The sequence below is a fragment of the Triturus cristatus genome, chromosome 2_1 (genome assembly GCF_964204655.1).
Source record: "Triturus cristatus chromosome 2_1, aTriCri1.1, whole genome shotgun sequence".
Classification (NCBI taxonomy): domain Eukaryota; kingdom Metazoa; phylum Chordata; class Amphibia; order Caudata; family Salamandridae; genus Triturus; species Triturus cristatus.
The window spans coordinates 650,592,253-650,664,341 of record NC_140581.1 but is presented as its reverse complement, the minus strand read 5'-3'; positions in this window follow the sequence as shown (position 1 = coordinate 650,664,341).

The following is a 72,089-nucleotide window of genomic DNA, read 5'->3' as shown; positions in this document are numbered from 1 at the left end:
CCCTTGACGAATCACCCCCAATCTTTCCACGTAGTAGCTGATATGAACAAAGAATTAGTTTTGAAAATGTCATTTAGATTCATCAAACGACGCCAAAGTTATAAGCAAAACAAAAAATGCTCTTGCTATGGAAACTTGGTCCTAACTATAACTACCTACTGGCATATATATATATATGTATATTACCTACTGGCGGTCGCCAGTAGGTAGTTATAGTTAGGACCACGTTTCCATAGGAAATCCGCAACATTCTATTTTGAATAACTTTGGCGCCGGTCGACGAATCCTCGCGAATGTTTCAAAATAGGTGGGGCGCTACGCTCCGCTCCTTCCCTGAAAGTCTCGGGGGGATTCGTCAAGCGGGGGCTGAGATAAAAGGGGGGTCCCAAAACACGTTTTTCCAATGCATTTTTCCATAGGACCTTTAGACAGGGCTACAGCCCGAACGGCTGAACAGAATTACTAGAAATTTGGCAGAGAGGTAGTCCTCAGGTCAAGGAAGTGCCTTTTGTAGGTTTGGTGTAAATCTGTTCAGTAGATTCTGAGAAAATAGCCTTTAAATCGATATATATATCTGAGCCAGCTTACGGTGCACTTACGGTACGCTTACCGTACGCGTACGGTGGCGTGCGCGAGCACGATTCTGATTGGCTCTTAGATCTTAGTAAACATTCGAATCGGCCGAAACCAGGAAGCGGCGGCCGCCATTTCGTGTGTTTCACTCAGAAAAAAAAGAGTGATAACAAGAAAAGGGGGCAAGGAGGAGAGTTACAGACCCCCTAACATTTGTAAGGGGGTCAAAGAAGGACAGAAAAGTACAAAGAAAACATTTATTGTTTTTAAAAAAAATCACAGGGTACGCGTACGGTAAGCGTACGGTAAAAAAAAAAAAAAAAAAGAAATGAAATGCAGATTTAAGTGTTTAGATATTAGGGGGCTCTAAAAAGAGCCGTTGTGTTTATGAAGTGATTTTTAAGTGGTACCTACAAGTAAGTACCGATGCAGAGTCTAAGGTTCAAGAGGAAGACTCTTTTCCCTTCATCATTGAAGTGCACACCATCTCCTCTATAAATGTCTTGCATGTCGTAACGCAAGTTGTTGTGGTAAATGGAACCCATACCATAGTCACGGAGGAAAGCAGAAACAGATTTGTTGACGTGCTTTCTTGCTTTGTCAATCTGCGGACAGAAATGATTGGACCAGTTCCATTTTTGCCTTTGGCATATGTTAGAAAACACAAAGGCAGTTTTAGGGAAAAGTGAAAACAGTTGTACAAAGGTGTCCTTCATAATCATTTCCAGACCTACCCCAGTCAAAGTGCCTAGGTCATTGCCACCACAGTGCACTATTATGAGGTCAGGGTGTTGGATTTGCATGAAGGATTTCACCAATGGCATCAATTGGTGCCACTTTAACCCTCTCTGACCAATCCATTTAATGTCTACATTTGGCAAAGCAAGGTCTCTCACCATACCTGTTTTCTCTGCAAACTTTTCACTCCAGAAGACATAGCTGTGCCCTACAATCCACACTGTGATCATCTTCAAAGGAGAACTGGATGCACTCATGAGGTGTAATTCAGTAGAATGGTAAAAAGAAATGAAAGACAGTTTGGAAATGGAGGCATACATATTTTTTTCATAAAAAAAAGAACTGATTGGCTGTTTCATACCATTCTAGAATAAAAACTAGGCTGTATGTGTAAATTAATAAAAGCATGTTTTGTATTGGTACAGAAAAATGTGTTACCAAAGAACAGTACTATGGATTTGCTGTTAGGTTTGAAAAGTAAAGCACTCTTGCTCTGTGGAATTGAAACATTGTTTGGCGAACTTCTGACCTAACTCCACACAGCAGTGTTCCATGAGCTGTTGCTATGGTAGCAGGCAGAAGTCAAGATGGGGGAAGGGTACTAGGCAGAAGTCAAGTTGGGGGAAGGGTACTTTTGGAAAAGGGTTGGTTTTCAACCAATAGAAATGTGTGATTACATTTGAAAAAAAGGGGGAAGCACTGAGATTTGAAATTAACATGTATATATGTGGAAAAAGAGAGGGAAAGTTTGCCATTATCTGGTTCTGCTGAGAGGAGAGAGGTGTAAAGAACAGAGATCCTGGCTCTGATAATCTGCTGTTTGAGTGCCACATTTCTTTCACAACTAACTAATTTTAAAGGTGAGTTTAGAGTTTGAGAGGGGATGTATATGGTAAATTAAGAAATGAATAATAGAAATGCAATTCTTTTTGTTGAAGTTGTGTTTATTTTCTGTTTTGGGAGAAATTTAAATGTGAGGAACAAGTAAAATAATATGGACTATGTTTTCACAATAAATTAAGGTGTACTGGTATAAAAAAAGAATAGTTTAAGGGTTTGAGGTTGGACTCAGTAATGCAAATACATTCAGCATCACTAAGGCTGGTTGCCCTTGCTGGAGTGTAGGCAGTCACCCAGGTTACAAATGGTGCTGGTCTGAAAAAGCAGTTTGGACATGTGCTTTTTAAAAAATCTGAAAAGTGGATTCATAATGTGTCAGTCTGTAAAAGTGATTATCACTTGCCAAAAAAAAGAGCAGTAAGTGTGCTTTCAAATTGGCAAATAAATTTCGTTTTGTGACTAATGTGAAAACATGACTCTGTGTGCAAAGAGGAATTATAGGCAGAGATTTATTGCGTATTGCTCTGGTGATTTCACAGTTGCATTAGATGGAAAGGGGGAGCCATTTTTTGGTGCAGAAGCAGACTCTTAGCACACAGCCAGCTGCTTACCATGTGGAATCATGCACAGTATTCACAAGTGAGTGGGGTTTGAGGTTTCAGTCAGTAATGCAAATACATTCAGCATCACTAAGGCTGGTTGCCCTTGCTGGAGTGTAGGCAGTCACCCAGGTTACAAATGGTGCTGGTCTGAAAAAGCAGTTTGGACATGTGCTTTTTAAAAAATCTGAAAAGTGGATTCATAATGTGTCAGTCTGTAAAAGTGTTTATCACTTGCCAAAAAAAAGAGCAGTAAGTGTGCTTTCAAATTGGCAAAGAAATTTCGTTTTGTGACTAATGTGAAAACATGACTCTGTGTGCAAATAGGAATTACAGGCAGAGATTTATTGCATATTGCTCTGGTGATTTCACAGTTGCATTAGATGGAAAGGGGGAGCCATTTTTTGGTGCAGAAGCAGACTCTTAGCACACACCCAGCTGCTTACCATGTGGAATCATGCACAGTATTCACAAGCGAGTGGGGTTTGAGGTTTCAGTCAGTAATGCATCACTAAGGCTGGTTGCCCTTGCTGGAGTGCAGGCAGTCACCCAGGTTACAAATGGTGCTGGTCTGAAAAAGCAGTTTGGACATGTGCTTTTTAAAAAATCTGAAAAGTGGATTCATAATGTGTCAGTCTGTAAAAATGTTTATCACTTGCCAAAAAAAAGAGCAGTAAGTGTGCTTTCAAATTGGCAAAGAAATTTCGTTTTGTGACTAATGTGAAAACATGACTCTGTGTGCAAATAGGAATTACAGGCAGAGATTTATTGCGTATTGCTCTGGTGATTTCACAGTTGCATTAGATGGAAAGGGGGAGCCATTTTTTGGTGCAGAAGCAGACTCTTAGCACACACCCAGCTGCTTACCATGTGGAATCATGCACAGTATTCACAAGCGAGTGGGGTTTGAGGTTTCAGTCAGTAATGCAAATACATTCAGCATCACTAAGGCTGGTTGCCCTTGCTGGAGTGTAGGCAGTCACCCAGGTTACAAATGGTGATGGTCTGAAAAAGCAGTTTGGACATGTGCTTTTTAAAAAATCTGAAAAGTGGATTCATAATGTGTCAGTCTGTAAAAGTGATTATCACTTGCCAAAAAAAATAGCAGTAAGTGTGCTTTCAAATTGGCAAAGAAATTTCGTTTTGTGACTAATGTGAAAACATGACTCTGTGCGCAAATAGGAATTACAGGCAGAGATTTATTGCGTATTGCTCTGGTGATTTCACAGTTGCATTAGATGGAAAGGGGGAGCCTTTTTTTGGTGCAGAAGCAGACTCATAGCACACAGCCAGCTGCTTACCATGTGGAATCATGCACAGTATTCACAAGCGAGTGGGGTTTGAGGTTTCAGTCAGTAATGCAAATACATTCAGCATCACTAAGGCTGGTTGCCCTTGCTGGAGTGTAGGCAGTCACCCAGGTTACAAATGGTGCTGGTCTGAAAAAGCAGTTTGGACATGTGCTTTTTAAAAAATCTGAAAAGTGGATTCATAATGTGTCAGTCTGTAAAAGTGTTTATCACTTGCCAAAAAAAAGAGCAGTAAGTGTGCTTTCAAATTGGCAAAGAAATTTCGTTTTGTGACTAATGTGAAAACATGACTCTGTGTGCAAATAGGAATTACAGGCAGAGATTTATTGCATATTGCTCTGGTGATTTCACAGTTGCATTAGATGGAAAGGGGGAGCCATTTTTTGGTGCAGAAGCAGACTCTTAGCAAACACCCAGCTGCTTACCATGTGGAATCATTCACAGTATTCACAAGCGAGTGGGGTTTGAGGTTTCAGTCAGTAATGCATCACTAAGGCTGGTTGCCCTTGCTGGAGTGTAGGCAGTCACCCAGGTTACAAATGGTGCTGGTCTGAAAAAGCAGTTTGGACATGTGCTTTTTAAAAAATCTGAAAAGTGGATTCATAATGTGTCAGTCTGTAAAAGTGATTATCACTTGCCAAAAAAAGAGCAGTAAGTGTGCTTTCAAATTGGCAAAGAAATTTCGTTTTGTGACTAATGTGAAAACATGACTCTGTGCGCAAATAGGAATTACAGGCAGAGATTTATTGCGTATTGCTCTGGTGATTTCACAGTTGCATTAGATGGAAAGGGGGAGCCATTTTTTGGTGCAGAAGCAGACTCTTAGCACACACCCAGCTGCTTACCATGTGGAATCATGCACAGTATTCACAAGCGAGTGGGGTTTGAGGTTTCAGTCAGTAATGCAAATACATTCAGCATCACTAAGGCTGGTTGCCCTTGATGGAGTGTAGGCAGTCACCAAGGTTACAAATGGTGCTGGTCTGAAAAAGCAGTTTGGACATGTGCTTTTTAAAAAATCTGAAAAGTGGATTCATAATGTGTCAGTCTGTAAAAGTGTTTATCACTTGCCAAAAAAAAGAGCAGTAAGTGTGCTTTCAAATTGGCAAAGAAATTTCGTTTAAGGGCCTAATGTGAAAACATGACTCTGTGTGCAAATAGGAATTACAGGCAGAGATTTATTGCGTATTGCTCTGGTGATTTCACAGTTGCATTAGATGGAAAGGGGGAGCCTTTTTTTGGTGCAGAAGCAGACTCATAGCACACAGCCAGCTGCTTACCATGTGGAATCATGCACAGTATTCACAAGCGAGTGTGGTTTGAGGTTTCAGTCAGTAATGCAAATACATTCAGCATCACTAAGGCTGGTTGCCCTTGCTGGAGTGTAGGCAGTCACCCAGGTTACAAATGGTGCTGGTCTGAAAAAGCAGTTTGGACATGTGCTTTTTAAAAAATCTGAAAAGTGGATTCATAATGTGTCAGTCTGTAAAAGTGATTATCACTTGCCAAAAAAAAGAGCAGTAAGTGTGCTTTCAAATTGGCAAATAAATTTCGTTTTGTGACTAATGTGAAAACATGACTCTGTGTGCAAATAGGAATTACAGGCAGAGATTTATTGCGTATTGCTCTGGTGATTTCACAGTTGCATTAGATGGAAAGGGGGAGCCATTTTTAGGTGCAGAAGCAGACTCTTAGCACACAGCCAGCTGCTTACCATGTGGAATCATGCACAGTATTCACAAGCGAGTGGGGTTTGAGGTTTCAGTCAGTAATGCAAATACATTCAGCATCACTAAGGCTGGTTGCCCTTGCTGGAGTGTAGGCAGTCACCCAGGTTACAAATGGTGCTGGTCTGAAAAAGCAGTTTGGACATGTGCTTTTTAAAAAATCTGAAAAGTGGATTCATAATGTGTCAGTCTGTAAAAGTGATTATCACTTGCCAAAAAAAAGAGCAGTAAGTGTGCTTTCAAATTGGCAAATAAATTTCGTTTTGTGACTAATGTGAAAACATGACTCTGTGTGCAAATAGGAATTACAGGCAGAGATTTATTGCGTATTGCTCTGGTGATTTCACAGTTGCATTAGATGGAAAGGGGGAGCCATTTTTAGGTGCAGAAGCAGACTCTTAGCACACAGCCAGCTGCTTACCATGTGGAATCATGCACAGTATTCACAAGCGAGTGGGGTTTGAGGTTTCAGTCAGTAATGCAAATACATTCAGCATCACTAAGGCTGGTTGCCCTTGCTGGAGTGTAGGCAGTCACCCAGGTTACAAATGGTGCTGGTCTGAAAAAGCAGTTTGGACATGTGCTTTTTAAAAAATCTGAAAAGTGGATTCATAATGTGTCAGTCTGTAAAAGTGTTTATCACTTGCCAAAAAAAAGAGCAGTAAGTGTGCTTTCAAATTGGCAAAGAAATTTCGTTTTGTGACTAATGTGAAAACATGACTCTGTGTGCAAATAGGAATTACAGGCAGAGATTTATTGCGTATTGCTCTGGTGATTTCACAGTTGCATTAGATGGAAAGGGGGAGCCATTTTTTGGAGCAGAAGCAGACTCTTAGCACACACCCAGCTGCTTACCATGTGGAATCATGGACAGTATTCACAAGCGAGTGGGGTTTGAGGTTTCAGTCAGTAATGCAAATACATTCAGCATCACTAAGGCTGTTTGCCCTTGCTGGAGTGTAGGCAGTCACCCAGGTTACAAATGGTGCTGGTCTGAAAAAGCAGTTTGGACATGTGCTTTTTAAAAAATCTGAAAAGTGGATTCATAATGTGTCAGTCTGTAAAAGTGTTTATCACTTGCCAAAAAAAAGAGCAGTAAGTGTGCTTTCAAACTGGCAAAGAAATTTCGTTTTGTGATTAATGTGAAAACATGACTCTGTGTGCAAATAGGAATTACAGGCAGAGATTTATTGCGTATTGCTCTGGTGATTTCACAGTTGCATTAGATGGAAAGGGGGAGCCATTTTTTGGTGCAGAAGCAGACTCTTAGCACACACCCAGCTGCTTACCATGTGGAATCATGCACAGTATTCACAAGCGAGTGGGGTTTGAGGTTTCAGTCAGTAATGCAAATACATTCAGCATCACTAAGGCTGGTTGCCCTTGATGGAGTGTAGGCAGTCACCAAGGTTACAAATGGTGCTGGTCTGAAAAAGCAGTTTGGACATGTGCTTTTTAAAAAATCTGAAAAGTGGATTCATAATGTGTCAGTCTGTAAAAGTGTTTATCACTTGCCAAAAAAAAGAGCAGTAAGTGTGCTTTCAAATTGGCAAAGAAATTTCGTTTAAGGGCCTAATGTGAAAACATGACTCTGTGTGCAAATAGGAATTACAGGCAGAGATTTATTGCGTATTGCTCTGGTGATTTCACAGTTGCATTAGATGGAAAGGGGGAGCCTTTTTTTGGTGCAGAAGCAGACTCATAGCACACAGCCAGCTGCTTACCATGTGGAATCATGCACAGTATTCACAAGCGAGTGTGGTTTGAGGTTTCAGTCAGTAATGCAAATACATTCAGCATCACTAAGGCTGGTTGCCCTTGCTGGAGTGTAGGCAGTCACCCAGGTTACAAATGGTGCTGGTCTGAAAAAGCAGTTTGGACATGTGCTTTTTAAAAAATCTGAAATGTGGATTCATAATGTGTCAGTCTGTAAAAGTGATTATCACTTGCCAAAAAAAAGAGCAGTAAGTGTGCTTTCAAATTGGCAAAGAAATTTCGTTTTGTGACTAATGTGAAAACATGACTCTGTGTGCAAATAGGAATTACAGGCAGAGATTTATTGCGTATTGCTCTGGTGATTTCACAGTTGCATTAGATGGAAAGGGGGAGCCATTTATAGGTGCAGAAGCAGACTCTTAGCACACAGCCAGCTGCTTACCATGTGGAATCATGCACAGTATTCACAAGCGAGTGGGGTTTGAGGTTTCAGTCAGTAATGCAAATACATTCAGCATCACTAAGGCTGGTTGCCCTTGCTGGAGTGTAGGCAGTCACCCAGGTTACAAATGGTGCTGGTCTGAAAAAGCAGTTTGGACATGTGCTTTTTAAAAAATCTGAAAAGTGGATTCATAATGTGTCAGTCTGTAAAAGTGTTTATCACTTGCCAAAAAAAAGAGCAGTAAGTGTGCTTTCAAATTGGCAAAGAAATTTCGTTTTGTGACTAATGTGAAAACATGACTCTGTGTGCAAATAGGAATTACAGGCAGAGATTTATTGCGTATTGCTCTGGTGATTTCACAGTTGCATTAGATGGAAAGGGGGAGCCATTTTTTGGTGCAGAAGCAGACTCTTAGCACACACCCAGCTGCTTACCATGTGGAATCATGGACAGTATTCACAAGCGAGTGGGGTTTGAGGTTTCAGTCAGTAATGCAAATACATTCAGCATCACTAAGGCTGTTTGCCCTTGCTGGAGTGTAGGCAGTCACCCAGGTTACAAATGGTGCTGGTCTGAAAAAGCAGTTTGGACATGTGCTTTTTAAAAAATCTGAAAAGTGGATTCATAATGTGTCAGTCTGTAAAAGTGTTTATCACTTGCCAAAAAAAAGAGCAGTAAGTGTGCTTTCAAATTGGCAAAGAAATTTCGTTTTGTGACTAATGTGAAAACATGACTCTGTGTGCAAATAGGAATTACAGGCAGAGATTTATTGCGTATTGCTCTGGTGATTTCACAGTTGCATTAGAAGGAAAGGGGGAGCCATTTTTTGGTGCAGAAGCAGACTCTTAGCACACACCCAGCTGCTTACCATGTGGAATCATGCACAGTATTCACAAGCGAGTGGGGTTTGAGGTTTCAGTCAGTAATGCAAATACATTCAGCATCACTAAGGCTGGTTGCCCTTGCTGGAGTGTAGGCAGTCACCCAGGTTACAAATGGTGATGGTCTGAAAAAGCAGTTTGGACATGTGCTTTTTAAAAAATCTGAAAAGTGGATTCATAATGTGTCAGTCTGTAAAAGTGATTATCACTTGCCAAAAAAAAGAGCAGTAAGTGTGCTTTCAAATTGGCAAAGAAATTTCGTTTTGTGACTAATGTGAAAACATGACTCTGTGTGCAAATAGGAATTACAGGCAGAGATTTATTGCGTATTGCTCTGGTGATTTCACAGTTGCATTGAATGGAAAGGGGGAGCCATTTTTTGGTGCAGAAGCAGACTCTTAGCACACACCCAGCTGCTTACCATGTGGAATCATGCACAGTATTCACAAGCGAGTGGGGTTTGAGGTTTCAGTCAGTAATTCAAATACATTCAGCATCACTAAGGCTGGTTGCCCTTGATGGAGTGTAGGCAGTCACCCAGGTTACAAATGGTGCTGGTCTGAAAAAGCAGTTTGGACATGTGCTTTTTAAAAAATCTGAAAAGTGGATTCATAATGTGTCAGTCTGTAAAAGTGATTATCACTTGCCAAAAAAAAGAGCAGTAAGTGTGCTTTCAAATTGGCAAAGAAATTTCGTTTTGTGACTAATGTGAAAACATGACTCTGTGTGCAAATAGGAATTACAGGCAGAGATTTATTGCGTATTGCTCTGGTGATTTCACAGTTGCATTAGAAGGAAAGGGGGAGCCATTTTTTGGTGCAGAAGCAGACTCTTAGCACACACCCAGCTGCTTACCATGTGGAATCATGCACAGTATTCACAAGCGAGTGGGGTTTGAGGTTTCAGTCAGTAATGCAAATACATTCAGCATCACTAAGGCTGGTTGCCCTTGCTGGAGTGTAGGCAGTCACCCAGGTTACAAATGGTGATGGTCTGAAAAAGCAGTTTGGACATGTGCTTTTTAAAAAATCTGAAAAGTGGATTCATAATGTGTCAGTCTGTAAAAGTGATTATCACTTGCCAAAAAAAAGAGCAGTAAGTGTGCTTTCAAATTGGCAAAGAAATTTCGTTTTGTGACTAATGTGAAAACATGACTCTGTGTGCAAATAGGAATTACAGGCAGAGATTTATTGCGTATTGCTCTGGTGATTTCACAGTTGCATTGAATGGAAAGGGGGAGCCATTTTTTGGTGCAGAAGCAGACTCTTAGCACACACCCAGCTGCTTACCATGTGGAATCATGCACAGTATTCACAAGCGAGTGGGGTTTGAGGTTTCAGTCAGTAATTCAAATACATTCAGCATCACTAAGGCTGGTTGCCCTTGATGGAGTGTAGGCAGTCACCCAGGTTACAAATGGTGCTGGTCTGAAAAAGCAGTTTGGACATGTGCTTTTTAAAAAATCTGAAAAGTGGATTCATAATGTGTCAGTCTGTAAAAGTGATTATCACTTGCCAAAAAAAAGAGTAGTAAGTGTGCTTTCAAATTGGCAAAGAAATTTCGTTTTGTGACTAATGTGAAAACAAATGTAGTAATATATTTAAATAAAATAAAGGAATTTTTTTTTAGTTTTTTTCAGGTATTGCTGAAGAGCAGTGAACAAAATTTAAGATGCCTACAAAATCCAGAGTAAAAAAAGACCACAAAAAAAACCTATATTTGAAGACAACTGGAGGACCTAAGTTAGTTGAAGACGCTCATGTTGGGAAAAAGAAAAAATCTTCTGGTAAGCAGACAAAAAAATTTCTAAAGAACATATTCAAAAAAAGGAAAAATGTACAAAATGTCTGTACTGGAAAGAATGATTTCAATAGAAAAGGACAGGAAAAAATTGAGACTTTAGTTAATGCAAATATACCTTCTGCAACTAAAAAGATTAACTTAAACAGAAAAACAGCGTTTAAAGAGATACGTAGAAAAATGTTTCAGAGAAGAGTTATGTCCAATTTGATAAAGGATGTGAAGAAATATAAGCAAAAGGCTAAGTTTTATAAGAGAAAAAAAGAAATTGAAGCCATTGCAGCAAAGGCATTAGAATTAAAAAGGAAACTATTCATTTTAATTTTGAATAGGATGCGTACATTAGACAAAATGGTTAATGTACTGAAATCACATAGCAAAAGGAAAAGAGTAGTGAACAGAACAAACTTTTCTAAAGTGTTTTTAGGAAAATGGATGCATAGTTCAAGTAGTGAACCTTTTTTTAATGAAGAGAGTTATTTTCAAAGTAATAGTTTGCTGCATGCAGTTGACACCAGAGGTCGTGCTTATGAAGTGAAAAATGGTTGCATAATGGAGAAGGAGATAATGGTTCCAAGAGATGAGGTACAATTGATGGCGGATGAGGCTATGGGGAGACGTCCTAAAGCCCCAGTGTACACTTGGAATTGTAGTAGTATTTGCACTGTGCGTCAGGAATCTATTGATAAATTTCGTGAGTTTCTAAGAGAATATAGTAAAAAAAGTGTAAAACAGAAGATTAAGGTGCTTCAAAGTTTGGATCCATGCAGAGTGAGAGAGAATACTGGTTTGCAGGGTCATTCTCTGGCTTGTCTATCTAGAAAAGTGTGTAATAGTGTTTTCCATCATTTTAGGATGCTGGCTGTTCATCATACTGAAATGAGAAAGTTTGTGAGACGGTTGTATTTTGCTAAAAGTCCAGCAATAAAGTTAGATGAATTGAAAAGGGCTCTGTTCCGTGGAACGGTATCAGATGTAGAGAAGGTTGTTGATGAAATTCAGTTTTGTTACTTTGGTCCTGAACAAAACAGTGCAGAGAAGGACACAGTAAATGAGGAAGAAGTGGAAGAGAATGTAGAACCCTCTGTAAGTAAGACATTTAATGATCACATAACAAAATTTGCAATAATCTCTAATGAAAGACCAAATATTACTTGTATTTGTTGCCGCAGAACTCATTATAGAAAACAAACCAGGTATGTTGATCTCTACAGAAAGAGTGAAAATGAAGATAATTATAAGTGGAAGGATTTTGCCACATATATATTTCTTGAAAATTGTTTTGAATTGGGTGAAGTTCAGCGTATTTGTAAATACTGTTACAACAAGTTAGAGGAAAATAGAATGCCGACCAGAGCTGTACATAATAATTTAGAATTGGATGCTATTCCTGCTGAACTTTCTGAATTAAATACATATGAGTCTATACTCATTCAATGTGTTCATCCGTTCCAGACCATAGTACGTATGGAGCCCAAAACTGGTAAATTACCTCCTTCAGATTTACTGAGAGGTTTAAAAGGTAGAGTGGTGTATTTGCCCTTGGATTTGAAAAAAAATATGGAAACTATTGATGCGGATACTTTGGAAACTGAACCATTAATTATTCTGGTTAATGGTGTACCTACAAAGAATAAGAAGATTTGGCAGGAGCTGGTAGATGTACGGAAAGTACAAAGAGCAAATTTGTATTTGAAAAGGAATAACAAATGGTATGAATCAATTTATATAGAAGAAGAAGAAGAAGAAGAAGATTTACAAGAAGACACAGAAACACCAACTGGACAAATTGAAAAAGTGGACAAGTCAAAGGAAGAAGAAATTTATGAACATTTTAGCATACATCCTCTTCATTCAAAAGAAGTTATGGGAGACAATATTGATCTATTTCAGATGAAGAAAGCAAAAGGAACTCCCGTGAGTGTATGGGAGGAGAGCTTGGAAGCTCGATGTTTTCCCCAGCTGTTTCCTAAAGGAAAAGGAGGACGATACGATGAACGTCCGGAACAGATTCCAGCTTCTGAGTATCGGACTACAAGACTATATGCTGAAGATCCCAGATTTCGACAAAGTATTCCTTATTTGTTCCATCTTTTATTTGAAAGCGACTTGTCTGCATTGTCTTATGTAGTAAATCACATTTTAAAAAGTGGAGTACATTTGCAAAATGTGTCTGCTAAGGATTTTATGGAGAAAGTGCAGCACCGAGATGATCATTTGGAAACACAACTGATCAATCTGATGGCTTGTCAGCGTGGGACAAATGAATATTGGTACCGACGCCATGGTGAATTAAAATGCATGTTACGGAATTTAGGAACACCAACATGGTTCGTTACCCTAAGCTGTGCGGAGTACGCTTGGGATGATTTACTGGATTTTCTACGAGAGGCAAATTCAAACATTAAAAACATCGAATACAAGACAGCAGGAGAACTGTGCTCATTGGATCCGGTTAATGTTTGCAGATATTTCAATCATAGATTTGAGGCTGTGATGTCCTTCATCTGCAATAAAAAAAATCCACCTCTAGGAGAAGTAGTGGATTTCTTTTGGAGAAAAGAGTACCAGGCAAGAGGTGCTCCTCATATTCATATGCTGTTGTGGATCAAGGATGCCCCAAAGTTTGGAACAGATACTGATGAAGCAGTGTTATCTTACATTGAAGAATATGCAACATGTGCTATACCAAAAAGCACAGAAGAGAAAAAGTTAAAGGAGCAAGTTTTACGTTTCCAAAGTCATCGGTGTGGAAAATACTGTCGACGGAAATACAAGAGCAAAGATAAAGACTACACTAAATGTCGATTTGGATTTCCTAGACCTGTTCTTTCAAATGGAAGAGTTAACAGTTTTATGTCATCTGTGAGACATACTATCACAAGAAAATCACCTAAGAATACCTACAACCTTAAAAGAAAAGAAGAATCAAAAAATATAAATGACTACAACCCAGTGATTTTATCCATGTGGAACGCTAACATGGATATACAGTATGTAGCTGACAATTCCATTGCTGTTGCTCGATATGTAACGTCTTACATTACGAAATCAGAAAAAACAGAATTGAAGGAAATGTGGGAAGAGATTTCTCACGAGAAAACTGTCAGTAAGAAGCTGTACAGTTTCAGTTTGAAGATGTTATCGCATCGAGAAATTGGATCCTACGAATGTTCAGATAGGTTATCTTCTGCAAGTCTCTACTCGAAATCAAGAAGAATAATTTGGGCAAGTTTAGGCCTTGCAGCAATGAGAAATCGGGTACTGAAATCTGTTGGAGAAATTGAATATTTGGCCGAGAATGACCCAGAAAGTACAGATATTTTGAAATCAAACATGTTGGACACATATTATCCCAAGAGAAGTCATCATCTGGAGAACATGTGTCTCTATGAAGTGCTGCAGAACTACATTTATTCACGGAAAGCCGCAGAAGACATCAACAATGGAAAATATAAAGTCATTGGTGAGGAAGGATGTTTGGTGAAGCAAACAAAAGGAAGTTTGATAAATCACCGGAAGCTGAGTTGCGACACTACTGACAAAAAGGAATTTTACTACTTGGCTCTTTTACAGCTGTTTAAACCATGGCGTACAGAGGATGAACTACTGGGAGAATTTCAAAGCTATGAAGATTCTTTTAATGCTTGAAAAGACAGCATACAATGCAATACATTCACAACTTATCTGCAAATGTTAAATGAAGAAATTGAACAGGAAACTACAATTGCAGCAGAAATAGCTAGAGACAGTTCTCAGGACAGCCAAAGTTCAGGAACACTCAGTCAAGATCCCCTAGGACAACCAATCGTTGAAAATGAAGCATCAATAGCCATGAATGAAGTGGAAACGGCTATGAATCAAGCTCAAGGAGAATTTATAGACTTACAAAATTTGGAAAGACAACTGAACGAAGAGCAGCAACAAATTTATGAAGAGATCAGAAAAAAAATTGATCACGGATTTCTACATGAAAAAAAAGAGTGCTCATGCACATCATTTCATCCAATCAGGATGTATGTAAGCGGACAAGCTGGAACTGGAAAAAGTTTCCTAATAAAAGTCATCAGAAGCTACCTACAGCAAAAAACGGATTCTACTTTGTCTTGTGTGGTTACTGCTCCAACTGGGTTAGCAGCATATAACATAAAAGGAATCACTTTACATCGTTTGCTAATGTTACCAGTGGAGCATGAGAACAAAATACAATACAACAAGCTAACTGGAGAAGCATGCTTGGAAGTTTCAAGAGTATTGAAGAAGATGCAAGTTCTCATTATTGATGAGGTGAGCATGGTATCAAACTTAATGCTTGCCTTTGTGCATTTAAGAATGCAGCAAATTCTGAAGACAGACTATGACGTGTTATTTGGAGGAAAACACGTCATAGTTTTTGGAGATCTTTTGCAACTTACTCCAGTTAAAGGAAAACCAGTGTTTAATACTGTGACACATGAAGACACGAAGAAGTCATTGGGAAGCATCGGTAATACAAATATTTGGTCCTTCTTTGAGTACAAGGAACTTACTACTAATATGAGGCAAGCAAACGATGAAGAATATGGAAGTATTCTGAAAGATATCAGAATTGGACTACTCACTGAAGCTGGCAAAAAAGCATTACAGAGTCAGCTGCTACATAATTTATTTCCAAAGGAAGAAATAGTTGCAGAGAAGATATACAAGAACATTGCAGAAAACAAAAGTGTCATCTGCTTAATGCCAACTCTACGTGAATGCTCAATATTCAATGAGGAGCTTTTGAAATTGGAAAAGGAAGATATCAGGAAATTGGAAGCAGTGGACAAAATTGAGGATGGAAGAATTACTGTCACATTAACAGGCACACTGAAAAATAAATTGGATTCACTAGAGAAGAACATTTCCAAAACAGCTGGATTAGAAAAAAATCTATATGTTGACATGAACTGTAGAGTATTTTTAAGGAGAAATTTGGATGTTGAAAAAGGTTTAGTTAATGGAGCTATGGGAAGAGTTGTGGGTTTTATTAATTATCAGAAAAAAGATGGAATTGAATGTTTAAAAATAAAATTTGATCAGATAGAAGAAGTTAAAGACATTTGTCGTTGTTCAGTTCGTTTCATGCTTGTGAAAGACTTATATGTACGTAGGAAGCAGTTTCCGTTTTCGCTAGCATATGCTGTAACTATTCACAAGTCTCAAGGATTGACTGTAGATTGTGCATTTGTGAACATTGGTTCAACTGTGTTCAAAGAAGGTATGGCATATGTTGCTTTGTCACGAGTGAAAACATTATCTGGTTTATTCATGATAGACTTTGATGATTCAAAAGTTAGTGCTGATACAAATTGTGTAAAGGAGTATAATAGATTAAGAAGAAGCTATGCTCCTCATTTAGGTCAGTATCCTGTGTTGGAGAAACGTGTAGTTTCTCGTAAAAGGAGAAATGAGAATATCTATAATGAAGATGTAGAGAGGAGGAAAAAAAAGAGGAGTGATGTAATTGCAAGCAAAAAGAATAAGGAAAATGAAGAACAGGTTGTAGGATGTTATTTTGAAAATAGCTCTGGTGTCAACTGCTACGCTAATGTAGTGCTGAATGTTGCATTTTATCTGGAAAGTTTGCAAGAGCAGATAATAGTAAATCAGGGAAAAAGATTCTGTTCTGTGCTGAGTCTCCTTTTTGAAAAGCTGAGTAATGATAAAACTCAAATAGAAAGTGCTACTGAAATTAGAAAACTTTTAGATGTATGTTCAGGACGAACACAGTTTTCTCAAAATGTACAGCAAGACGCACAGGAATTCTTGATTTATTTTCTTCAGGTACTGGAAGAAGAAGGGGTTCCCATTGAAAATGTATTTGGTCTCTCTTATAAATGGGAACATAGTTGTGAAAACTGTTATAATATATGTGGCTCTAATGTTGATTCTGAAAGGTTTATTTATTTAACATTGCCAGAGAGTAAAACAGTCACTTTTGCTAAATTAGTTAAAGATGCTAATCATAGCATGCAATGCGGTGAGTGTAAATCTGACATGTTTTCAACATTAATTTTAAAGGAATACAGACAGTATGTAATTTTAATGATGCAACGCTGTAAAGCTGATGGTTCAAAATTAGATACTTTAATAAAGAAGTTTACAGGACAGCAATTATCAATTTCAGGAAAAACTTTTGTAACAGTTGCAATAATTTTCCATGAAGGACCTACTGTTACTTCTGGACATTACACAGTTTATCTTAAATGTGAAAAAGGCTGGACACTGTGTAATGATTCCCAATTGATTTTTAAGCAACGTTTGCCTTTTGATTTAGCAAATTCCTATCTAATCTTCCTGAAACCTAAATTTTAGAGAGATTTGGCAACATCTGGACAAAACAATTTTACCATTTTATTGGATTACCATTTTGAATTCACAAATAAAAAGATTTAACAAATTATCATTTGGCCTAATGGAAAGGTAACCAATTGTAATGTGGAATTTTTCCATTTTTTAAGGAAACTTTGGAAAACCAAAAATTTAGAAAAAATCGGTAACATCTGCACAATTTAAATTTTGGAATGTTATTGGATTGCCATTAGAAATTTTTTCAAAAAAGATTTTTAAAATTACTATTTGGCCATGCGGAAAGGTAAACAATTCTATTGTGGACTTATTTAATTATTAATTAATCTTTCGGAAACCAAAATGTTACAGAGAATCGGTGACATCTGTACAATTTAAACTTTAGATTTTTATTGGATTACCATTGGAAATTTAACCAAAAAAGAAGTTTAAAATTACTATTTGGCCTAAAGGAAATGGAACCAGATGTATTGTGGAGTTATTTGAGATATATTATTGTGATTATACTTCTGAAACAAAAATATCAGACGGTATTTTAAAGAAATAAGTATTGATATTAGATGATATTTTTTAAGAATATTATGCATTTCTATAAAGTTATGTTTATGCAAAAAGAGATTGTGGGCTTTTTTAAAACAATCTTTGAGATTGTTAATTTTTTTTTGCCTGCTGTTAAATGATGAATGCAATTGCTTTCACAATTTATAGTGAAATGCAATATTTTCTGAAAACAGCAAAAAAAAGGCAAAAATATTTTTTGAAAAATATGTAAATATGTGTACTGTATTATAAAATGTTTTATGAAATATTAATACTTTTTTCTTTTTTTTCAGATTGAGATAGAAAATTTTCAAAAACTAGAACCATTTTTAAAGCAATTAAAAAAAAAATTAAATGAATAAATCTTGAGTGGGTATGGTAAGTCAATAATATCATGGTCCCTTTTTTCCACTTCTCTACAATCACATTTTCAGTTTTTAATTGTAGTCTCTCAAGGACCTTGTAATGTGATAATTGATTTTTAGTGTTTTTTTAAAAAAAAAAAAAAATTACGCGTACGGTAAAAAAAAAAAAAAAAAGTTTTTAAAAACATATATAAAAAATAGATGAAAGGTAAGGTTGGCTCTTAAAAGAGCCGTTGTGTTCATGCAGGGACAGAGGAAAGAAAGATTGGGAATATTAGATGGTACGACAAGTGTGCTGATCTATTTTACTGTTCACTAGGGAAATACTGGTCTCCCTATAAGTAATTAGATCATGACAAGTGGCGCACCGTACTTCAACCCTCGCAAACCGAGGGTTAATTTCCAGAGGACCAGAAAAAGGAGATGCTCCCCCCACAGATGAAGGGCTCACCTGACCTGCAGAAGAAGGACTCGGCCCTGCAGATGATGGTCCAGGGTGAGCTGCTGTGGATGTGCTTGGTTGATTCACTGAAGGGTTACCTTCAGTAAGTTGAGCATGTGTCCTTCTGTGTACATCCTTAAGGTGTCTCATCATGGTGTGATTCCCAAAGGAATACTTCCTCTCAGGATTCCCTCTTGAAAGTACACGCTTACACAGCTTACAAGTCACTAAGGGTGCATTTACCTTTTGCTGGCCTTCTGGAAAAGTAAAATACTCCCATACGTAAGAGGTCTTTTGTTTCCTCGCTCTCTGCCTCAAGGTAGTGCTGCTAGCCTCACTCTCAGAAGAGCTCTGCTGTTCTGCCATCGTATCACAAAGACAACCCAGCTCCTTCTCCTAAGGGATCACAAGCAGAAATGAGGGGAATGGGTGTGCTGTAGGAGAGTTCTAGAACTGAAAGTAGTTTCAACCAATCAAAAGTTGTGTTTCATGATCACATGACCTACCGTACGCTTACGGTGTGCTTACGGCAAAAGTACGCATGCGCGTAACAAAGACACGCGCTCGCGCGCATGCGCATAACAGTCACTCCCCGACACTTCCGCGTAACGTGCGCGTGTAGCATACACACGTACGCGCCCCACGCGGAGTACGCGTGGCTACGCAAATTGCGTAACTATACGCAAACAGCGTAGATAAATTACGGACATTGCGTAAACCGTACGCTTACCGTAAGCTTACCGTAAGCTTACCGTACGCGCCCTAAAAAAATTTTTGGGAAAAAATGTATTGCTAATAAATTTTACCTGTTTATTTTATAAAAAATGTAAAATAAAAACATATTGTATAATTTTAAAAATGTAACCATAGTCTTTAAAAAAGGATAGAAAATTAAAATAAAAATATGTAAAAAAAAAAAGAAGAAAAAAAAAAATTTGCATTTAAAAAACCTTGCAAATTCACTGAAAAAACCATGGGTTTCACACACGTTATAGTTAGGAATTAGCATTTAAAAAACCTTTGAAATTCACTGAAAAAACCATGGGTTTCACACACGTTATAGTTAGGAATTAGCATTTAAAAAACCTTAGAAATTCAATGAAAAAAACAAAGGTTTCAGGGACGTTATAGTTAGCTGGACATTTCACTCGTAAAAAACCAATGAAATTCCCCCGTTATAGTTAGTTCAGCTAACTATAACTCGCGCGCCCGCAATGCACTACTGATGACGTCACATATTACATCACTCATGACATGGTCAGTGACATCACTCATGACATCACTGATGACATCTCAAATGACATCACTGATGACATCATCCTTGTGATAGAGTGGTAGACCTCCTCTCACCCTAATATAACCTTTGATACACACATTTAAAAATAGAGACTGAAATTTTCAAAAAAATGGACATACAAATAACAGTTACAACAACCTATTCAGTAATTCTAAGATCCACATACACATCCACTCATCCACCAACAATCCTATACAGTCACTCATACATGTACTCACACATCATATGTACTCATACACCTAAACATCCTGTAACACAATGCCACTCATTCATAGAGTTACTCACACATAGTCACTCATGCTAATAAAGAATCAAACATCCATTTACCTGCATATACAGTTATACACACACCACCACACTTACTTTTACAGAAACTTACACATACTTAGTATTTTAAATAATCACTCATAGAAACACATACTTATTCATACAGGCACTCTTCCAATCTCTCACTCGCACATATACTTACTTATATACACCAATAGTCATATATACTAGTTTAAAAAATATGTAGTTACTCATAAAGACACTATTGAGACAGTCATTCACACCCATAAACACACTCATCCACCCATACGGTCCTACACACATGCTGTCTTCAACACATACAAACAGTGAGTCACTCATTCATGCACCTATGCACTACATAATAACCCCCACCGAACCATGAAGACACTCAGACACTCATACTGATACTCAAAAAACCAACTAATAACCTATATAGACACTCATGTAGCTACTCACCAACCCATGCAGCCACTTATATACAAAGTGAGAGACTGATACAGGTATTTACACATTTAAACATTACTCACTTAGCCATGTATTCATAAAGATACACTTAATCAGTCAGTTACACAATCAATTTTTAAAAAACAAATCATCAATTTAGACACTTATATACTCATTTATTCTTCCATCTACCTTGAGATATACATATATTAAACATATTTAATTTTCAGAAAAACACACATTCACTGGATGATGTCATCAGTGATGTCATTTGAGATGTCATCAGTGATGTCATGAGTGATGTCACTGACCATGTCATGAGTGATGTAATATGTGACGTCATCAGTAGTGCATTGCGGGCGCGCGAGTTATAGTTAGCTGAACTAACTATAACGGGGGAATTTCATTGTTTTTTTATGAGTGAAATGTCCAGCTAACTACAACGTCCCTGAAACCTTTGGTTTTTTCATTGAATTTCTAAGGTTTTTTAAATGCTAATTCCTAACTATAACGTGTGTGAAACCCATGGTTTTTTCAGTGAATATATATATGTGTATATATATATATATATATATATATATATATATCACTGAAAAAAAACATAGGTTTCAGGGGCGTTATAGTTAGTTCGTGAAATTCCCCTGTTATAGTTAGTTCAGCTAACTATAACTCGTGCGCCCGCAATGCACTGCTGATGACGTCACATATTACATCACTCATGACATGGTCAGTGACATCACTCATGACATCTCAAATGACATCACTGATGACATCATCCAGTGAATGTGTGTTTTTCTGAAAATTAAATATGTTTTATATATGTATATCTCAAGGTCGATGGAAGAACAAATGGGTATAATAAGTGTCTAAATGGATTATTTTTTTTGTAAAATTGATTGTATAACTGACTGATTAAGTGTATCTTAGTGAATACATGGGTTAGTGAGTAATGTTTAAATATGTATATATCTGTATCAGTCTCTCACTTTGTGTATAAGTGGCTGCATGGATTGGTGAGTAGCTACATGAGTGTCTAAATAGGTTATTAGTTGTTTTTTTAGTATCATTATGAGTGTCTGTATAGTTTGGTGGGGGTATTACATAGCACATAGATGCATGAATGAGTGACTCACTGTTTGTATGTGTTGAAGACAGCATGTGTGCAGGACTGTATGGGTGGATGAGTGTGGGTATGGGTGTGTTAGTGAGTGAATGACTGTCTCAATGGTGTCTCTATGAGTAACTACATATGTTTTAAACTAGTATATGTGAGTACTGGTATATATAAGTGAGTATATGTGAGAGTGAGAGATTGGAAGAGTTCCTGTATAAATTAGTATGTGTTTCTATAAGTGATTGCTTCAGAGAGTAAGTATGTGTAAGTTTCTGTAGAAGTAAGTGTGGTGGTGTGTGTATAACTGTACATGCAAGTAAATGGATGTTTGATACTTTGCATGCGTGACTATGTGTGTGAGTAACCATATGGATGAGTGTCGGTGTGTAACAGGATGTATAGGTGTATGAGTGCATATGATGAGTGACTACATGTATGAGTGACTGTATAGGACTATTGCTGAATGAGTGGATGTGTGTGTAGATCTTGGAATTACTGAATAGGTGTGTTGTAACTGGTATTGGTGTGTCCATTGTTTTGAAAGTGTTTGAGTGTGTGTATCAAAGGTTACATTAGGGTGAGAGGAGGTCTGCCACTCTATCACAAGGATGATGTCATCAGTGATGTCATTTGAGATGTCATCAGTGATGTCATGAGTGATATCACTGACTATGTCATTAGTGATGTAATTCATTTCAATTCAATTCAATTAATCTTTATTCGGATTCAAAAATGTATCCATAAAAGCACAGGTCAAATGAATCAATATTAAAATACATAAAATCAGTATGATAGCAACAGCATCGTACAAAACAGTGCCCATAAAAGTCTAGAAAGTACAGAGTGGCACTACAATATAACTATAAAGTGCAGTTGGTTACATTTGTTCATTACAGAATGCCTCAATTTCATGTAATCCCAAAGAGAAAAAACATATACAGTACGTGCCTAAAAAATGAACCTTCATTTAGGACTCATAGAAATGCGTGAGCCGACTGCCGCTTTCAAAAAGGAACCTACACGAAAAAACAGGGCATCCTCTTCTAATTTAAGAATTTCTGTGTAGGCTGTTTTGTGATGATCAATAATGACGGTTTCCTTAAAAAAAGGAATCAAAAACAATTTAATATATATTTGATAGAAATTACAGAAAAATAGAAAATGTGGCATTGTTTGTTTACTAAGGTTATCACATGGGCATAACATTTGATCTAACTTATAATTAAACCCTAGGGGGAAACAGAGCATATATTTCATAGTACCCGCTCTTAGCCGAAACAACAATCCTCTTTCCCAGTGGCTAATATTCTTCAGAAGGTAACTAGATGGCAGATAAGATGGCGGCAATTGTGCATCTTCTAGAGACATATACCTTGCTACTGAAGATTTCAGGAGTTCTTCATCATGTCTAGCCCTTCTATACTTATCATATCACACCTCCTGAAGTGATTTTTTACTTACACCGCCCATATTAGTTGGGTTTAAGAAGATATGTTCGAGGTTTACACTGATTAGACTTTCCCGTATGGCAGAAAGTCACGGTATGTCCATCCCCTTTTCACATTTCAGGCAGTCGGAATTTATATTTCTTGTAAGTATTGCTGCTGGATTCTACCAAATTTTAAGCCAAAATATGCTAGGTTGCGCCCTAAGAAAATCCTCAATATATGGCAATTTTAACTCTCCATGGCAGATATACTGTGATGCGGAGATTGGGGCCCCCAGCAATACAGAATCTATTTTCCTCACCCTGAATGCCACTACAACCCGTGAAGCCCCAAACTTCCGCCCCATAGGTTGCAACAGGCATACACTGTAATTTAAAATTTTTGATAATAGGTAGTACCACCTCAACTTTTTTCGGTTGGGGTAGTGACAATACTGAATTAATTGATTTAGCAAATGTTCCCCTGCTGTGTGCCACATGAGTAGTCCAGGAGCCATTGGCTGCAAATAACAGCCCCAGGTAAGGAAAAGTGTGAGTGCTTAGTAAACGTTTGTTGCCTATGGGGATCAAATTAACAGGGTGCTTTTTGGACCACATGCCATTATAAAAGATTTATTAAAATTTGTACGAAGATCTAAAACTGCCATAAAACCAACAAAGCCCTGTATTAAAGTGCGCAGTGCATTTGGTGTGCGGCCCATCAGGACCACATCATCCGCATATAATAAGGCGGGTAGGATATTGCCATTATTGATGGGAACATCATTAGTGAGCTTAGACAGGGAGTCTTGCACGTCATTAATATATAAAATGAATAAAAGTGGGGCCAATACGCACCCTTGCCTGACCCCTCTGCCAATAATGATATCCTGTATGACCTCCCCGTCTTTACCAATCCACACCCGGGCCTTTAACCCCTTCAGTGCCACGCCCTTTCCCCCTCCTGTGCCGGGCGTTGCACTGGTGGGTGGGGTTCATGACGAGATAGTCTCGTCATGGGCACAGCGCAACCGTGCTCCATGACGAGACTATCTCGTCATGGGCACTGAAGAGGATAAATCCCTATGTAAGTACGCAAAACAATTAACTAAAACTTCGTCCAGCCCATATTTTAAGAGAATAGACCAAAGGTGTGACCTGTTAACAAAATCAAAAGCTGAGGTAAGGTCCAGAAAGGCCAAATGAATAGGGGATTTTCGTGCTACGGTATATTTACCAATAATTAAGTTAACGTTTAGGCACTGTTCTACAGTGCCTATTTTGCTTCTAAAACCTAACTGACAAGAATGTAAAATATGTTCATCCTCGGCCCAGGACCTAATCTTATTAAATAGGATTCCCCCGAGGATTTTTAATGTATTATCAATCAGGGAGATTGGTCTGTAGCAGCTAGGGTTGGAACGATCGCCCTTTTGAAAAATAGGAACAATAATACTAGTAGACCAAGTACAAGGAATTGGAGCAACAGTTAGATTAATAAAAACATTCAATAAAAGGGGTGCCCAAAAAACAGGTTTGTATTTAATAAGATCTATCGGTAGCCCGTCGGGACCAGGGGCTTTATTGCCCAAGCTTTTGAGTATGGCTTCCTCGACTTCAGATACGGATATCTCAATCCTAGAGGGTCTTTGATGGTTATATGGGTCCTCATTCCTTGGCGTGGCTTGATAGATCTTTGAAAAATGGGATACCCATGCTTCGGTGGAAATTGTGCAGCTTATGGAAGTTAATGTGTGGCCTGCAGTTCTCATCTCCTTCACAGCTAACCAAAAACCATTCCCATTGTTAAGTTTAGCGGTGCACGCAAGGCTATCCCATCTCTCTTTTAGGACCTCGTCTTTCCGTTGTTTCGTGATGCACTTATATTGGTATCTCAGGGATTTTACTAGTACCGGGTCCCTAGGATTCATCACAAGGGACTCGCAGAGATCTCTATTAGCTCTAGAGCAAGCATTATCAAACCAGCGTGGACCCCAGTTGGGCTCAGTTAGTGATCTGGATGATATTTGTTTAATGCCCCCACACAGTTGGACAAAGGCATCAATTACCGCAGGGTTGTGATCAAATGGTGACAAGCAACTATCAATTAGTGCTGGAAAAGCTTTTATCATTCTAGGAAATAGATCGTTATTATCAACGCCTCGCCAGGCCAATCTTAGATTGCCAGTTGAAGGCACTAGGTTACTAGCCCCACTTTCTTTCACAAATTTTGGCCTGGGGGCCACTTTTAGTGTTGTGGCAAAAGGGTTATGATCGCATGACCTCAGCCCTTAACAAACAATCTGCCAGTGAGGCAGATATAAACACATAGTCAATAGTGGAGGCACAGCCTCGCCCTCTATATGTTGGTATAGTTTGACTATCTTTATGGGATACAGCCGCAATTTCCATTACATTTATTAAATTGTAATTAGACAAGTGAATCAACAGTTCTGCCCCCCTAATACACGGGTGTTTATCTGTAGTGGGTTCCTTGTCTAAAATGTTATTGCTTAGAATCCTCACATTGAAGTCAGCACTTAGACAAATACCAGCTAACTTGGCAAACAACCTTTGCCTTTGTAAATTTGAAATAAAATTAAACAAATTTATAAAGTTCCCATTTGGAATAGTATAAAAATCATTATTATAAAAATTAATCAAACAAATGTAAACACCCCCCGTATAAATTAATGCCTGAAACTTGTCATTGTCAGTTGTTAAGACCCTAACGCTGCCACCTGCGGAGATTTTAAACCAAATAGAAAGACCGCCTGATGGGCAGCCAATCTTGGGTATAGGGGCAGTTATATTATAACATTCGAACCCTTCTTGATGTAATTCCCATGTTGCCCGGGTTTCTTGCAGCATGAGGATGTCATATGCTTGAACTGTTTTTACCCATTCATCCTTTTCAATTTTAGAGGCCAAGCCGGCAATATTCCAACTCAAAATATTTAAATTAAATTTATTCTCAGCAACGGGTTGGAGATCTTGGCCTGGATATACGGGCATAGGTGGTAAGGGAATGGTTGGGTTAGATAATGGTAGGAGTGCCGGTCAATCCTGGTTATCAAGGCCGGACAGGCTAGAAAACCTCTTATGCATGGTCAATGGAGGGGCCTCATAACTTACCGTCCCTGACACTGGTTTGTAAAAATGACCCAGCAGTAATGACCAGATAAGAGTGGGATTCACTGTATTGGGCTCCTCCGTGGTTAATAATAATTTTTTTACCAACGCTGGTTTTCTAAAATTAATGACTGTGCAATCACCCCTGATGTTCTTTGGGGAGATGACAACCCACCCTATCCTCCGTACCATGATGATATCATTAATGTTTGCTGCCCGCAGTGCTTTATGTTTTCCGAGTCAGTCAGCGCATTTATTGCGCAACTGGACCCAAGATTCTTTTTGGTCGTATCTGAGTGGAGGTACTCCAGCTAAAACCAGTACATATGGGCAGGCTGCCGGGGGGAGACTGAGGACTTCCCTGCTGCCTTCTGTCAATTCCCTGCTCGGGCAACTAGGGACTTCACCACTTTGTATGTTCTGCATGCTATGTGGGCTGACCCTCAAACTCCCTGAATTTACTCGCGCTGCAGTGCTCACTAGGGCATTTTGTGTCGCTGATGGCCCACATGGTGGAATAATGGGTGGGCGACTCATTGGCCCTATGCTAGGTTGATTACCATAAGTAGCAATGGATTTAGATAAAAAACATTCCTTAACTTTATGGCAAGTAACACAAGTTTCTAAAGAGGCAGTGGCTGTTATAATTGGTGCCTGTGATTGCTGACCACTGGAAGATACACCAACAGGATTAGAATTCAGCCCATGTAGTGAAGTACTTTTAAGGGCAGTTATTTGGGAGTTTAACTTGTCTGACAATGTCTCCAAATGATCTAATCGTTGGCAAAGAGCGGAAATGTTCTTGTCCACAATGTCTTTAAAGAGTTCACATACAGTGTCCACAATGGAATTGATTGAGGCCTCACCCAGTCCCCAGCTGGTAGAGAAGGGCACGACAGCATCAGTTTGTGTTCTAATGGAGCAAGTTATTACATTAGTTTGTGTTGGCTCCGCTACTAAATCAGTCGCGGCACTGTCAGGAGCATTTACAGAGCCCTGGATCCATGCACTAATAGCAGTGTGGGATGGATTACACGGGGCGGTTGTTTCCTCTTGGAGACAATTGGTTTGGTTGGCTTCCTTTTCCGTATTGCACCTGTTGATGTAATTATAGGAAGGGCAACACCATCCGAAACGCCATTACAAGGTGCCACCAATACGTCCTCATTATTACAGTCACTAGTTCTTATTAGTGGCTGGGTACTGGGCGTTGCAGTTTGTGTGTTAAGTGCCTTTGGATTATCGTCATTGTTGCCTAAGGCTTCCGCAACAGCGAGGTTGCATGGTGGCGCTGCCAAATCCAATGACATGCGCCTCTCAGTTAGTTCTATTTCGTTTATGACTATGTTGACTGCTCTCTCCAACATGCTATCAATACTTATCGTAGTCCGTGGGTTTAAGCTTGGTCCTCCATTACGTTTCCCCATGCTTATATGTTTATCGGTGCTTGTAATAGTGGCAAGTACGATAGATTTTGACTCACCTTTATGTGTTTGGGATTGTACTTAAATGAGGAATGGCCCAGCTGGCCTCTTCTGGGCTCTGACGGGTGCAGACGGGCCCGCCCTTGGCCCGGGCTTTGCCTGCGGTGTTTTTAAGCGCCTCCTGGTGCTTTGCAACGTGCGTGGGCGGCATGGGCGGCGTTCGCACTGCTAGGAATGCTGGGCCTTGCAGTCCCGGCTGGCGACCACTGCTCACGGCCGGAACCGGGACTGTGGGCTGCCCAGATGACTCTGGCTGGCAGGGATGCAGAGATCTGCACAATTAGTAGCACCAAGTAGAAAGGACTCCCGCGATGCGGGAGCCCTGCGGTGTTTTTAAGAGCCTCCTGGTGCTTTGCGACATTCATGGATGGCGTGGGCAGCGTTCGCACTGCTAGGAATGCTGGGGCTTGTAGTCCCGGCCGGCGACCTCCGCTCATGGCCGGAACCGGGACTGTGGGCTGCCCAGATGTCTCTTCTGGCAGTGGCAGGCAGGGATACGGAGATCTGCACAGGTACTAGCACCAAGTAGAAAGGTGATGTAATATGTGACGGCATCAGCAGTGCATTGCGGGGGCGTGAGTTATAGTTAGCTGAACTACCTATAACTGGGGAATTTCACGGGTTTTGTACGAGTGATATGTCCAACTAACTATAACGTCCCTGAAACCTATGTTTTTTTCAGTGAATTGCTAAGGATTTTTAAATGCTAATTTCTAACTATAACGTGCCTGAAACCTATAGTTTTTTCAGTGAATTTCAAAGCTGTTTTAAATGCTAATTTGTGACTATAACGTGCCTGAAACCTATGGTTTTTTAAGTGAATTTCTAAGTTTTTTTAAATGCTAGTTTCTAACTATGCCTACAGAGGTAGCACTTGTGAAGAATGAAGAAAAAACGCACAGAAAGAAGCAAAAGAAATGCAGAGAGAAGCAACAGAAAAGGTGAAGAAAAGTGTAGGAAGAAGCAAGACATGTGCAGAAAGAACCAACAGAGGAGCAGAAAGAGATCTTGTTACAAAATCATCCTGTACCCACAACTTGTTCAGTTGGGTACTGGTGTTAACTGACTCTGACTAACCAGGCCTAGAGCCAGTGGTATGCTAAAATACACTTAGAATACAGTGAAAACACCTACATACACTAGGGAACACTATGCATTGGGGTACCCCTGTGATTAACATGACCTCCTCTGTAAACCCCTAGTACATAATAGGGCAGGGGGATTAAAACTACCTCTTAAAATGCACCATGGGGTGCGTTTGCACACTGGTGAAGGGAGAGAGGGAACCTGAGGTGACATGTGTGCAAACAGGCCCTGTGGGCATTTTAAGTTGGAAGATAAAGTCCCCTTGAATCCTGAGGGTCCCTGGGGTCTAACTAGCCCACCAGGTACCCCCAGTAAGCGCCACAGAGCTGCGTGGCAGAGAGGTGCAAAAAGGGGCGTGGCCTGGACCACCTCTCTGCAATGCAGCCCAGAACTTTGACTGTCTTGAGAACTGTCTCTAGCAATCTCAGCTGCAATAGTAGCTTCTTGAACAATTTCTTCAGTCAACATTTTGAGATAATGTGCAAAAACTGGCAATTCAATGCTATCTTTACATGCATTGAAATAATCTTCATAGCACTCAAAATCTCCAAGTAATTTCAGTTCCGTACGCCAAGGTTTGAAGAGTTGTAAAAGTGCCAAATAGTAAACTTCTCTTTTATCAGGAGTATCACAGGTGTTTCCTATGATTAATCAAATTTCCTTTAGTATGTTTCACCAAACATCCTTCTGAACCAATCACTGCATATTTTCCTTCATTTATATTCTCTGTAGTATTTCTCTTAAAACTGTAATATTGCAGTGCTTCATAGAGACATATGTTCTCAAGATGAGGACTTCTATTTGGATAGAATGTATCGAACATGTTTGTTTTGACTATATTTGTGTTTTCCGGTTCATTTAATGCTAAATATTCAATATCCTGAACAGGTTTAAGTACTCGATTTCGCGTTGCAGCAAGACCTAGACTAACCCAAATAATTCCTCTTGACTTTGAATATAAACTTGCAGACGATAACCGATCCGAACATTCATACGATCCAATTTCTCGATGTGACAGCATCTTCAAACTAAAGCTGTACAATTTCTTACTGAGACTCTTCTCGTGGGAAATTTCTTCCCATATTTCTTTCAACTTCGTCTTTTCTGATTTTGTTATGTATGATGTTACATACCGAGTCACAGCAATGGAATTATCCACAACATACTGAATATCCATATTAGCATTCCACATTGACAGAATACCCGGATTATAATCATTTATATACTTCGATTCTTCACTTCTTCTCGAATTGTACGTATTTTTTTAAGATTTTCTAGTCATGGTATGTCTTACCGCTGACATGAAACTGTTCACTCTTCCTTTGGATATTACTGGACGTGGAAATCCAAAACGACATTTGGTATAAAACTTTTCCTTCGACTTGTATTTCCGTCGACAGTATTTCCCACATCAATGACTTTGGAATCGTAACACTTGTTGCCTTAAGGTGTTTTCTTCTGTTCTTTTAGGCATAGCACATGTAACATAATCTTCAATAAAAGATAAAACAGTGTCATCCAAATCAGTTCCAAATGTGGATGCATCCTTGATCCATAGAAGCATATGTATATGAGGAGCACCTCTAGCTTGATACTCCTTTCTCCAAAAAAATTCAATAACTTCTCCAAGAGGAGGATTCTTTTTGTTGCAGATAAAAGACATCATAGCTTCAAACCTATGATTGAAATATCTGCATACATTAACAGGATCCAAAGAACACAATTCTCAAGGAGTTTTGAATTCAATGTTTTGAATGTTTGAATTTGCTTCTTGAAGAAATTGAAGTAAATCATCCCATGCGTATTCAGCACAGCTTAGGGTAAGAAACCACGTTGGAGTTCCTAAATTCCTTAGCATGCATTTAAGTTCTTCATGACAATGATACCAATACTCGTTAGTACCATGCTGACATGCCATCAAATTAATCAGTTGAGATTCCAAATGATCATCTCTCTGATGTACTTTTTCCATAAATTCCTTTGCAGAAACATTTCGAAGATGTACTCCTGTTTTTAATACATGGTTGACTGCATATGAAAGTCCAGACAAGTCACTCTCAAACAAAAGATGAAATATATATGGGATACATTGTCAAAATCTAGGATCTTCTGCATACAATCTTGTAGTCCGATATTCTGATGCAGGAATCTGTATTGATCGTTCGTCATATCGTCCACCTTTTCCAGTTGGGAACAGCTGGGGAAAACAATGAGCTTCCAAAGTCTTTTCCCAAACACTTAAGGGATTCCCCTTAGCTTTCTTCATTTGGAATAATTCAATAGTATTCCCCAACACTTCTTTAGAATGTAAAGGATGAACACTATAATGTTCATACATTTATTCAGTTTTCGACATGTCCACTTTCTCAATCTGACCACTTGACATTTCGCTATCATCTCCTAAAAGAATTTCTTCTTCTTCAACATACACATTCTTGTACAAATCGTTGTGTTTCATGGGATACAATGTTGCCTTTTGCACTTTCCTGACATCCACTAATTCCTGCCAGATTTTCTTACTCTTAGTAGGAACACCATTCACTAGAATAATTAATGGTTCACTTTCTTCTTTCTCTACACCAATAGTTTCAATATTTTTCTTTTAAATCTAGAGGTAAATACACAACTCTTCCTTTTAATCCTCCCTGTAAATCTGTGGGAGGCAATTTACCTGTTTTAGGCTCCATACGAACAATAGCCTGTAACAGGTGCACAGATTGAATCAGAATTCACTCATACGTGTTTAAATCCATCAGTTCTTGGGAATATCTACCAACTACAGATCATTATGCACAGCTCTTCCTGGCATTTTATTATCCTTTTATTTGTTATAACAATGTTTACAAATACGTTGCTTAGTACCCAAATCAAAGCAATCCTCTACCAACAAATTAGTTGCAAATTCCTTCCACTTTTCATTATTTTCTTTTTCACTACATTTTAAATACAGATCAAGAGTCTTAGTTTGATTCTTATTCCCCAGGCCCGGATGGACTCCCTATAGATGTTATTAAGCGCCCCAGGCCCGGATGGACTCCCTATAGATGTTATTAAGCACAGCCCGGACCTATGGGCACCAATTCTCCTTAATGTTTTTAATAGTTTGCCAATGGTGCCTATGCCTAAAACTTGGGCTACCAGCACCATAGTCCCAATTTTTAAAAAGGGCGAAAGGTCAGACCCAGTTAACTATCGTCCGATCTCGCTCCTAGATAATACCTTAAAAATTCTTGGACGAGTTATTTATAACAGGATGATAGAATGGACTGAAGATATAGATCTATTGGACCCGTGCCAGATGGGATTCAGGAGCGGGGTAGGCACGGTGGAGCAATGTTTAAACCTAAAGCTGATAATAGATAAGTATAACGTTGCTCGATCGACCCCCATTTATCTCACATTTATGGACCTTTCATCCGCTTTTGACCTAGTTAATAGATCTAAACTGTGGGCTATGCTTCTTAACTATGGTCTGGATGAGGCCCTTGTAAATTTCCTGGCTTACCTTCATACTGACCTTAAGGCACAAGTTAGGATTGGGGCAGGCGGCGAAGTATCTGGAGCCATAAAAATAGGTAGGGGGGTAAGACGCACCCCTGCTATTTATCATTTATATTAATGGCCTTGCCAAAGCTTTGAAACAAGTGACCAGAGACGTCCCAATTATTCAGGGGCATTCATTGCCAGTTTTATTATACGCAGACGATGCGGTCCTCATGGGCCGCACCCCAAATGCCCTCTGTTTGCTTGTTGAAACCTTTGTTCAACACATGGAGGCTTTAGATCTGCGTGTACATTTTAAAAAATCTTTTATCATGTCATGTGGGCCTGGGAAAAGGAAGCTCAATACTATAAATATAGGTTCAGATAAACTAGAATCTGTAACCTCTTTTCCATATCTAGGGTTGGTTTTCACTGCGAACGGCTCATGGAGTGGGCATTCTGCCCACGCCATGGGCAAGTTCTCGAAAGCCACCAATTCTATATTGAGCCTCTCCCGCCCAAAGAAAATAGGCGCCACTAGAGCTATTTTGAAAATTTTTAGATTACAGTGCATTCCTGTAGCCACATACGGGGCTGAGGTCTGGGGATCGTGGAAAAATTCTGGAATTCAGCGTGAAGAAAACCGCTTTTGTAGGAAAATATTGGGCGCACCTTTCTCCGCTTCTGAATTCATTTGCCATAAAGAATTAAACCTCCCCTATGTTTGTGACTTTATTAGAACTAGACCAGCTCTATTCTGGGTTAGGATCTGGAGGAATAACTCAGCAACCCTAACACAAAACATTATAAAAGATTGCCTAAAATGTGACCACGGCTTGCTAATACCTTGGCTTGCTGAAGTCTTAAAGACATTGCGCGCCGTGGATAAAGGCGATCTTTTCTGCGATCCAACCAGAATTGAGCCTAAAGATAAGGTTGTGGTCAAACAAGCACTTTATGCACTTTTTAACTCAGAAAGAATGGGAAGGGAATTACTTAAATCCACCGTTGTCACATACATGGGGAATGACCTGTGTCGGCAACCACTTCCACCCTACTTCACTCTCCGCATGTTCAATTGGGAAAGAATCTTGCTTTTTCATTTAAGGGCAGGGTCTATAAAATTTCTGCTTGCTTTCCCTTTGGGTTATCACCACACAATACAATATAACCCATGCCCGTGCGATGGCATTAGTACACAGAATGATTTGCACTTCCTATTCTTCTGTAAATTTTATCTAAAATATATTAACTGGTTTTTAACTCCCTATTTTAGAAAACAAAGACCCCTTTCCTTGGGGCAGTCCTGTTCAATGTTATTTTCCCTGGATACAGATGAATTAATTTTTCGCACTAGCACTTTCTTGAGATTGATAGTACATGTACGTAAAATGATGGAAAATCCCTGAAAATTGTCTTATGAGAGTTGTACCCTGAATTACTGTGAAAATGAACTTCTCTTATTGTAGTATTTTTATGGATTGTATTTTGATTTATTGCGTAAATGGATTGTTTTTATTGTTGTACTTTTATGGATTTTATGAAACCCGAATAAAGGTCTTTTGATTGATTGATTGATTCTTATAGTGAGTTTGTCGACAACAAATACATGTATAATTTGGCCATTCACACGAAATTACCTTAAACTTTGAAATTTCTTCTTCAAATTTCTCTGCAGTAATCTTCTACATGTTTTCTTCAAAGCCTACTTCTATCAATGTCTCACTTTGTCTGCTCTCTTCTTCAGGACCAAAGTAGCAAAACTCTATTTCATCACAAACTTTTTTTACATCTGATACTGACCCATGCACAAGTGCACTGTTTAATTCATTTAAAAATACTGCTGGACTTTTTGCGTAATACAATCTTCTGACTAACTTCCGCATTTGAGAATGATGCACAGCTAACATTCTAAAATGATGAAAAACACTTTGACATACTTTTCTAGAAGACAAGGCAGAGCATAACCTTGAAAACCAGTATTTTTCTCACTCTGCAACGATCTAGACCTTGCAACATCTTAATCTTTTGTTTAAGACTTATTCTTACTATAACTCGGAAGAAATTTCGAAAAATATCAATAGATTCCTGACGTATACTGCATATGCTACTACAATCTCAAGTATACACTGGGGCTTTTGTACGTCTCCCTAGAACTTCATCAGCTACCAGTTCCTCTACATTTCTAGGAACTATTTTTTTTTTTTCAATTGGACAACCATTTTTAACCTCATAAACACGATCCCTGGTATCAACTGCATGCAACAATCTATTGGTTTGAAAATAACTCTCTTCATTAAAAAGGGCTCTGAACTTGAACTGCGTTTCCATTCACCCAAAAAAACATCACAAAAGTTACTTCTGTTAATTAATCTCTTCCTTTTACTTTTGGCCTTCATAAAAGATATTGGCTTATCTAATGATCGAATTTTATTTAATACTAAAATGAATAATTTCCTTTTCAACAATAGTTTCAATCTGTTTTTTCATTTTATAAAATGCTGATCTTTTTTTATATTTCCTCACATCTTTCAACAAATTAAAGATAGCTCTATTATAAAACATTATTTTTCTTATTTCAGTCAATTGATTATTTCTCCTTTTACCATACATGTTTTCTTGAAAACTTAATTTCCCATTAATTTCTCCTTTTTTCTTGTTATTGGTCTTTCTTCTTGAGGCATTGTTTCTACTTTCCACATTGTGCACACTGTTTCTAGACTGTGAAAGTCTTTTAATAAATTCTTTCGTTCTCTTACCATAAGATTTCTTTTTTTTCCCACATGTTGTTCTTCATCTAAATGTTGCTGTTGTTTTTTCTTCAAATATTACTCCTTTTTTTGTTGTTTCCTTCTTTCTGTTTTTTTAGTCATGGTGACTTTTTTGTGATGATGATGAACACTATCTGTTTAAAAAAATATATAACATTATTAAAATAAATCTTTGTTTAGAAATCACAACCCATTTTCTGAAAAACAGAGGTAATAGTTTGAAAAAAGAAGGACAAAATAAGTAGTGTTAATGTGTTTAGAGGACTGAATGAATACTGGATAGGTGTTTGTAATATTGATGTATTACTACCAGGGCCATTGCATAAGTACATAAATACTGACTGAATCATTAGAGTAATGCAACAAAAGAGAATGCTGAATCTACAAATCCCTAGGTTTTGGTACAGTGATTACATAAAGATGTAGTTCTGTTAAGATGATTGCAGGAGTGGACAGAGAATGCCAGGCTGATTGGGGCACTACATGAATACTACCTGGCTTATTGCAAGGGTGATTTAGTAGTCTGCTAGTGGTTAGAGGCCTACATAGATTGTGTACATTTCACTGTTACACATGCTTATCTTAGTGCATGGATACTGACTGGATATTTACACGGCTGGTAGTTGACTGCAGGGAGAGTTTATAAGTGCTTGTGTGTTGGCACAGAGAATCAATAAGGCCATGCTTCTGTCAGGATGACTCCAGGGGTGGACAGAGAGTGACAGTCTGATTGGGCACTGCATGAATACTACCTGGCTTATTGCAAGGGTGAATCAGTACTCTGCTAGGGGTTAGGGGCCTGCATACATTGCATACATTTCACTGTACCACTATGTGTCTTAACGCCTGAGGGAGAGATTATAAATGCTGTTGTGACAGCGATTATATAAGGACATGCTTCTATCAGGATAATTGCAGGAATAGACAGAGACTAATAGGCTGATTGGGGCACTGCATAAATACTACTGAGCTTATTGCAAGGGTGAATCAGCAGTATGTTGGGGGTTACAGGCCTACCTACATACATTGTGCACATTTCACTGTACCACTATGTGTCTTAATGCCTGAGACATTCTACCGGTGTATGCACAGTGACTAGATACTGAGAGTTCTGGTAGTTGACAGGAAGGTGACTTTTTAAGTGCTTGTGTGTTCAAACAGCGATTAGATAAGGACATGCTTCTGTCAGGATAATTGCAGGAGTGGACAGAGACTGATAGACTGATTGAAGCACTACAAGAATACTACCTGGCTTATAGCAAGGGTGAATCAGTACTCTGATGGGGGTTATGGACTAAGCCTGGGCAAAGCACTACGCTACGCTCGCGTAGTTTGCGAAGTTCGCGCTATTTCGCACTATGCGAATTGCACGTAGCACAGTGCGAACACGCGTAGCGTAGTGTTGCGTAGTGCTGCGGTCCTTTTTTGCTTGCTCGCGGTCCTCAATGTCAAGTTGGCGACCGCGAGCAAGCAAAATGACATCCCAGCGAGACTTTTTCCTTGTTCGCGATCAGCAACATCAAGTTGGCGATCGCGAGCATGGAAAATAAACCTCCCGGCGAGATTCCCAACGCGAGGAGGTTAGGTTTATCATTGCGAGGGGTCGCGTATGCTCGCAACCGCTCGCGATGAGAAACTACCAGTTCGTGTTGAGAAAGCTGCCGCTCGAGTAAAAATCTACTCGAGCAGCAGAAAACTACAGCTCGCACTGTGCAAGATGCCATTTTCAATGATTGCACAGTGCCGGTTGCTTGTCCGCACTGTGCAATCATTGAAAACAACATCTTGCACAGTGCGAACATGTTACTACGCAGTTCGCGAAGTGCAACGCGTAGCTCGCGTAGTGCGAACTTCACTTTGCGTAGCTTCGCGAAGTGCTACTTCGCGAACTACGCCCACCCTTATTATGGACCTGCATACATTGCACACATTTCACTGTAGCAGTATGTGTCTTAATGCGTGAGGCTTTCTACAGGTGTATCGGTAGTAACTAGATAGTGAGAGTGCTGGTAGTTCTCAGGAGGGTGAGCTTTTAAGTGCTTGTGTGTTGAAACAGTGATTAGATAAAGACATGCTTCTGTGAGGATAATTGTAGGAGTGGACATGGACTGATAGGCTGATTGGGCCACTGAATAAATACCACTGAGCCTATTGCAAGTATGAATCAATAGTATGCTGGGGGTTACAGGCCTAAATACATTGTACAAATTTCACTGTACCACTATGTGTCTTAATGCCTGAGACATTCTACCGGTGTATGGACAGTGACTAGATAGTGAAAGTGGTGGTAGTTGACAGGAGTGTAACTTTTTAAGTGCTTGTGTGTTGACATAGAAATTAGATAATGACATGCTTCTGTCAGGGTGAGTGCAGGAGTAGACAGAGAGTGATAGGCTGATTGAAGCACTGCATGAATACTACCTGGCTTATTGCAAGGATAAATCAGTAGTCTGCTGGTTATTACAGGCCTGCATACATTGCGCACATTTCACTGTAGCACCATGTGTCTTAATGCCTAAGACATTCAAAAAGGTGTATGGACACTGACTAGATAGTGAGAGTGCTATGAGTTGACAGAAGAGAGAGTTTTTAAGTGCTTCTGTGTTGGCACAACGATTAGATAATTACATGCTTCTCTCAGGATAATTGCCGGACTGGACTGAGACTGATAGGCTGATTGGAACACTGCATGAATACTACCTAGTTATTGCAAGGGTGAATCAGAAGTCTAATGGGGATTACAGGCCTGCATACATTTCACACATTTCACTGTACCACTATGTGTCTTAATGTCTGTGACATTCTATAAGTGCATGGATACTGAGTGGATAGTTTAAATGGTGGTAGTTGACAGCAGGGAGAGATTATAAATGCTTCTGTGTTGTGACAGCGATTACATAAGGACATGCTTCTTTCAGGATAATTGCAGTAATAGACAGAGACTAATAGGCTGATTGGGGCACTGCATAAATACTACTGAGCTTATTGCAAGGGTGAATCAGCAGTATGTTGGGGGTTACAGGCCTACATACATTGTGCACATTTCACTGTACCACTATGTGTCTTAATGCCTGAGACATTCTACCGGTGTATGCACAGTGACTAGATACTGAGAGTGCTGGTAGTTGACAGGAGGGTGAGTTTTTAACTGCTTCTGTGTTGGCACAGAAATTAGATAATGACATGCTTCTGTTAGGATGATTGCAGGAGTGGACAGAGACTGATACTCTGATTGGACACTGCATGAATACTACGTGGCTTATTATAAAGGTGAATCAATAGCCTGTTGGGGATTACAGGCCTGCATACATTGCGCACATTTCACTGTAGCACCATGTGTCTTCTTAATGCATGAGGCATTCAAAAAGGTGTATGGACACTGACTAGATACTGAGAGTGCTATGAGTTGACAGAAGAGTGAGTTTTTAAGTACTTGTGTGTTGGCACAGACAGTAAATAAGGACATGGTTCAGTCAGGATAATTGCAGGACTGGATAGAGAAAGACAATGTAATTGGGGCACTCCTTGAATACTACCTGGCTTATTGCAAGGGTGAATCAGTACTCTGTTGGAGGTTAGGGGCCTGCATACATTGCACACATTTAACTGTAGCACTATGTGTCTCAATGCCTGAGGCATTCTACAGGTGTATAGACACTGACTAGATAGTGAGAGTGCTGGTAGTCGACAGAAGAATGAGTTTTTAAGTGCTTCTGTGTTGGCAGAGCGATTAGATAAGGACATGCTTCTGTCAGGATAATTGCAGGAGTGGACAGAGACTGATAGCCTGTTTGGGGCATTGCATGAATACTACCTGGTATGATTGGTATTGAGCAGACCAGTGGGAACAACACGAATGCCTGGTACCTCACTTCGTGAACCCTATTTACGTGAACTGCAGGCACTCTCTAGCTTAATACTGGCCCGCAAAAATGGCAGCTATTAGCAAACGCTGATCCGATACCCATCAGTCAGTAAAGTTAGCTGCAAATTGCTGAGACGCGATCTAGCCTGTTGTGTGGTCCGTAATTAAGCACCCGTGAACGTCTCGGCCACTGCGCGGGAGGGGAGTGCCCTACGGGGGGAGCCTGAGGCCCTGAGGGGATTGAAGCCTTGCAGCCCTGCTTTGGAATTTGGGTCCTCTGAGGACACTTCGACATCGGCGTCTGCAGCGGCCCCACCCCCACACATCAAAGCGCTGGGTCTACAAGGAGTCTTGGTACACAGACGTCAGGAGGCCGCTGTGTTGGATAGTTGGTGCCCTAAGTGTACTCAGCCTGTGTGCCTGCAGTAATTGTCCTGCCACGCCGCGATTGGCGGAGACCATTGGAGGGCCCTAGGTGAGAGCGGTGCTGCGCAGTGGGTACAGGGTCAGACACTGGGACATTGCCAGCACGGTTTAGAGATTAGAACTGCCATTGGGTGCCACGGCGCCCTGCCTGATTGCTTGCCTTGACCCTGATTGGCAAGATAGACGGGCCCACGATAAGGACGAGATCTAGATCTGGCTATAGAGGACGCTGCGCCCACCTCTGTTGTGTTTGCGGCAGTTTGAGGCAAAACGCCTTATCGGATGCTGCCTGTGTGAGGAAGAGGCTGCACAAGGACTTAGTAGGTTATTGGAGTGACCTCTCCTTGGGCTCAACTACAGGGAAGAGACAGCCTTGAAGACCTACATAAGCGACAACGAGCAGTGCCGTTGTCCTGGAGCCAAGAGTTGTTCGCTAGACCCCTACCTGGAGTGAGTACTGCCGGCCTGACACTGTCCCACGCCGCTTCTGGCCTGTGGTGCTGTCCTACACTGCTTCTGGCCTATGGTGCTGTCTAGAACATTGACTCGGGGAGCTTACTGTGCAGCACGGGTGGTCTCCTCTCCTGTTGCGCTGCCCCCCCGGTTTGGTGGGAATTTACCGGTTGGGATGCCTGCTGGAGGCTATGATGGGCAGAGTTGACAGGGCACAACCGAAGCTCTCGTTCAACCAGAAGAGGTCCAAGTCCAGAGAATCGTCCACGGGAGACACCTCCAGAATGCAGGAACAGAAGGTATGGACCAGCTGCAAACAATCACAGATTGTGTTCACTAAAAGGTTGAGTCTCCCGATCGCAGTGTGACCCCTTTGTGCATATTCACTTTGTAGACATAAAGCACTGAGTAGCCAGTGTGGGACATATTGTTGGCAATGGGTGTTAAATCGCAAAAGGTGAGCAGAGGGGCCGACCGGACATCAGCCATTGTTTTCCTCCTCATCTTGTTTTTCTATGCTTATTGAATGGTTGGGCCCCGGAGGTTTGGGATCGCCATCGGCGTAAATCCTGAGTAAACCCTGGAATTCGAGCCTATCAAACCAAGCTACTTGCTTCATATTGCTAAATATGATATAACATTATAATATTAATATAATATAATTGCTCCCCCACAGACTATTGTTTTTGGATTTTATCTTTTGCTTTTTGAGGTTTGTGTTTGTTTACCTATTTAATTTGCTCCAATCTTACGATGTAATCTGTTTTGCTACCTAATCTGCTCTTGATTTTTAATTCCTCCCTTGGTTATCCTACTCCCATATTTTATCGAATTTGTTTAACTATTTAATGTGATCCATATTTGCACTGGAATCTGCTTTTACTATCTTATCTGCGCCTGAATGTATTTCCTCGCCTATTTACCCCCTTGCTTGATTCATCATATCTACCGTGCTTGTTTTACCTTTTCTACCCTACTGAACGTCAATGATGTAATTCTGTTTTGCTATCAAATCTGCTCCTGATTTTATTCCTCTCGTGCTTAACACTACCTCCTTATCTTGCCCCCGATTTTTCGACCCCACACTCTCCCAGCGCCCCCCCTCCCCTCTCCTCCCCTACCCCATCTCCTTTAATCTTCCTTCTCTTTTCTCTGTCTCCCTCTCACGTCCACCCAAAATGCCCCCTCACAGCATTGACCATCACCCTCAGGACCATACCCTCTCTAAACACGGCCCCAACTCCTGGAGCATTCTCTACCCCCAATTCTCTCCAAACACGCAAGGAAACATTTTAAACATAAACTCTTCATCCGCAACCCTGAAACACTCATTGTCGATAATTACCTCAGCCTCACCTCCCCCATTATTACCAACTACATCTTCTTCTCCAAACGCCCTTCCAAATGGAAGAGCATCTTCCTCCAACACCTCCCTATCTCTAAATCAATCAACATCCCATGTGGATTTAAAATATCCACCGCTCCCTCCCCAGCCTTTCAGGGTGATATTGATATCTCCATCTTCAAAACAGGTAATATCCTTATACAAGCCTTGCCTTTCCACCTCTCTATCTTTGAACACCACTTTAGCACTATGTCTCTCCTCCTTAACCATTCAGCGCCTAACACTCCTCCTCCCCAAGCGAACAGAACCCCTCAAACCTCTTCCTCCCCCTCCCCCCACTCTACCTTCACTCTCAACCTACAAAAAATGACCTCCCCATCTCCCTCCCCTGACCCCCTATTGATAACGACTACTCCCATCCCCAATTGCCTACTTCTCATCCCCCACTTATCTCTCTCTCCCCCTAACCCCTTTAACCCTTACTCCTCAGACCCCTCCTTGAATAACAGTAGCCCCAAACTCCTGTCACCTACTTATCATTCCCGTCCCATGACCCGCCCTCCCCCTGTCCCCCAAACCTCCCTCCCCTTGACCCAACCACTCACTTACTCTGCCGTCTTTTCCCCGCAATCACCTATCACAACTCCTCACCCCCTACCCCTACCAATCCCATATACTCTCTGCTCCTCCCCTTCCCCTCTATTCACCCCCCTCAGGCTCTACCTACCCAACCCCCCAACCACGCACCTCAATCCCCAATAAACACCCATCTTCCTCACACCCCCTGACCCCAACCCTCAATAATCACACATCCCCATCACACCAATATATTCGTTTCTCACTCGCTTCATGCCCTTTTATCCTCTCTTACCACATCACCTGCAGATTTCTGCCCCCTGTTTAACCTAACCCCTCCACTCTCACTTAACAGATCCACCAGCCATCACTCCATACCTACTACCCTATCTCCCCCTCACACAGTAGGCCTCCACCCGCAACTAATCACGACCACTCCCTATCCCCAGACAATTCTCCTCCCATCTCCCACGCCCCTTCATCACTTCCCTGTACCCGGACTACCCCAAGCCTACACAACACTGTACTCGTCCTACCTACTTTAACTTCCGAACCCTTCACTCCCCCCAGCCCCGTCACCGCTCACCCCACACCATCTACCACATCTCCCCCTTCTCACATTAGTCCACCCTCTGCAAATAACTCAGACCACGCACTCCCGATACCTCCCCTCTCCTCACTTGCCCAGATCCTACACAACATTGAATGCGACCTATCTAATTTAAAAACGGAACTTGCCCAACTCAGAAAATACTTCTTTGTCCACAGCAACAGAACCCTCACTCACCATAAAACCACCATCCTCCCTCCCTCAAACATCCCCAATAATCAACACAACCTGTGGAGATCACTCCTTCTCCGATGCCGTTAGCATAGACCTCTCTGTACCTCGAACCATCTCTCCCCGTCCGACCTCGCCAACCTTTGTAACTCCTACCTTACTAATCTGCCAACCACCAACCCTCCACTCCCTTATGCCCCATCCCTGTTATCATAGGGACAAATGGAACCCCCTCCTCCCCCGCTTCCCCCAGACCACCACCTCAACTTTCGCTGATCCACTCTTGCCCACCCTCCATACCTAACCCCACACCACTGAAATGCATGCTAGTTAACTGTCGCTCCTCGGTCCTACAGGCCACGGAAATCTCGGAAACCATCCTGAGTGAATCCATTGATATTGCATTCCTCACTGAAACCTGGCTAAATGACCACTCAACGAGCATACTTGACCTTTTCTCCCCCGGGGATACTCTATTCTTAGAAAAGACAGACCTAACAGAGTTGGGGAGGGCTAGCCATTATCTTCAAAAAGGAACTTCAGATTTCCCTTATCACTAACCCAGGCTACGCCTCATGCGAATACCTGGAAGCAGAACTGTTAACTCAAAACTCCCGCCCAATTCGTCTACATAACATCTATCGCCCCCCAGGACCACCACAGCCCTTCATTGAGGACTTATCTGATCTACTGGCTCAATCAACATTATCCAACTCAAAAAAATCTCTTTCTTGGGGATCTTAACCTCCTTTGGAATGATACCAATGACCCCACCATCTCCCTCTTCACTACACTTCTTGAAATCAATGAACTCACACAACTCTGCCAATCTCCAACTCACACTAAAGGATCCATACTTGACGTCATTCTGTCCAACGATGATCTGACTTCCATTACCAATATCATCCCCACTGACTGGTCCGACCATCACCTTATACTCTTCACCATTGCTACCTCAGCAAACCTCCCTGCCCCTAAAACTACCAGACCTAAGAAATTGACCAGAAACCTAAAAGGCATCCCCCCAGGAGTTCTACAATCGTAACTCCAATACAAATATTCTTGACCAACTAGCCCCGCCTAAACTCAAAAACCAAAGAAACACCCCCTCAAACTCTTGGTTTAATACAGAGATAAATAATGAGAGATGGGCACTCAGACTGTCGGAAAGAACCTGGAGAAACCATCCCGCACCCTCCCATCTTGCACTTCTCAGACATGCCAGATCCACTTACAAAAAACACATCCTCAAGGAAAAAGCATCCTTCTTCCGCACTCAACTTGACCGTGCCAAAAACAGACCCAGGGAACTCTTCAAAATCATCTGAAACCAAACTTCCCCCGCACCTCCAAATATGACAGCCTCATCAGACAGATGTGAAGAAATTGCCCACTTCTTCTCGGAAAAAATTGCCAAAATTGACCAATCATTCCTTCCCACACAACTATCCTCCAACTCCCAATCCAATCCTGTCCTCACAACTAATATCTACTCCACATCCCCCCTTGCAGACGACACATACTCTCCTCTGCTCTCTTTCCTACCGCTCCCCAGCGAGCCTCCTCACCCGCCCATTTCCATACCCCCCACCACTCCACAGGCCTCTCACCTTCCACATCTCCAGTAACCAACTTCCCTAAATCTCAACTTAAGAACAATGCCTCCTTGCTCAACTTTCTCCCCATCACTGAGCTTGACGTCCTCAATATAATTGCCAATCTAAAACCGTCCTCCCACACAAAAGACCCAATACCCTCCAACCTTGTCCCTGCCCTTAAGCACATCATCACCCCATTCTGTACCAAAATCATCAACACCTCTCTCTCCATGGGCTGTGTCCCCTCCTCCCTTCAGCTTGGTCAAATCTCGCCCATAATCAATAACCCCAATGCTGACCCCAATCACCTATTAATCTCCACCCCATCACTAACCTCCCCCTTCTCTCAAAGGTACTTGAAAAATGTGTCCTACTTCAACTAGACAAACACATAGAAAATTTCAACCTTCTCGACCCCTTTCAATCTGGCTTCAGAAGAGGCTGCAGCACCGAAACGGCAATGCTCAATGTCATTGAAGACATCCATCATTCACTTGACAATGGCGAGACCTGTCTTCTTATCCTTCTTGACCTCTTCGCAGCATTCGATACAGTCAACCATTCAGCCCTACTTAATGTGCTTAGGAACCGTTTCGGCCTTAATGGCACCGCCTACAAATGGTTAATCTCTTATCTACAACACCATACTCATCAAATAAAAATTCAAAACTGTCTCTCTACCCCCACTCCTGTCTCCCTTGGAGTCCCCCAAGGATCTATTCTCTCTCCCTCCCTCTTTAACCTCTTTATGGAACCCCTCACCCTCATTCTTAACCAAGCAGGCATAAATTACCACCTCTACACCGATGACACCCAAATCTATTACAAAATTAAAACTCATGCTGACATCTTACACCTGAACAACACCCTTACCAAGATCCCAACCTGGCTCCATTCCAATCATCTCAAACTCAACCCTAACAAAACCGAAATCATTCTCTTCTCCCCCAAAAATAACCCTCTAGCCGTTCAAACATAGATCCCTGACCTCAATACACTCAATTGCTCACTCACCCTGTCCAACTCCATCAAATCTCTTGGCATCACTATCGACAACACCCTAACCCTTAATGTTCACATCAAAAACTCTGCCAAAGGAGCCCTTTTCACTCTCCGTCACCTCAAGAAAATTAAACCATTCATACCCACCGATGATTTCAAACTTGTAGTTCAGTCGCTTGTTCTGTCACGTATTGATTATGGTAATGCCATCCTTAATGGAATCCCCAAAGTACACCTAGCTCCAATCAAAGCTGTGCTCAACCTTGCTGCAAGGCTCATCACGGACTGCAAACGCTTCGATCATATATCCCCGGCTCTCAAATCTTTTAAATGGCTCTCTATCGAAGGCAGATCTGCCTACAAAACTGCCTGCATTACTCATAAAATCCTCCACCAAAACACTCCGCATTACCTCTCAAAGAAACTCCACACTGCGGGCTCCACTCGACCTCTGAGAAGCACCAACACCCTACTCCTAATCCCACCTCTGCATAAAAAGAAAGCTACACAATCTCACTCCTTCTCTGGCAATGTCCCTATTATCTGGAATGCCCTCCCAAAAAACCTGCGCTGTAATCCCTCCTATTCTAGTTTAAAAAAAGACCTCAAAACCAACCTCCTCAATTATTATTGGGGTTCCTAAAATCTGTCCTACTCCTGATATCTTATCTATCACACGATATTTTGTTCAGTAATTTTATACCCTGTTCTCCTGTTTCACCATTTCCCTAATTACTTAAATGTATAGCTCCTGCCCCTGTTTATTTATTCTGGTCTTGTATAATGCTCATGTTGTCTGTACTTTGTAAATTATTGTTGCACTACCTTTCATATGCTTTTATACCCTATGTGCCTTATACTATCCTTATCTTGTAAAGTGCTCTGATACCTCTGGTCTAGCCAGCGCTATATAAAACCTTCAAAATAAAATAAATAAAATACCTAGTTAGCGCTATCTGTCTTAATGCCTGAGGTATTCTACAGGTGTATGGACACTGACTAGATAGTGAGAGAGCTGTGAGTTGACAAAAGGGTGAGTTTTTAAGTGCTTGTGTGTTGGCACAAACAGTAAATAAGAACATGATTCTGTCAGGATGATTGCAGGACTGGATAGAGAGTGACAGTCTAATTGGGGCACTACTTGATTACTACCTGGCTTATAGCAAGGGTGAATCAGCACTCTGCTGGGGGTTAGGGGCACTACATACATTGCGCACATTTAACTGTAGCACCATGTGTCTCAATGCATGAGGCATTCTACAGGTAAATGGACACTGACTAGATAGTGAGAGTGCTGGTAGTTGACAGAAGAGTGAGTTTTTAAGTGCTTCTGTGTTGGCACAACAATTACATAAGGACATGCTTTTGTCAGGATAATTTTAGGAATGGACAGAGACTGATAGGCTGATTGGATCACTGCATGAATACTACCTAGTTATTGCAAGAGTGAATCAGAATTCTGCTGGAGGTTACAGGCCTGCAAACATTACGCATGTTTCACTGTAGCACTATGTGTCTTAATGCCTGAGGTATTCTACAGGTGTATGTACACTGACTAGATAGTGAGAGTGCTGTGAGTTGATAGAAAGGTGAGTTTTTAAGTGCTTGTGTGTTGGCACAGACAGTAAATAAGGACATGGTTCTGTCAGGATGATTGCAGGACTGGACAGAGAGTGACAGTCTAATTAGGGCATTACTTGAATACTCCCTGGCTTATAACAAGGGTGAATCAGTACTCTGTTGGGGGTTAGGGGCCTGCATACATTGCGCACATTTAACTGTAGCACTATGTGTCTTAATGCCTGAGGCATTCTACAGGTGTATGGACAGTGACTAGATAGTGAGAGTGCTGGTAGTTGACAGAAGAGTGAGTTTTTAAGTGCTTCTGTGTTGCCACAGCGATTAGATAAGGACATGCTTCTGTCAGGATAATTGCAGAACTGGACAGAGACTGATTGGGGCACTATATGAATACTACCTGGTTATTGCAAGGGTGAATCAGAAGTCTACTGGGAAATACAGCCCTGCATACATTGCACACATTTCACCGTACCACTATGTGTCTTAATGCCTGTGACATTCTATAAGTGCATGGATACTGAGTGGATAGTTTAAATGGTGGTAGTTGACAGCAGGGAGAGTTTATACGTGCTTCTGTGTTATCACAGCGATTGCATAAGGACATGCTTCTATCAGGATATTTACAGGACTGGACAGAGACTGATAGGCTGATTGGGGCACTGCATAAATACTACTGAGCTTATTGCAAGGGTGAATCACTAGTATGTTGGGGGTTACAGGCCTACATACATTGTGAACATTTCACTGTACCACTATGTGTCTTAATGCCTGAGATATTTTACCGGCGTATGCACAGTGACTAGATACTGAGAGTGCTGGTAGTTGACAGGAGGGTGAGTTTTTAACTGCTTCTGTGTTGGCACAGAAATTAGATAAGGACATGCTTCTGTTAGGATGATTGCAGGAGTGGACAGAGACTGATACTCTGATTGGACACTGCATGAATACTATGTGGCTTATTATAAAGGTGAATCAATGGTTCCCCTGGGCCCCCGCAAACACTATTTACAAATGCCCCGGAAGTACGCGCTTAAGTTTTTTCATTTTCGCGGCTGGATCTGCACACCCAGTGCATATTCGGCCAATTTAATGTGATTTCACATTTGTTTTTCAGTTTTTTTCTGCCTCTGTTCTACCGAGGCACAAAATGGCTGCCAACACTTCCTGGTTTGGAGTGTTGATAGCCAATTAACATGAAGCTCGTGATCGGGAGGGTGCGTGCAGGGTGCAAGCAGGGTGCACGAATCCTCCGTGCCTCTAGATATCACTATCTTTATTTCTTAATTTCTCAAATTTACTGAATGGATTTACACCATTTTTAAAAAGGTCGCTTTCTGAGCCAAGCAGTACCTTTTTGCCAAATTTGGTGTAATTCCGTTTAGCAGTTTTTGCTATAACAGTGTCTAAAGTTTCCTATGGGAAAATGATTTTATCACCACTATTTTTTTAATTTCTCAGGAACAAATGAACGTATTTACACCATTTAACAAAAAGGGCTGTTTCTCAACCAAGGGCTACCTTTTTGCCAAATTTGGTGTAATTCCGTTCCGCAGTTCGGGCTGTAACCGTGTCTGAAGTTTCTCATGGAAAATAACATGGAGAAAACAAGTTTTGGGTCCCCTTTATTCTCGGCCCCTGCTTGGCGAATCACCCCGCAACTTTCAAGTTAGGAGTTGACCAGAGCGGGCCATACGTTTTGAAAATGTCGCACAGATTCGTCAACCGGCGCCAAAGTTATTGGGAAAACAAAAAATTAGTTTCCTATGGAAACTAGGTCCTAACTATAACTACCTACTGGCGACCGCCAGTAGGTAATATATATATATATATATATATATATATATATTATATATATATATATATATATATATATATATATATATTCACTGAAAAAACCATGGGTTTCACACACGTTATAGTTAGGAATTAGCATTTAAAAAACCTTAGAAATTCAATGAAAAAACCAAAGGTTTCACACATGTTATAGTTAGCTGGACATTTCACTCGTAAAAAACCAATGAAATTCCCCCGTTATAGTTAGTTCAGCTAACTATAACTCGCGCGCCCGCAATGCACTACTGATGACGTCACATATTACATCACTCATGACATGGTCAGTGACATCACTCATGACATCACTGATGACATCTCAAATGACATCACTGATGACATCATCCAGTGAATGTGTGTTTTTCTGAAAATTAAATATGTTTTATATATGTATATCTCAAGGTCGATGGAAGAATAAATGAGTATATAAGTGTCTAAATTGATGATTTGTTTCTGAAAAATTGATTGTATAACTGACTGATTAAGTGTATCTTTTTGAATACATGGCTTAGTGAGTAATGTTTAAATGTGTAAATACCTGTATCAGTCTCTCACTTTGTATATAAGTGGCTGCATGGGTTGGTGAGTAGCTACATGAGTGTCTATATAGGTTAATAGTTGGTTTTTTGAGTATCAGTATGAGTGTCTGAGTGTCTTCATGGTGCGGTGGGGGGTATTACGTAGTGCATAGATGCATGAATGAGTGACTCACTGTTTGTATGTGTTGAAGACAGCATGTGTGCAGGACTGTATGGGTGGATGAGTGTGTGCATGGGTGTGTTAGTGAGTGAATGACTGTCTCAATAGTGTCTTCATAAGTAACTACATATGTTTTAAACTAGTATATGTGAGTATCGGTGTTTATAAGTGAGTATATGTGAGAGTGAGAGATTGGTAGACTTCCTGTATGAATAAGTATGTGTTTCTATAAGTGATTGTTTAAAAGACTAAGGTGCCGATCATGATCCGGTAAAAACCGGGTACGAACCGTCGGACGGAGCATAATCTCCGTCCGACGCGTACCCGGTCGTCAATTTTTACAAACAAGGAATCACGATTCGCACGGGTACACCATTACCGTACGAATCGTAAAAAAGCCCGACCGAACCAAAAAACACCAACCAATGCGATCCGGGAAAGCGCCGACCTGACGTCGGGACGCTCGCAGCCAGCCATTCACGACCCAGGAATCATGATTCGCACCGACGTCACCCCGCACGGCGAATATTTTGCGGCAGCCAAAAACTGCCGGGAAATCAGGACGACGCGAACAAGGCCCACCAGTACGCGACGGACAGACGACGACGCGAACAAGGAGGACCAGTACGTGACGGACACACAGGACGACGCCACCAAGAAGGACCCGTACGCGACAGGACGACGCGATCAAGGAGGACCCGTACGCGACAGGACGACGCGAGCAAGGAGTACCAGTACGCGACGGACAGACATGGACCCGAACCTACGAGTCATCCCTGCCCTCATAGCAGTCCACCTCCTCTACAGGTTACGACGCAGACGCCGCAGAAGGTCAGAATAACTAAGGGAGGGGGGAAAGTGGGGTGGGGTGGGGGTGGCAGGACCAGGGCAGGCCACAAAACAACCACATAAGTCACACACCACACATGGCCTGGACATACCTGACTCCCATGCCCTGGTCACCACGAGGGGGTGGGGGCGTGTCCTGATAAGCCAGCGACCGCCACAACGGAAGTCCGTCACCACGCGAACCGGCAACACAACCAGACAGGTACGTCCCGTACCCACGCCTGAAGAGCGTGGGTACGAGTCGGACCACGCCCACACACGTCACCCCAACAATGGCGGGACGGATCGCACCCACGTGGCAAAGGCCTGGGTACGGGCCGCACAAGCATCACATAGCGTGGGCACGGATATGTACGGACCCTACCCCCACCCCGTATGCAAGGAGCGTACCCCCCACCCCAACAGTGAAAGTACGACCCGTACCCCCACCCGCGTATGCATGGAGCGCACCCCCCATGCCAACAGTTTAAGTACGACTTGAACCCTCACCCGCGTATGCAAGGAGCGTACCCCCCAGCCCAACAGTGTAAGTACGACCCGTACCCCCACCCGCGTATGCATGGAGCGTACCCCCCAGCCCAACAGTGAAAGTACGACCCGTACCCCCACCCGCGTGTGCATGGAGCGCACCCCCCATGCCAACAGTGTAAGTACGACTCGAACCCTCACCCGCGTATGCAAGGAGCGTACCCCCCAGCCCAACAGTGTAAGTACGACCCGTACCCCCACCCGCGTATGCAAGGAGCGTACCCCCCAGCCCAACAGTGTAAGTACGACCCGTACCCCCACCCGCGTATGCATGGAGCGTACCCCCCAGCCCAACAGTGAAAGTACGACCCGTACCCCCACCCGCGTATGCATGGAGCGCACCCCCATGCCAACAGTGTAAGTACGACTCGAACCCTCACCCGCGTATGCAAGGAGCGTACCCCCCAGCCCAACAGTGTAAGTACGACCCGTACCCCCACCCGCGTATGCATGGAGCGTACCCCCCACCCCAACAGTGTAAGTACGACCCATACCCCCACCCGCGTATGCATGGAGCGTACCCCCCACCCCAACAGTGTAAGTACGACCCGTACCCTCACCCGCGTATGCATGGAGCGTACCCCCACCACACCAGTGTAAGTAGACTCGTACCCTCACCTCGAATGCATTGAGCGTACCCCCACCGTGTATGTTCCAAGCGTACATATCCTGAAATCGGAGGTGTGTGTGCAGAGTCCACCCAGCAGTGCCCTGAGACAGGAGGGGTGGGTGCCTATCACTCCCAGCATTGCCCTGAGACAGGAGTGGTGTGTGCAGAGTCCTCCCAGCAGTGCCCTGAGACAGGAGGGGTGGGTGTGGAGTCCTCCCAGCAGTGCCCTGAGACAGGAGGGGTGGGTGCAGAGTCCTCCCAGCAGTGCCCTGAGACAGGAGGGGTGGGTGCCTATCACTCCCAGCAGTGCCCTGAGACAGGAGGGGTGGGTGTGGAGTCCTCCCAGCAGTGCCCTGAGACAGGAGGGGTGGGTGTGGAGTCCTCCCAGCAGTGCCCTGAGACAAGAGGGGTGGGTGCCTATCACTAACAGCAGTGCCCTGAGACAGGAGGGGTGTAACACATGTGTGTGAGGCCAGAATTATCCACATGCATACTGGCTACAAGGGAACATGTCCCCATGAACTCATGTCAACAGACTCCACACACAAGTACAGTGATCACCAAGGATGCCACGATTGTTGCAGGTGGAGACATGGCCCTGCATGCATGGCCAAAGTAGAAGGGCTCCGTCACACACACAGCTCATGTAGACACAGCTCTGCACTAAACATTGGGAACACCCTGCAGGGAAGAAAGCTGGGTACACAGAGGAAGGAATACACCCTGGGACAAGTGCACCATGCAGTAACTGCTTACATGAACAAAGAAAGTTAGCCAACACCTTGTGATGGCACACAGATCACAGGGTCCCACCAATGAGCAGTACACTACTACATATCCCACACACCCAAACCCTTACACACCACCCAAAACCATGTAGCAGCCCCACCAACACCAACACCAGCATAGCAGTAGTGTGATAATGAAAACAAAATTAAGCTTTATTCAGCATGAGCACAATGTCCGTGGATCGCAGGCAGTTCAATCTTCACAAAGCCCATAGGGCAGTCAATGATTCTCAGCTGGATGGGGGACACAGTGGGATGCGTGTCCCCTACCTTGCCTGCACAGTCAAATGGCATCGTCTTCCACACTGGTGAGGGCATCAGGGGGGGGGGAAGCAACAGGCACCGCAGGGACATCAGGGCAAAGAGGCGGCGTTGTGGGTGCAGGGATGGAGGACTCCACCACAGGGGGTGGGTCAGTGCCAAAGGCGGAGGCCAGGATGGCACTACACACCTTTGCAAGGTCCTCCAGGGAGTCCCCTGCACCCGAAGGGACCTCAGGCCCCAAGGAGGGGGGGGGTCAGAGGGATGGGTCGCAGCGCCACCGGGGGAGGGTGGAGACAGGGGGGGAGACTCAACCACCCTGACCGGGGACCTCCTTGACCGCTTGCGTGGTGGTGTAACTGTGGGGCTCAGGGACAGAGCGGCCATGAAGGAGTCCTTGGGGGAGATGTGGCCAGGAGAGCTGAGGGGAGGGGATTTGGAGGGAGTGGACTGGGTGGAATGCGGACTCCCACTATGGCTGCGTGTCACACGTTTGCCCCCCGACCCAGTGGGTGTGCCTACCTCACCCTGTGTGTGCGTGTCAGGAGGAGTGCGGTGGACCTTCCCTTATGGTGTGGTGCCCGTGTCCGTTGATGTGGGTGCATGCCGACGTCTGGGTGTACGTGGGACAGGCATGGGAGTGGGAAGTGTGGATGGGGCAGGGGTAGGTGGAGGGAGGTCGCGCTGCAGGAGACCCACTGCTGCAGTCAGTGTGGAGTCTATGGACCTCAGCAAGTTGCGTTGGTCAGCCTGCGATGAATGAATGCCCTCCAAGAAAGCCTCGATGTTGGTGAGGGTTTTGCCGTGGGCATGGAGGACATTAAGGATCGCAGCCTGACCAACCTGCAGTTGCCGCTGGATGTCCACAGACTCTGCATTGGCGGCAGCAGTGGAGACAGGGGCAGGGGGTGCGGTGCCTGGCAGGAAGGAGACATGCTGTGACCGGGCACGCTGGGAAGGAACACGAGCAAGTGGGAGGCGGCTGGTGGAAACTGAGGGGGCGGTGCGAGGTGTTGTTCCGCTGTCAGCTGCTGGTGCAGCCTCCGCCCACTCGGAGACATCCTCCTCGGACCTGTCAGCTTCGTAGTCTGATGTGCCAGTCGACAGGTCCTCGGCCACACTCTCCTCCGCCTCTGTCCCACTCGATGTGCCAGACCCGATGTCACGGCTGGCACTGGTGCTCGGTCCCTCCGCCTGGTCTGTGTCCATGTCTCCCTCTGTGTCCCCCGACGATGCTGTGGGCAGGGTGGAGAGACAGAAATTAATCAGACACCTGTACACATCTGTCACATGAGTCCAATCTACATAGGTAACATTGCATGGCCTGAAAAGGAAGATCCCTAACATCTACTGAACAGGGTACCGATGTAGGGCATGAAACACACAGTTGGTTGAGCCACCATGCCACTGAAATACCATGGAGAGCATGAGACAATAGCTAAACACAGGAAACGGAGTCTGACATAGCACCCAGGCCCTGGGGACAATCCAGCACTGCATCTGCACCACACAGCGTTGGCGAAAATACCGATGACCAGGGAGCATATCCATGAACTTGAGACACATGCTGCATAGGTAATGCTGAAAACATGCACAACATGACTCGGTCACTGCACATTGCGTGTGTGTCCAGACACATCACACACTGCCCAGACCCAGCAAGTGGAAATCAGGAGTTAACACATAGGCATTGCCCGCCCCAACAAGACCCTACACGAGGCAAATTGTTGTGACACAGGTGGCACCAACATCTCATAGTCTGGGTGATACACACAGGGGCAGGCAAAAAGCAAGATTGGACGCCAAACAGCCAAGGTGCGCCTGTACAAATAATGAGGTACCAGTGCCCATCCTCAGATGAGTATAAAAAGACACACAGGCACTGGCAACTGTGAGTATGAAGAAGGACAATCAGGTCAGGCCGCACAGTGGACACCTGTACAAAATAGCACGTCTATATACATGGTGACAGGGGACAATGGCACAGAGCACAACCTACGCTGTGGACACTGAGATTGGCCACGTTTATGATGACACATACACCACTGAGGAAAAGGTGCCCCAGGGGACAGTAGTGGGCACGCAACTACATGCTACTGAATGGTAATGACTGCAACACACGTCACCATCCCTGCACTATGTGTATCGCACACTCATGCACATCATGTCACAGGCCACTACATAGGACATGCGCGCTGTAAGGCATGACACATGAGAGACCAACTCCCATGTCTGGAGTCAGCATCAGTGCCAACTGACATGGAACCCACATGCAGTGAACTTGACAGTGCACAGGCAAGGTCCCACAACCTGTTACACACCACCCCCACACATGATGCTACAGTCATTGTTCTCGTGGACAAAGCGCAAGCCTACATTACCTTGTGAAGGAGTGACTACACACAGACCAGGGAACACATTGCAAGGAGGGGAAGGGTGGCAGGGGCACAGCGCTATACTGGGGCAAACAGGATCTGCACAGCACCTTTAAACCCTGCCAGTGAATTCATGCTACTGTGCCCTTACAAATGCCGGTGACACACAACAAACACACATGTACCTACCCCCTTCCGGCTGCTGCATCGCCTGTAAGCGCCTCTCCAGGTCTGGAAAGACCACCGGCAGCACACGCCTGTGGAGGTGGCTCAGACGGCGGCGGCCGCGGTTCTTGTGGCTCTCAGGTGAGTCCCCCAGCAGGAGCCGTGCAATCCTCCGCGTCCAGCACCGGATATCCTGCCAGCGTTTCCTCACCTGGGGCAGGCTCCGCCTCCGACCATCCACACCCCTCACGGCACTGACGGCGGTCAGCCAGATCTGCTCCTTGGCAGTGGCGCCTACCTGTGAGGAGGAACAAGTGACACCACATCAATACACCAGCCACATGTCACAGAGAGACATATGGGTACAAATTAGCTGGTTACAACAAGGCATGTCATGCAGCCAACGCATTGCACCTTTGTCATAGGGACATCATCCCCTGGTGAGGGCAAAAGCAGTACGTGCCCTAGTGGGTACACAGGTGGAATGATGGCAATGTCACAATCAATGATCAAGGCTCACACTGTGCATCACACCCACCCCTCCTGTCTCAGGGCACTGCTGTGAGTGATAGGCCCCCACCCCTCCTGTCTCAGGGCACTGCTGGGAGGACTCTGCACACACCCCTCCTGTCTCAGGGCACTGCTGGGAGACATCAGGCACCCCCCCCCGGGACCCCCCCGACAGTACATGGCATGTGTGTTACACCTGGACGCAATGGCAGAAGTCACAGTCACAACATAGGGACAGTCTGTGGCAGTGGCCTATGCACTCACCTGATACCCTGGTCGCCCATACAGCATGGAGTACTGTGGGAGGATCATATCCAGCAGAGCCATGTTCTCCTCCAGGGTGAATGGCTGTGTCCTCTCCACAGCCCTTGACATGGTTCCAGGGAATCAGTAGCAGCAGCTGGGTCGACGAATGCAAAGATGTGCAGGCAAGTGCTCCCTCATGGGACCTGGCTGCCTTATATGTGCCCTTCTGCCCAGTCTCATGCACAGGAGTACAGAGTGATTGGTCACTCACATTTGCATCCTATGTTTCCACCAATCCCTTCAAACCTAGCAGTCTGTGGGTTCTCTATCGGTTTCATTCTCCTGCATGATGTCAGCCCCACAAACACATTGCAACAAAGTAGAAGAATTCCAACTGACTTCTGCTGTGCACCTTCCAGAACAATTTCGAAATTTGAACTTGGTCTCCATGACAACCAGCATGCATGTAGGCCTTAATACTTGTCCCCTATGTAATTTGGAGCATCACACATAGGTACGGTGCGTTTCGGGGCCCTAGGGCACCCCAAATGCATCTACGCTCACTATCACTACGAGTACGCATACGCGTGCCGACCCATAGTGATAGTGAGCGTACATGCGAGTGTACGGTCCGTACCACCATGGGTCTGCACGCGTATGCGTACTCGTAGTGCTACGGACCGTACAAATGCCTGTACGCTAGCCATCACGATGGGTACACATACGGCAGCACTCCCACAGTGATTTGGGAACATGCACAGGCCCTCTCAGCAGCAGTACGGCGGTTTTTACACATCACTGTGGTGATAGGCGACACACAGGTAGGAATAGGGCGGACATACTTGTCCATGGATGGACATACTTGTCCAGGAATGGACATCAAGGCATCGTCTGTGCATTACTACATGTGTGGGGCACAGGTGTCACAGGCTGTGATGTGGAACATGCCTCCTGAGTGGAGAAGGCACCAGATGTATGATGAGATGTGTACAGGTGTACTGTGTGAGGGTGCAATGTGTGCCAGGCATGCCCTTGACTCCTTTGACATGTGTGCATGTGGGACTGCGCACTTGGGGTGAGCGTCACTGGCATGGCACGGACACCAACACACGGAAGTGTCCCATGATGCCCGGTACAGGGGTCATGACACATGACTTGTCACTACCCACAGTGCACAATGTGACTATGTCATATATGTGTCCGGGATTTACATCAGGTTGATGTTGTAGCACCCTCAAAAGCTGCAGCCGTTGCAGCAACCAACATGTGGCTGTGTGTAGATTGTCATTGCACACTGTTCCGCACACCATGCCACATGTGTTATCGGATGTGAGGTGCACATGTATGCATGGGACACGGAGTAGCGTGACAAGGCCATGTCAGCATCCTCACAAGGAATGTGTGGTGAGTCATGACATGTGCACTTTCATGGCAAGGTGTGTGGGCTGGACTAGTGTAATGTCATGTGACCTGTGGCTCCAGTGTTCCGCTACCAGTCTCTGCAATCGGCATCCCACTTCTGCTGATGTGTGGGTGTATGTCACTCCTGTGTTGCGTCGGGCTGTGCACTTGCACTGGGACACAGCTATGTCCATGGCGTGGCATGGGGAGGTTCTCAATCACCGTGTGTAGCTGGGTCTTGGAAGGAGTGTCACCTTGCATCCATACGTGTCCTGGGCATGTAGCACATACCTGACTCCCTATGTAGCATGTGTGTAATGCCAGATTTACATGTGCTCAGTAGACATGAGTTGTTCTCGTAGTGCACTCACTCTTCCTTGTCACTTCCAAATTACTGCAGAGCGCCGCCTCTTGCCCGAAGAATTCCAGACTTGGCTACCATGCAGGAGAATGACAGGATCCGGCTCTACCGCTTCACCCAACCGTTGATTCTGGAGCTGACGGCGAGACTGGCACCACACCTGCAACCGCAGCACAGGTATCCTACGGCACTGACACCCCAGCTGATGGTAATGGCTGCCCTACATTTTCTTGCCACGGGTACCTTCCAAAATACCATAGCTCATGTTGGTGGCATGTCCCAGAGCATGTTCAGCGGTGTGCTGCATGATTTCTTGGAGGCCATGTTGATTCACCTGGATGACTTCATCAAGTTCCCAACCCCTGAACAGATGACTGAGGTCAAGCGTGGATTCTATGCCCTGGGAGGGATGCCCCATGTCATTGGGTCCATAGATGGGACACATGTAGGTTTGGTACCACCACACGCACGGGAGGTGGCGTACCGCAATCGGAAGCACTACCACTCCATCAATGCCCTTGTGGTGTGTCTGTCCAATATGGTGATTTCACATGTCTGTGCTCGTTTCCCAGGGTCAGCACACGATGCCTACATCATGAGGCGTAGCGGGATGCCTGATATGATGATGCAGCTGCGCAACGAACGGGCATGTGTTGTTGGTGGGTACAGTCTGTCTGTCCTGTATTCTGTATAGCCGACCAGCACGACCGCTTCACCAGTTCTAACGGTGTCCATGTGCTTCCCATGTAGGGGACGCTGGCTATCCCAACATGCCTTGGCTGCTGACACCTCTCCGCAACCCCATCACGCCGGCCCAGCTCCGCTATAACACCGCCCATGGCCGGACAAGGCGAGTGATAGAGAGGACGTTTGGCATGCTGAAGAGCCGATTCCGGTGCCTCCACAAGACCGGCGGTGCACTCCCTTATGCCCCGGCGAAGGTCTGCAAGATCTTCATGGTCTGCTGCATGCTGCACAACATGGCAGTTGAAAGAGCTGTGCCACTCATCCTGAATCAACATGACGAGGACCATCCACCCGTGGAGGACGAAGGGCTTGGCAATGGGGCTAGTGATGTGGAGGATGTGGAGCCGCAAGAGGACATCCGTACTCGGCTCATACGCGACTTCTTTGCTTAGTGGTGAGTACCAGGGTCTGAGTGTGCACGCATTGGTCCCCGTGTGGCATGCGTTGTGATGTGTGTCTCCACCTGCATGTATGGCACGTGGGTCAGAGGTGTGTGTGGGTGTGTCACTGGAGTGATGGTGGCAGTGATGGTAGTATTTCCCCAGTCATAATTGTGACCTAGCATGTTGTCATCCATACATGTGTCGAGTAAATGCACATGCAAGTGGCTGTGCTTTTTGTGGCTGACTTCTTGTGTGTCTCTCTTCCCCAGGTACCTGCGCATGCCGTTTGCTGGTTGCATTGTTGTGGCACTGCTATTCCTCATGGACATGACATCGTGGGCTGACTCAGCGTTACAGGCACGGACACGTTTGGAAGTCTCCATGGGGTAAGGGATGCATCTGGGGTGTATTGGGTGTGGCAGTTGTTCACGATGTGTGCACACTGCCCCGGTCGGGGTTTGGTTCCTCTGCAGTCATGTGGCATCCCCATGGGACACGACATGCAGCTGGGTACACCTGAATAGATGGGCTGCCTGGTTGTCAGTCATCAGTGATGGGATAGTGGATTGTGATGATGGCATCAATGTGTGTGACACTGCCCTCGGACACATACGGTTAACATTGTCTTGACATGGCGTGGGACTTCCACATCAGCGGATCTATGGTGTATGTCAGGCTCTCCGTGTGCAGCTGTGAGTTTTAGCTGTTAGTCGACACTTGTGTGCCAGTTCCATGGCTATCACGCATTTGTGCTGCAGAAGGGGGGTGCCAGTGTTGGACCCACATGTTACTCCACATGATGTGTTCATGTGTACTTCAAGTTGCCTCTGCAATCCCACAAACATGACTAATAAAGGTGTCCCTATGCCTCCAAGGTGCCTCTTCTCAGTCAATGCTGGTGTGTTGGCACGGTGCATCCTGCATGTCTGGCATGGTATTCCCTGATTGTGGCTATGTGTCAATGTGTCGAGTGGCAAGATGCAAGCTGTGTGTGTGTGCTGAGACTGTGTATTGGGCATGATGTCCATGACTGTGTGGGTATTGTGACATGTGCCATCCCCATGCATCCAACGTTGTCCATGACCCCATTCTCTGCATCCACCGGACTCAAGCTTGCAGGACATGGTTCTGCCACCTGTCTACACATACCTGGGTGCCCCCCAGGACACTGGCCAGGATCCCTGACCTCTGCGCATGACTGTTGCTGTACTCAATGTGTCTGTCAGCACGGTTGTTCGGCCACCCCCTCAGCTGGTTCTGCCCATCACGGGTGTGTATGGTGCTCCATGTCTGTCTTGCCTAATAAACTGTGACCCATGTGTCCTGTGCCAGACTCAGGCCCCAGGGTGTGGATGGTTGAAGTGAACAGATGACTCAGGCATGTTTAGACTGTACAAGACACATGTTAGGTAATAATGCTACCAGCAGGCATCTACTCTTAATAGTGTGATTTATTATTGGGGGGGGGGGGACAAAGTGAGGGGCTTTCCGGGATTAGGGAATCCAAAGTTCAGTAGGGGAGTTGGTGTCCTTGCCATTGGAAATCCTCAGAGTCCATGCCACAGTCTTTGTCAACATTGGTCAGCCAGTGACCAGCAGGGCCATGTGGCAGAGAATGTGTCTTGATGCTGTGATGCTGTTGCTCCAGTGGGCCAGGTGCCAGGCCAGGTGTCCTGGGAGATGGTGATGTAGCAGCCACCCTCACGGTCCTTTCCGTGGACGGCCCGGCTTCCTGCGGGGAACCTCAGCAGCAGGCCGTGACGACGTCTGGGATGCTCCGTCGGATGTTTCCTCCTCCTCCTCCTGATCCCTCCCTGTGGGTGGTGATGTTCTCCGCCTTCTGGCACAGGGAGGGTCGGCCATGGTGTCGGCCATCCGACGGAGTGTAGCGTGAATCCCCTGGAACGCCGTCACTTGCTCAGCCTGTCTGTCCTCCATCCTCCGTTGGTGTACCTGTAGACAGGCTATTAGCTCCGCATGTTGCTGGGCCTGCTGGACCTTGATCCCCTCGAGGACGGACATGACCTGGGCCATGCCCGTGGTGTCCTGCCGGTATGAGTCCAGGATGTTACGGACATGGGAAAATACTGGATCCCCAGCCAACTGGTCAGGCTCGCGCCTCCGCCGTCCTCCACTCCCACCACCCCTGCCCACTTGCATCTGGCCTGCACTTGTGGGCACATCGGGTCTCCGGGACCCCTGAGGGGTGGCATTGGCGTTGTCGCCTGCCTCCTCCTGGGTGCCCGGGACACCGTGTCCCTCCTGGTGAGCCTGGCTGCATTGTGGTGTTGGGGCAGGGATCCTGGGTGTCTCCTGGGATGTGGCAGGAGTGGGGGTGGTGGTTGGCACGGTTGTACCTGACGCAGGTGCTGCAGGTGGTTGGACACCAGAGGGGCCAGGTCGGTCGGGGTCGTCCGCAGAGTGGTGAGAGTGGTCGCTGCCGGTGGGATCGGTCTCCTGCAGATCCGGGTCCTGTGAGTGTTCCCCCCCAGTGTTGGGGGGTGCAGCACGACGTTGACCTGTGTGTGAGAGAGAAAATGTTAATTTTGGTCCATGCAACATCCATGTTTCATCCGTTTCAAAGTTGGCACATTTCCTCTTGGAATTAGGATCTGTCTTGCATTCCACTCACAGTGCACTTGTGCATGGGTGTGTCCCTTGGGCACCAATTTGGCCCCTTTAACTATGTGTGGCACAGTCTTACTTGCTGCGTCAAGTGTGACTGCAGTCAGCAGTGGAGTGTGCAGGTGTGGCGAGCCATGCATTTGCGCCTTCCTTGTAGCACTGTACATGTGCACATGGAGTGGATCCACACACTTATATGATGCAGGTGGCTGTCCTTGTGCTCGTGTACAGGTTGTGACATGGCCCTGCGTTTTGCCATGATGAAGAGGGGGGGTTCTGGCACTGGCCACCCTTGTCTACATGCACGCAGTCCACCTGCTGACGAGCAGACATTCCCGCACACCAAAGGACTGATTTGCTATCCCTGTGTCTCCCTCCTTCTCTGTCCCCCTCTCCCTCCCTCTCTGTCCCCCTCTCCCTCCCTCTCTGTCCCCCTCTCCCTCCCTCTGTGTGTCAGCCTCCTCCCTCTGTCCATCTTCCTGTGTCTCCCTCCCTCTCTGTCCCCCTCTCCCTCCCTCTCTGTCCCCCTCTCCCTCGCTCTGTGTGTCAGCCTCCTCCCTCTGTCCGTCTTCCTGTGTCTCCCTCCCTCTCAGTCCCCCTCTCCCTCCCTCTGTGTCCCCCTCTCCCTCCCTCCGTGTGTCACCCTCTGTCACCTTGGCCCAGCTTCCTGGGCACACACTGTTAGCAGATCTTTGAGTGGCCCTTGGCCTGTTGATGTGAGTTTGTTTCTGATCTCCAGGCACCCATTTTGTCTGCTGTGTGTCTGTGCGCTGCTGCTGTGGTGGTGTGTGCTGCCACTCTTTCACAATGTTGGCTGTTCATTAGCTGCTGTCATGTGCAAAACAGTGCCTTCACCCCCATGTGTTGATGCAAGGCGTCCGCCATTTGCTGGCAAGTCATTCCTGTGTTGGGACACAGTGTTTGTCTGGCTGTGACCTAGGCCATATGGGCAGAGGGCATTGTTGTCTGCTTTGGAGTCGCACTATGTGATTTTTGGTGCCCAGCCTCCCGCCATCCGGGTTACCGTGTCATGTGTTGTTGTCTTCTGTGGCCTGTGACTTGCCATTGTCCAGCTGGGTGCATGGGGCATGGTGGCAGCAGTGGCATGTGCCTGCTCATGGAGTGTGGTTGAGTCATGCGATGGCTTGTGGTGGTTGCATGCCTGTTAGTAATTTTGGTTGTGGTTGCAGTTCCCCCCATGTGAGGTGCGTTGTTTGTGTACTCACCCGGGTCTCGGAGTCCTTCTACTCCTTCAACTGCCTCCACCGGCAGTATGGCCATCACCCTCTCCTCCCAGGGATGGTACTGTACGGCTCTGCGGGAGGGCCCTCCTCCGGTGGCGTTGGCCTGGTCGTGTTCCTCCTGCCTCTTGGCTCTGACCCTCCTTCGCAGATCGTACCACCTGTTCTGGCAATCCTGCTTGGTCCTCCTGGTGTCCGCAACAGCATTCACAGCATCGACGATGGTCTGCCACATGGCTGTTTTGGCTGCCTGGCTGGTGCTTCTGACCAATGTTCCAAAGATCTGTGGCTCGACTCTGAGGATTTGATCAACAAGGACCTCCAACTCTCGGTGACTGAACTTTGGATTCTTGGTAGTGGGCATGGTGAGGGGTGTGGGTGGGGATGGTGTGGGTGTGTGGGGTGTGTGGATGTTGGGGGGGGTGTGGATGGTTGTGTGTGTGTGTGAATGTGATGAGAGGGTGTTTGTGAGGGTGGTCGTGTGAAGGTGTGCAAGTGTAAGGGGTGGTGTAGCTTGTAGTCTGGTTCTGTGGTGTCTGGCAGCAGTGAGTCTGTTGCAAAGGCTCATGGTTTGTGTGTGTGGGACCTTTTTATTGGTCCATGGGTGGGTGTGGCAGTTTTTGAATTTTGGGTGGGTGTGTTATAAGGAGTGGTGGTGTATTGGGCCTCTGTTTGCTTTTGGCAGTTGCAGGTCAGTGATTGTGTTATTTTAGTGGTTGTTGGCCATGTTTAGTGGCTGTGTGCCTTTCGAATGGTGTATTCTTGTGTTGTTTTATTTTGTCCTGGTTGTGTACGTGCGTTTTGAGCGTGTGTACGGTGTGTACATGGGCCATTTGGTTGTACGATTATGTCCTTGTGTGTGGCTTTGTACGACTCGTACATGCGGTTGTGATGTTGGGGCATGGGGTGCGCTCCGTACTTAGGAGGTTGTGTTGGGGGTGCGCCAGGAACTACTGGGGTGTAGGTTCACGGTGGTACGACACGTACTGGGGTGGGGGTAGGACTGGAACGTACTGGGGTGTAGGTACACGGGGGGTATGACACGTACTGGGGTGGGGGTGGGGCTCGAACGTACTGGGGTGTACATAGACGGTGGTATGACACGTACAGGGGTGTGGGGGTGTACATTGACGGTCGTACGACACGTACTGGGGTGGGGGTAGGACTGGAACGTACTGGGGTGTAGGTACACGGGGGGTATGACACGTACTGGGGTGGGGGTGGGGCTCGAACGTACTGGGGTGTACATATACGGTGGTACGACACGTACAGGGGTGGGGGGTGTACATTGACGGTGGTACGACACGTACAGGGGGGGGGGTGTACATTGACGTTGGTACGACACGTACTGGGGTGGGGGTAGGACAGGAACGTACTGGGGTGTAGGTACACGGGGGGTATGACACGTACTGGGGTGGGGGTGGGGCTCGAACGTACTGGGGTGTACATAGACGGTGGTACGACACGTACAGGGGTGGGGGGGTGTACATTGATGGTGGTACGACACGTACAGGGGTGGGGGGATGTACATTGACGGTGGTACGACACGTACAGGGGGGGGTGTACATTGACGGTGGTACGACACGTACTGGGGTGGGGGTAGGACTGGAACGTACTGGGGTGTAGGTACACGGGGGGTATGACACGTACTGGGGTGGGGGTGGGCCTCGAACGTACTGGGGTGTACATAGACGGTGGTACGACACGTACAGGGGTGGGGGGGTGTACATTGACGGTGGTACGACACGTACAGGGGTGGGGGGGTATACATTGACGGTGGTACGACACGTACAGGGGGGGGTGTACATTGACGGTGGTACGACACGTACTGGGGTGGGGGTAGGACTGGAACGTACTGGGGTGTAGGTACACGGGGGGTATGACACGTACTGGGGTGGGGTGGGGCTCGAACGTACTGGGGTGTACATAGACGGTGGTACGACACGTACAGGGGTGGGGGGGTGTACATTGACGGTGGTACGACACGTACAGGGGTGGGGGGGTGTACATTGACGGTGGTACGACACGTACAGGGGGGGTGTACATTGACGGTGGTACGACACGTACTGGGGTGGGGGTAGGACTGGAACGTACTGGGGTGTAGGTACACGGGGGGTATGACACGTACTGGGGTGGGGGGGGCTCAAACGTACTGGGGTGTACATAGACGGTGGTACGACACGTACAGGGGTGGGGGGTGTACATTGACGGTGGTACGACACGTACAGGGGGGTGTACATTGACGGTGGTACGACACGTACTGGGGTGGGGGTACGACTGGAACGTACTGGGGTGTAGGTACACGGGGGTATGACACGTACTGGGGTGGGGGTGGGGCTCGAACGTACTGGGGTGTACATAGACGGTGGTACGACACGTACAGGGGTGGGGGGGTGTACATTGACGGTGGTACGACACGTACAGGGGGGGGTGTACATTGACGGTGGTACGACACGTACTGGGGTGGGGGTACGACTGGAACGTACTGGGGTGTAGGTACACGGGGGTACGACACGTACTGGGGTGGGGGTACGACTGGAACATACTGGGGTATACCTAGACGGGTGGGGGTATACATATACGGGGGGTACGTGTCGGACGTACGGGGGCTGGGGGGAGTGTTGGGCGCGTATGCGGGCACATGTCTCCATGGTTGCTATAGGTGTTCGGTGCGGACGGTGTTTTTTCCATGCGGTTGTAGGCTCGGACGCACGGGATGGATCGTGATTCCTCGGTCGGACTTGGATTTTTACGTTTGTAAGGTAAATCGTCCGAGGACGTGTCGGACACATTTTCCGACCCGAGGACGTGTGGGGAATGATTCCCAGTGCGGTTCGTATGGACTTTTTACCATGCGAATCGTGATTGCCAGTTCGTACGGCACTTGTACGATTCGTACGGTAAAAAGACCCGATACGAGTCGTACGGGGACATTTTTTACCGGATCGTGATCGGCACCCAAGTATGTGTAAGTTTCTGTAAAAGTAAGTGTGGTGGTGTGTGTATAACTGTATATGCAAGTAAATGGATGTTTGATTCTTTATTAGCATGAGTGACTATGTGTGAGTAACTCTATGGATGAGTGGCATTGTGTTACAGGATGTTTAGGTGTATGAGTACATATGATGTGTGAGTACATGTATGAGTGACTGTATAGGATTGTTGGTGGATGAGTGGATGTGTATGTGGATCTTAGAATTACTGAATAGGTTGTTGTAACTGTTATTGGTATGTCCATTTTTTTGAAAATTTTAGTCTCTATTTTTGAATGTTTGTATCAAAGGTTATATTAGGGTGAGAGGAGGTCTACCACTCTGTCACAAGGATAATGTCATCAGTGATGTCATTTGAGATGTCATCAGTGATGTCATGAGTGATGTCACTGACCATGTCATGAGTGATGTAATATGTGACGTCATCAGTAGTGCATTGCGGGCGCGCGAGTTATAGTTAGCTGAACTAACTATAACGGGGGAATTTCATTGGTTTTTTACGAGTGAAATGTCCAGCTAACTATAACATGTGTGAAACCTTTGGTTTTTTCATTGAATTTCTAAGGTTTTTTTAAATGCTAATTCCTAACTATAACGTGTGTGAAACCCATGGTTTTTTCAGTGAATTTCAAAGGTTTTTTAAATGCTAATTCCTAACTATAACGTGTGTGAAACCCATGGTTTTTTCAGTGAATTTGCAAGGTTTTTTAAATGCTAATTTTTTTTTTTTCTTCTTTTTTTTTTTACATATTTTTATTTTAATTTTCTATCCTTTTTTAAAGACTATGGTTAAATTTTTAAAATTCTACAATATGTTTTTATTTTACATTTTTTATAAAATAAACAGGTAAAATTTATTAGCAATACATTTTTTCCTTTTTTTAAATTTTTTTTTAGTGCGCGTACAGTAAGCTTACGGTAAGCGTACGGTTTACGCAATGTCCGTAATTTATCTACGCTGTTTGCGTATAGTTACGCAATTTGCGTAGCCGCGCGTACTCCGCGTGGGGCGCGTACGCGTGTACGCTACACGCGCACGTTACGCGGAAGTGTCGGGGAGTGACTGTTATGCGCATGCGCGCGAGCGCGTGTCTTTTTTACGCGCATGCGTACTTTTACCGTAAGCGCACCGTAAGCGTACGGTGGGTCATGTGATCATGAAACACAACTTTTGATTGGTTGAAACTACTTTCAGTTCTAGAACTCTCCTACACCACACCCATTCCCCTCATTTCTGCTTGTGATCCCTTAGGAGAAGGAGCTGGGTTGTCTTTGTGATACGATGGCAGAACAGCAGAGCTCTTCTGAGAGTGAGGTTAGCAGCACTACCTTGAGGCAGAGAGCGAGGAAACAAAAGACCTCTTACGTATGGGAGTATTTTACTTTTCCAGAAGGCCAGCAAAAGGTAAATGCACCCTTAGTGACTTGCAAGCTGTGTAAGCGTGTACTTTCAAGAGGTAATCCTGACAGGAAGTATTCCTTTGGGAATCACACCATGATGAGACACCTTAAGGATGTACACAGAAGGACACATGCTCGACTTACTGAAGGTAACCCTTCAGTAAATCAACCAAGCACATCCACAGCAGCTCAGCCTGGACCATCATCTGCAGGGCCGAGTCCTTCTTCTGCAGGTCAGGTGAGCCCTTCATCTGTGGGGGGAGCAGCTCCTTTTTCTGGTCCTCTGGAAATTAACCCTCGGTTTGCGAGGGTTGAAGTACGGTGCGCCACTTGTCACGATCTAATTACTTATAGGGAGACCAGTATTTCCCTAGTGAACTGTAAAATAGATCAGCACACTTGTCGTACCGTCTAATATTCCCAATCTTTCTTTCCTCTGTCCCTGCATGAACACAACGGCTCTTTTAAGAGCCAACCTTACCTTTCATCTATTTTTTATATACTTTTTTAAGAACTTTTTTTTTTTTTTTTTTAAAAACACTAAAAATCAATTATCATATTACAAGGTCCTTGAGAGACTACAATTAAAAACTGAAAATGTGATTGTAGAGAAGTGGAAAAAAGGGACCATGATATTATTGACTTACCATACCCACTCAAAAAAAGATTTATTCATTTAATTTTTTTTTTAATTGCTTTTAAAATGGTTCTAGTTTTCGAAAATTTTCTATCTCAATCTGAAAAAAAAAAAAAGTATTAATATTTAATAAAACATTTTATAATACAGTACACATATTTACATATTTTTCAAAAAATATTTTTGCCTTTTTTTTGCTGTTTTCAGAAAATATTGCATTTCACTATAAATTGTGAAAGCAATTGCATTCATCATTTAACAGCAGGCAAAAAAAAAATTAATAATCTCAAAGATTGTTTTAAAAAAGCCCACAATCTCTTTTTGCATAAACATAACTTTATAGAAATGCATAATATTCTTAAAAAATATCATCTAATATCAATACTTATTTCTTTAAAATACCGTCTGATATTTTTCTTTCAGAAGTATAATCACAATAATATATCTCAAATAACTCCACAATACATCTGGTTCCATTTCCTTTAGGCCAAATAGTAATTTTAAAATTCTTTTTTTGTTTAATTTCCAATGGTAATCCAATAAAAATCTAAAGTTTAAATTGTACAGATGTCACCGATTCTCTGTAACATTTTGGTTTCCGAAAGATTAATTAATAATTAAATAAGTCCACAATAGAATTGTTTACTTTTCCGCATGGCCAAATAGTAATTTTAAAAACATTTTTGAAAAAATTTCCAATGGCAATCCAATAACATTCCAAAATTTAAATTGTGCAGATGTTACCGATTTTTCTAAATTTTTGGTTTTCCAAAGTTTCCTTAAAAAATGGAAAAATTCCACATTACAATTGGTTACCTTTCCATTAGGCCAAATGATAATTTGTTAAATCTTTTTATTTGTAAATTCCAAATGGTAATCCAATAAAATGGTAAAATTGTTTTGTCCAGATGTTGCCAAATCTCTCTAAAATTTAGGTTTCAGGAAGATTAGATAGGAATTTGCTAAATCAAAAGGCAAACGTTGCTTAAAAATCAATTGGGAATCATTACACAGTGTCCAGCCTTTTTCACATTTAAGATAAACTGCTGCCCTGTAAACTTCTTTATTAAAGTATCCAATTTTGAGCCATCAGCTCTACATCGTTGCATCATTAAAATTACATACTGTCTGTATTCCTTTAAAATTAATGTTGAAAACATGTCAGATTTACACTCACCGCATTGCATGCTATGATTAGCATCTTTAACTAATTTAGCAAAAGTGACTGTTTTACTCTCTGGCAATGTTAAATAAATAAACCTTTCAGAATCAACATTAGAGCCACATGTATTGAAACAGTTTTCACAACTATGTTCCCATTTATAAGAGAGACCAAACATATTTTCAATGTGTACCCCTTCTTCTTCCAGTACCTGAAGAAAATAAATCAAGAATTCCTGTGCGTCTTGCTGTACATTTTGAGAAAACTGTGTTCGTCCTGAACATACATCTAAAACTTTTCTAATTTCAGTAGCACTTTCTATTTGAGTTTTATCATTACTCAGCTTTTCAAAAAGGAGACTCAGCACAGAACAGAATCTTTTTCCCTGATTTACTATTATCTGCTCTTGCAAACTTTCCAGATAAAATGCAACATTCAGCACTACATTAGCGTAGCAGTTGACACCAGAGCTATTTTCAAAATAACATCCTACAACCTGTTCTTCATTTTCCTTATTCTTTTTGCTTGCAATTACATCACTCCTCTTTTTTTTCCTCCTCTCTACATCTTCATTACAGATATTCTCATTTCTCCTTTTACGAGAAACTACACGTTTCTCCAACACAGGATACTGACCTAAATGAGGAGCATAGCTTCTTCTTAATCTATTATACTCCTTTACACAATTTGTATCAGCACTAACTTTTGAATCATCAAAGTCTATCATGAATAAACCTGATAATGTTTTCACTCGTGACAAAGCAACATATGCCATACCTTCTTTGAACACAGTTGAACCAATGTTCACAAATGCACAATCTACAGTCAATCCTTGAGACTTGTGAATAGTTACAGCATATGCTAGCGAAAACGGAAACTGCTTCCTACGTACATATAAGTCTTTCACAAGCATGAAACAAACTGAACAACGACAAATGTCTTTAACTTCTTCTATCTGATCAAATTTTATTTTTAAACATTCAATTCCATCTTTTTTCTGATAATTAATAAAACCCACAACTCTTCCCATAGCTCCATTAACTAAACCTTTTTCAACATCCAAATTTCTCCTTAAAAATACTCTACAGTTCATGCAAACATATAGATTTTTTTCTAATCCAGCTGTTTTGGAAATGTTCTTCTCTAGTGAATCCAATTTATTTTTCAGTGTGCCTGTTAATGTGACAGTAATTCTTCCATCCTGAATTTTGTCCACTGCTTCCAATTTCCTGATATCTTCCTTTTCCAATTTCAAAAGCTCCTCATTGAATATTGAGCATTCACGTAGAGTTGGCATTAAGCAGATGACACTTTTGTTTTCTGCAATGTTCTTGTATATCTTCTCTGCAACTATTTCTTCCTTTGGAAATAAATTATGTAGCAGCCGACTCTGTAATGCTTTTTTGCCAGCTTCTGTGAGTAGTCCAATCCTGATATCTTTCAGAATACTTCCATATTCTTCATCGTTTGCTTGCCTCATATTAGTTGTAAGTTCCTTGTACTCAAAGAGGGACCAAATATTTGTATTACCGATGCTTCCCAATGACTTCTTCGTGTCTTCATGTGTCACAGTATTAAACACTGGTTGTCCTTTAACTGGAGTAAGTTGCAAAAGATCTCCAAAAACTATGACGTGTTTTCCTCATAGTCTGTCTTCAGAATTTGCTGCATTCTTAAATGCACAAAGGCAAGCATTAAGTTTGATACCATGCTCACCTCATCAATAATGAGAACTTGCATCTTCTTCAATACTCTTGAAACTTCCAAGCATGCTTCTCCAGTTAGCTTGTTGTATTGTATTTTGTTCTCATGCTCCACTGGTAACATTAGCAAACGATGTAAAGTGATTCCTTTTATGTTATATGCTGCTAACCCAGTTGGAGCAGTAACCACACAAGACAAAGTAGAATCCGTATTTTGCTGTAGGTAGCTTCTGATGACTTTTATTAGGAAACTTTTTCCAGTTCCAGCTTGTCCGCTTACATACATCCTTATTGGATGAAATGATGTGCATAAGCACTCTTTTTTTTCATGTAGAAATCCGTGATCAATTTTTTTTCTGATCTCTTCATAAATTTGTTGCTGCTCTTCGTTCAGTTGTCTTTCCAAATTTTGTAAGTCTATAAATTCTCCTTGAGCTTGATTCATAGCCGTTTCCACTTCATTCATGGCTATTGATGCTTCATTTTCAACGATTGGTTGTCCTAGGGGATCTTGACTGAGTGTTCCTGAACTTTGGCTGTCCTGAGAACTGTCTCTAGCTATTTCTGCTGCAATTGTAGTTTCCTGTTCAATTTCTTCATTTAACATTTGCAGATAAGTTGTGAATGTATTGCATTGTATGCTGTCTTTGCAAGCATTAAAAGAATCTTCATAGCTTTGAAATTCTCCCAGTAGTTCATCCTCTGTACGCCATGGTTTAAACAGCTGTAAAAGAGCCAAGTAGTAAAATTCCTTTTTGTCAGTAGTGTCGCAACTCAGCTTCCGGTGATTTATCAAACTTCCTTTTGTTTGCTTCACCAAACATCCTTCCTCACCAATGACTTTATATTTTCCATTGTTGATGTCTTCTGCGGCTTTCCGTGAATAAATGTAGTTCTGCAGCACTTCATAGAGACACATATTCTCCAGATGATGACTTCTCTTGGGATAATATGTGTCCAACATGTTTGATTTCAAAATATCTGTACTTTCTGGGTCATTCTCGGCCAAATATTCAATTTCTCCAACAGATTTCAGTACCCGATTTCTCATTGCTGCAAGGCCTAAACTTGCCCAAATTATTCTTCTTGATTTCGAGTAGAGACTTGCAGAAGATAACCTATCTGAACATTCGTAGGATCCAATTTCTCGATGCGATAACATCTTCAAACTGAAACTGTAAAGCTTCTTACTGACAGTTTTCTCGTGAGAAATCTCTTCCCACATTTCCTTCAATTCTGTTTTTTCTGATTTCGTAATGTAAGACGTTACATATCGAGCAACAGCAATGGAATTGTCAGCTACATACTGTATATCCATGTTAGCGTTCCACATGGATAAAATCACTGGGTTGTAGTCATTTGTATTTTTTGATTCTTCTTTTCTTTTAAGGTTGTAGGTATTCTTAGGTGATTTTCTTGTGATAGTATGTCTCACAGATGACATAAAACTGTTAACTCTTCCATTTGAAAGAACAGGTCTAGGAAATCCAAATCGACATTTAGTGTAGTATTTATCTTTGCTCTTGTATTTCCGTCGACAGTATTTTCCACACCGATGACTTTGGAAACGTAAAACTTGCTCCTTTAACTTTTTCTCTTCTGTGCTTTTTGGTATAGCACATGTTGCATATTCTTCAATGTAAGATAACACTGCTTCATCAGTATCTGTTCCAAACTTTGGGGCATCCTTGATCCACAACAGCATATGAATATGAGGAGCACCTCTTGCCTGGTACTCTTTTCTCCAAAAGAAATCCACTACTTCTCCTAGAGGTGGTTTTTTTTTATTGCAGATGAAGGACATCATAGCCTCAAATCTATGATTGAAATATCTGCAAACATTAACCGGATCCAATGAGCACAGTTCTCCTGCTGTCTTGTATTCGATGTTTTTAATGTTTGAATTTGCCTCTCGTAGAAAATCCAGTAAATCATCCCAAGCGTACTCCGCACAGCTTAGGGTAAGGAACCATGTTGGTGTTCCTAAATTCCGTAACATGCATTTTAATTCACCATGGCGTCGGTACCAATATTCATTTGTCCCACGCTGACAAGCCATCAGATTGATCAGTTGTGTTTCCAAATGATCATCTCGGTGCTGCACTTTCTCCATAAAATC